This window comes from Vicia villosa, unplaced genomic scaffold (genome assembly GCF_029867415.1).
Source record: "Vicia villosa cultivar HV-30 ecotype Madison, WI unplaced genomic scaffold, Vvil1.0 ctg.003270F_1_1, whole genome shotgun sequence".
Classification (NCBI taxonomy): Eukaryota; Viridiplantae; Streptophyta; class Magnoliopsida; order Fabales; family Fabaceae; genus Vicia; species Vicia villosa.
Window position 1 is genome coordinate 1,306 of NW_026706159.1, and position 72,089 is coordinate 73,394.

At 37.8% G+C, this 72,089-nt stretch overlaps 3 protein-coding genes across 3 annotated transcripts; 2 read left to right on the top strand and 1 right to left on the bottom strand.

Annotated features, from left to right (window-relative positions):
* Positions 1 to 22,917: 22,917 nt before the first annotated feature.
* Positions 22,918 to 23,928, top strand: LOC131640679 (glycine-rich cell wall structural protein 1.8-like). Its single transcript, XM_058911063.1, has one exon. The coding sequence runs from the start codon at positions 23,017 to 23,019 to the stop codon at positions 23,743 to 23,745; it is 729 nt and encodes a 242-aa protein (XP_058767046.1). The 5' UTR covers positions 22,918 to 23,016; the 3' UTR covers positions 23,746 to 23,928.
* A 2,680-nt stretch (positions 23,929 to 26,608) lies between these two features.
* LOC131640682 (glycine-rich cell wall structural protein 1.8-like) lies at positions 26,609 to 27,912 on the top strand. The gene has a single exon (XM_058911065.1). The coding sequence runs from the start codon at positions 26,665 to 26,667 to the stop codon at positions 27,754 to 27,756; it is 1,092 nt and encodes a 363-aa protein (XP_058767048.1). The 5' UTR covers positions 26,609 to 26,664; the 3' UTR covers positions 27,757 to 27,912.
* Positions 27,913 to 33,748: 5,836 nt separating this feature from the next.
* On the bottom strand, positions 33,749 to 37,931 carry LOC131640684 (uncharacterized). The gene is made up of 7 exons (XM_058911067.1): positions 37,209 to 37,931; positions 36,942 to 37,059; positions 36,714 to 36,827; positions 36,447 to 36,592; positions 36,032 to 36,361; positions 35,691 to 35,813; positions 33,749 to 35,380 (listed from the first exon to the last, which is right to left on the bottom strand). The coding sequence occupies exons 1-7, from the start codon at positions 37,929 to 37,931 to the stop codon at positions 33,749 to 33,751; spliced, it is 3,186 nt and encodes a 1,061-aa protein (XP_058767050.1).
* Between the last annotated feature and the right edge of the window lie 34,158 nt (positions 37,932 to 72,089).

Below are 72,089 nucleotides of genomic sequence, written 5' to 3' on the forward strand. Positions count from 1 at the left end.
TATTAAAGGTTGGTATTTTTATCTCCTTTTCTTAAGGATCCTTTAATTTCCAATTGTAGCTTTAAAGTGGGCAACGGTTTTAGTACACCTTTTTGGGAAGTTGGATAGATTAATAGTTCTAGTTTGTCGGATGATTTTCCGGATCTTTTTGATTTATCTTCTTTGAAAAAAGTTTTCGTAGCGGTTATGGGAGGATGGTGGGAAGGGGTGTGGGTTTGGGGGTGATTTAGACATTTCCGTGGCGGAAGTGGCGGAGAAGAACTTGTCTTCGAGGTTGGCGGTTTTGAGGGGTCTTTTGGAGGATTTTGGCGGGGTGATAGATGACAATGATTCCGTGTGTTGGCTTTTGGATTCGGAAAAGTGTTTTTCGGTGTCTTCGTGTTATCGTTGGTATTCTTATTACAAACACTGTTGGGTCCCTTGAATAAGAATGAGGAGGCTTTGGGAATTGATTTGAAAGATGGAGGTCCCTTATAAAATTAAAGCTTTTGCTTGGAGACTTTTTGTGAATAGACTCCCCACTAAAGATCTTTTAGTGTATAGAGGTATCAATTTCTCTACTTCTAATTTAAATTGTTTTTTTTGCGACTCATATTTGGAGGATTTGGAACATATGTTTTTCAAGTGTGAAGTGATTAAGGTTGTTTGGAATGAAATTGGTGTGTGGGTGGATTACCCGAGTTGGAAGGAGTTTGATTGCATCCCTTCTTTATGGAATGGTATGCCATGGGGCTGGTAAAAGGTATCAAAGCCGATAAATTGGGGGTGTTTTGGCTAGCTACTTGTTGGATCATTTGGTTGACAAGGAACGGCTTTTGTTTTAGAAACGAAGTTTGGAACATTAACAATATTGTTTGGAATATCAAAATTTTGATATGGAAGGTGGTCGTGCTTGGGCGATATTGCGTATCCCAATTGTAATTTTTACGACTTTAGTAAAGATCCTATATCTTTTATGTCGTAATTGTAATTGGTTTGTAATATCGCTTTTTTGTCGGGCTTTGTTCCGTTCTTGTGTATCAAGGTTGGAGAACCCTTAGTTCTCTCATTAATTAAATTCTTGCTTACACAAAAAAAATCTTGTCCAATAGTGTAACACCCCATATTTTCTATATTTAATTTAATCGGAAATTAAATTATTATTTAGAATTATTGGTATTTTGTTGAATTATTGGAGAATTATGGATTAAGGGCCATTGGGCCGGATGGTGAGATTAGTGGTATGGGGGTGCTAAGTGAGGTAAGCCCATTACTAATTATTTTATGTTTTCATAAAATAAAGAAAATAAGGAAAAAGAGTCGGAACGTGAAAAATGAGAAGTGGAAGAGAAGAACTGAGGAACGTAAAGAGGAACCAAAGAGGAGGAGGACCAAAGATCAAGAATTTGGCTAAGGTAAGGGGGGAATCTTCCAATTACCATCTCTTATCGTGTTATGAATGATAGGGCATGATTAGGGATATTGTTTGGGTCAATTTGATCATATGTCAGAGTTAGGTTTTGGGATAATTTTAATAGAAGTTGAATAATTGATGAATACCTCTGTGCATTCTATATAGAATTGTATGTTAATTGATGTTTGTGTTGTGGGTATTGTATCAATTGTTTGTGTTGCTGCGTTCTTCCATGAAACACTGAATCTGAGTTATGGGTTTCCAATAATTGGATAGAAAGTTAGGTTTTAATGTGTAAAACTGACATAGGATAATAGATTGATGAAATTGGATGAATACCATATGTTAATGTGTAAAAAGATGGTGTTTTAGACTTAAAATCGTAGCCTGTTATGAGTGAAAACGAGTGGAAAACGTACTGGTGCAAAATTGCATATTTTGGAGAAAACTGGTGAAATGCGTATGAGATTTGGTGATACGCGTATGGGAGCGTATGGGATGAGGCCATACGCGTATGGGTGTGTTCATACTCGTATGGAAATTCTCAGTGTAAAATTAGTTCTGTTGATTCGCGTATGGGATGGCTGATACGCGTATGGGTTTGGGCCATACGCGTATGGGAGCGTATGGGAGGTGCCATACTCGTATGGGTTCTGTGTGTAAAAATTCTGTTTTGTGATTTTCTTCGAAAGTTCAATGATGCGTAACTTTTGATCCGTAACTCCGTTTTTAGTGCCGTTTCGAGTATGATGAACCTTATGAGATAACCTATGAGTTTAAATGATAAAATGAGGTGTAGCTTTCAATTAATTTTGAATTATGAATTTATTGTTTGATGAATGATGTATTGTACATATATATGATGAGATATGACAATACATGCTATGTTTTAAACATGATTCGTATGATGATCTTGTTTGATTTTGTAATGGAACTCATGAGATATTTCATGTGATAATATGAGTATGATTTGAATACTTTGTTCGTTTGATGGATGATATATTGTTGACATATGTGATGAGATGTGACAATATAAGACGTGTTTTGAAAACATGATTATGTGATGATTGTTGAGGATTGTACAATGATGATTGAATTGTTTTGGAAGATGTGAATACATGTATATTCTTACTTTTGATGATGATGATGATTAGTGTAATACATGTATGTTCTGTAATGATGGTGATGATGATTGATTGTATTGAATGATGTAATGTATATATGAACATGCTTAGTATTGATGATGATGATGATGAAATGAGTATAGATGATGCTACTCATAGAATGGTGATGATGAAAGTATGTTATATATATGTTGCATGCATTCGTAAACATGGGTTGAATCCTATATGATGAGGGGATTCAGCGAGGGGCAGAATTCCCATTGTGTGGAATTTGTGCTGGCAGGGCCGTATCTGGATGATGCATAGATCGGTCGGTGGATAATTTCCACTGGTGATGTTTGGTACCACATGCATAGAGTCAGTTGCATTCATATGCATGGATTTGATAACGTGACTGAATATATTTCATTGTTATGATTGGTATTGTGTGTTTTGTGTGATGATGGATTAATCTGAATATAGATGGATTGGGTGAATACTATAACTATTGATGTGTTGTTATTTATAATGCAATAATATTTGTTAATTGCGAATGAGACTCACCCTTACACTATATTTTTCAGATTGAGGATAGCGGGCTCCGACTCGGTGAGGATTAGCTCATGAGTCAATATGTTGTTAGCGTCGGGTCATGCTCTGATAGGTGTAACACTGGGGGAAACGTTGTTTTTGAGTTTATGATAATAACTCGTTTTTGTTTAATTTATTTGAGGATTAATACATCGATGATGTGATGTAATTTGATGATGTTATTCCGCTGTGTCAACATGATATATTATGAATTATGAGTTATAATGAAATGTTTCTTAGTGAATGCATGACATATGACCGATGTTGTTTATTTTATTTATGAATTGTGACGCCCTTGTGCATGTTACTCTGATTTAATTATTAATTTCCGTGGGGGGTTTAGAAGGGTGTTACAATAGTGGTAATCAGAGCAGGTCGGTCCGTCCGGCCAATTGTCGAGTCAGTTGAGTTGCACGACAGTTGTATACTGTTGGTGTTTTATCCCTTGGTACACGACATGTGAGTGAATCACTGTCGATACTTGTTTGTTTTGTTGCAGGTGTTGGATTGAAACAAGTGGGGAAGAAGCTTGGCTTCTCGGTGATGTTTCAGTTGTAAGATGATTGATTCAGTAGGCTGTTGTTGGCAACAGTGCAAGCGTTGTTGGAGTTGTTGTTTCCCGAATCGAAGGTGACTTGGAATTAAGATTTGACCGGTAATTGATTTGGAACATCTTGAAGGAAGATGATTAGAGGTATTTGGTGATTATTTGTAGGAGAGGAAAATTGGAATTTTGCGATGTGTCAGCTCTGCTGGTGTGCTGCGAAGTTGTCAGTTGAGTAGCCTTGGGTCTTGGAAGAGGATCAGTTGCAAGTTTGCAAAGAGGATTGCTGTAGTAACGTTTCAGAAATCGCACTTCGGCGATGGGATGTGTTGCTCAAGTTATAATAATGTTTGGAAGTGAAGAGATATGATAAAGGGCTGTTTGGAATGCGATCGAATTGAAGAGAATGAGTTTTCGAGTGAGATTTTCGTAAGCAAAACGCAAGAAAATTGCTGAATAGCTGCAGAACTTCGAAAATTCATAACTGGAGTTCTGGACATCCGATTTGAGTTCCGTTTGAAGCGTCGGAAAGCTAACGAGGTGAACTTTGTTATAAAAATGGTTTAAGCAGCTGTAACATAATTAATTGTGACAGGATGACGTTGGAAAGAGACGAAGTTGCGGTTACTCTTGTTCTTATAACTAGACTTGTCTATTGGTACTGCACGGGTGTTAGTGTCAGTGTTGAACGGATTGAAGGAATAATTAGAAGGTTTGTTGATGAGTAATTTTAAGAATTGAGTATACCATTTGAAGAGTTTTGGGAATACCGTATTGAGCGTCGCTGCATGATGTCGGTGTTGGATTTTTGGACAACGATTGGAAAATTCGTATCTTGAGCTCCGAGTGTCGGATTAACGTGCCGTTTGAACCTATGAACAGGTGAAATTATGTTCTACATTATGGGAGAGTTATAAATACAATAGAGGTTATCCTATGGGAAGATATTCTGAATTTAGTTAAGGAAGCGTGGAACTTGTTGAATAGGAATGCCTACTACCGTGATTATTCGAAACGAAGTTGAGTAGAATGTGATGTTGATGAATAAGTTGATGAGATACTCAATAATAAAGATGATTTGAGTGCCGATGGATTTTAGTAAATATTGAATTAGTAGAAAAGATGGAATAAACTTTAGAACTCTGGGAATCGTATTTGTGATGGCAAGGTAACGATAAATATAAAAGAAGAATTTTAGAGGATTTCTGACACCTATCGAATGTGAGGAAGACTTTGTTGAGATTCCGAGTGGAATGATATATGGACGTGAAGGATGTCATGGAATTTGGATTAAAACCACGAGTTATGAATGTGGTCTTGGTCTTGCAGGTTAGTTGTATGGTTCAAGATTCGAAGTGTTTTGTGATCATAAGAGTTGAAGTACCTCTTCAATCAGAAATGGCTTAATATGAGGCAGTAGAGATGATTAGAGTAATTTTTTTTAGGATTATGATTTTGGTTTGCTTTACCATCCTGGTAAGGAAAATGTTCTGCTACTGTGTTGCGTAGGAAGTCTTTAAATATGTCGGTGCTAATGATGAATGAGTTGGATTAATTGGACAATTGTGAGACTTTAGTTGGTATGTGAAGGCACTCCTAATAGTGTTAAGATTGGGTATGCTAGAAGATGACTAGTGATATTCTTGACGAGATTAGAGAAGGTCAGAAAGATGATGTTAAGTTGATCGATAGGTTGACCTTGAATTACCAAGGTAGAGGCGGTGAATTCAAAATCAACGAGAATAGTATAATGAGGTTGAGTGATTGGATTTGTGTAACTGACGTTTTGAACTTCAGAAGGATATTCTAGAAGGACACTGTAGTGAATTATTGGACTATGACGATGTTAATGAGTTTAGGTGCAAACTCGGAAAGGGACACTATTATGTAGTAACGACGGTTTATGCTTAAATATGATTTTCAACTAATATTGACAAATTTAGGACTTGATCACCCTAAATCTCTTGTTGGTAGTAGATGGAATCATATAAATGGGATGAACTTGTTTTGTTACCTTAATGGTATAAGTTGTGATGGATATTAAACCGTGAGAATAATCACTCACCATGCTGTGTGGACTTATGAAGAAGTGAATATGAAAGAATGCAATATATTGGATGATGACTTGAGACGAGTAATCAGAGTCGCGCTGCGAAAGTGTGATGTGGAGTAATGTGCAAGTACTACTCGTGGACAGTGAGGAATTAAAACGTCGGGAGCCTACATAGAGGATATATATTGATCTTTATGTTGGATTTAGAATCCAGTGGATGTAAGGATGTCGTGTCGAAGAATTATAACTCTTTTTGAATAATTACCGAGATGATGAATATGTCATTATGGTTGTACGTAGTTAACAAATATGTATTCGGCGAAGTTAAGACGATGAGTTGATACCATATGATGCTATAATAATTTTGTGTTGTTGTAAGATGTTATTGTAGATTCCAGATATAATAAGGGATTATACTCTAAGAAGGATGAGGTTGATTTAATTCTTAGAGAAGAGCGAAACTCAATTTGAGTTATTTTGTAAGAAATGGTGTATTAAGGCTGACGATTGTGATTATAAATACTTGTGTGTACTTGTTCTGATGGTTAGGATGTTTAAATAGAGGAAGTAAATCAGGAATTGGTTTTTGTTGGATGCGAGTAAGGATTGCTGAGTAGTGAATTAGTACCATGGATGGTAAGAATGATTCTTGAGCGAACGAGTCAGGAAGGCCAGAGTTGGGTATAACTCAAAAATTTAATTGTTAATGATGGTTGTAATGAGTAATCAGAATAGTGCAGCAAAAGCATAGTGTAACGTGTTGGATAATTGCTGATGTGACTTGAGAGGAGTCAGATAGTTGAAATTCAATAGTATGAAGAATACGATTATCGAGTTTCTTGAAGGAAGCAGTTGGTGAAAAGTGTAAGTACTATTTCATCGCTCAGATAGAAAGTGTGTCTAAGGTTGGTATGTTTGGTATATGAAATGCTTTACTGCAGTGTTGATCAGGTGTGGTCATACCATGGTTGTGTAATTTTATTACTCGGTTAATGGGTGTATTGTATGGGTTGTACCTCAATGTTCCATTGTTGTCAATCTTTTGGAGATATAACGAGTGGTACACCTTTGAATGGTCAAAATGTGACGTAAGAGTTAAGACTTGAATGTATGAAACATGTTTTCTGTTGGTAACATCAGATGGATTTTGATGATCGACTGATGGGAATGTTGCTTAGGAGCTAGAGAGATAGACTAAGGACTCCTATCTGGAACTTCTTACTGGAAGTATGTTTTCGAGGACGAAAACTCTTTTAGTGGGGGAGAGTTGTAACACCCCATATTTTCTATATTTAATTTAATCGGAAATTAAATTATTATTTAGAATTATTGGTATTTTGTTGAATTATTGGAGAATTATGGATTAAGGGCCATTGGGCCGGATGGTGAGATTAGTGGTATGGGGGTGCTAAGTGAGTAAGCCCATTACTAATTATTTTATGTTTTCATAAAATAAAGAAAATAAGGAAAAAGAGTCGGAACGTGAAAAATGAGAAGTGGAAGGTCAATTCTTGTAATGTTTTTCAATTTCTTCCTTGTAATGTTTTTCAAATTCAATAAAGAATATTTATGGAATTTAAGTCTTATATGTATAATTCCGTAGTTATTTCAATTTCTTCCATTTTCTTGAGCCATAACAAAAAAATTTTTGCTCCTAAACGATAAACGCAAACCCCACACGTTCGAGAAATACAAAGCTACTCAAACACTCAACGCACTAAAATTGATTCAAGTTAATATCCTTATAGTCCCTACAATTTAAAACCCCCGAGTATGCGTAACCGATTTGAATACCCTTTATACCAAAACCACCGACTTTAATTTTTGAAGTAACCTTTAGTAGTTTATTCTAGCAGTCAGCACCGTCTTAGACACCAACTACGCAGAGAGTCGATGAATATAAGTGTATGATCCTCATACTAAAAATTATGTGCTTAACCATAATAAGAAATGTGCCTACTAAAGTAAGGTGGTCCTCACAAGATCATTTAACCTAACGGTCGCAATTCTCAAATACAAAGAATTTAAAAACTCATTGTTGATTGGTTCAGAAGTCATCTGGTACTGAACTTGGTAGGAAGGACTATTGTCCTATTCCCCGCAATCCTCAAAATGAGCGCTAAGGAGTATACCACTTATTGTGCCAGAACTCCATGAGAAGGATCATAGTCACTAACCGACTACTCTGCTATGTGCGTGTCGAGATAATGGGCTTAATGTGATTGCACACGAATGAAAAGGGGTGAAACATGATGACGAGTCAAAAGGTCGAGCTATAATGGCATGATTCGGATTGGTATGCATACTGGGAGCTGTCTAGTGTTGCTACTATAAGCCTATTGCTAGGATCATTATCATTATTTTCAAATAAGAACACTATGTGGCTGAGTATGACCGAGCGACGTGGAGGAAGTGTATTTTATTTATCTTTATCTTATTATTTTGCTTGAGGACAAGCAAAGGTTCAAGTCTGGGGGAATTTGATAACACGATTTTATATCGTATATTTAGCCTAAAATCCATAGATATTTATAGCATTTTCCGTTTATTATGTTAATTTATTGTGATATTACGCGTGTATTTGTTTTGTTTCAGGTTTTACACTTCAATTACGTCTATTTGCGAAAAGGAAAGAAAATCGAGCTTAAATGACCAATATTTATGCTTAAAAGACGTAAATTGGGTGCTGAAGTAAAAAGGGAGTGCAATTAGGACCCAAAAGGCCCAAAAGAGCAATCCAGCCCACGAAGGAAAGCAACCCAGGCCACGCTAGTAAGCAGAGACGCACGTCTCTGCCACCTCAGCAAAGGGGAGACGCACGTCTCCACCTCCCTAAAGAATCTCCACCTGAGACGCACGTCTCAAGTCAGTCAGCTGCCTCCCTGAAGAATCGGAGACGCACGTCTCCAAGTCCCAGTCAGAAAAAGGTCCCTCAATTCACGGATTCCAACTGCAAATCCCCTCCTATAAATAGGACCTGCTATCTCACTTCAATTTGTCCGATTTCCTGCCAACGAAGTGCTGCCGAAATTGTACCGCAAACCGCTTTTCATTATTCTGTTTTCATTCAACCGTTTATTTTCTCACAACGATTTTTCTACACTGGAAATTGTTGTGAACTTTTCGTAGATCTAGCCTTACGTTAGATTTATCGTTTTAATTCCTTGTTTTTATTTTCTGCCATTTAAATTCCGAAGAACGATCCAGCCAAGCTGTGGTGGAAGTTCGAGTACTTCAAGATTCAATTTAATTCAGATTTATTTTAATTCAGGTTTATTATTTACCGCCTTTTTTTATATTATTATTGCATGATATATTATATGACAATCAATACGCCTATTAATATGAACCAAATTTATTTATGCATGTTTAACCATATTAATATGTCTGGCTAAATTACTAAAGGTGTCGGTATGTAAAGTAAGTTAACCGTAGGGATCCGAAATAAATTGGCTTAAATTATGTTTTATTAATTATCACTTATTTTTGGTTTATATGTCTAGTTTAATTAGTAAGTCTTAAAACCAATAGAGCGAAAGTTTGAGGGCTTAAGACGGTCAAAGGTTAAAACCAATAGAGCGAAAGTTTGAGGTCTTTAACTGGATAGTAGACATAGGACATTAGTTTTAAGGATGGCGAAAGCGTATTAAAACTAATTGGGACTTATTTATTTCCAAAAATTGTTTTTACACTCGAGCGGGATGGCGAAAGCGTACGTTAGGGATATTAGCTTGCTCCGAGTCAACAGAGCGAAAGTTTGAGATTAGGAGATTTAAATAGATAACAACCTCATAAAATAGGCATTTTATTAATTACATTGTTTCCAAAAAGCTCTTCTAAAATCTAATGGGATGGCGAAAGCGTACATTAGGATTAGGATAGTAGTCTGACTCAACAGAGCGAAAGTTTGAGACGAGGATTTTTAATCAATTGAATTAGTAAAGATTTTTAATTTGATTATGCAAAAGCCAATGGACCTTCGGATTTCCTGTAGTTAAACGAAATACATACTGATACCTGTCTTTTATTATTATTCTTTATTCTCTCACAATCACTTTCCCTTAGGAACAATCGAAATTTTAGTACTCCTAGATTTACATAGTAACCTTAGATAACGGTAGATCGATTCATAGTCCCTGTGGATTCGATATCTTTTAAAACTACACGACACGACTGTGCACTTGCAGTTATCAGATTTATAGACACGTAAAGTCGCGACCAAGTTTATGTTTTATAACTCTAGTTATGTTTTGATGTTTGAAGGATTAGTTTGAAAGATGTTAAACTTAATCTGTTTGATGTAATTTCGCTGTGTTGACATGAATTATTTTAATTAATGAGAATTGCCTCAGTGAATGCATGACATGACTGAACGATGTTTTAATTTATTTTGAATTGTGGCACCCTTATTTCATGTACTCTGAATAAACTTGTTTAATTTGCAGCGGGGTTTAAAAGGGTGTTACAATAGTGGTATCAGAGCAGGTCGGTCCGTCCGGCCAATTGTCGAGTCAGTTGAGTTGCACGACAGTTGTATACTGTCGGCGTTTTATCTCTTGGTACACGACATGTGAGTGAATCACTGTCGGTACTTGTTTGTTTTGTTGCAGGTGTTGGATTGAGACAAGTGGGGGAGAAGCTTGGCTTCTCAGAGATGTTTCAGTTGTAAGACGATTGATTCATTAGGTTGTTATTGGCAACAGTGCGAGCGTTGTTGGAGTTTGTTGTTTCCCGAATTGAAAGTGACTTGGAATTAAGATTTGACTGGTAATTGAGTTGGAACATCTTGAAGGAAGATGATTAGAGGTAATTGACAATTATTGTAGGAGAATGAAATTAGGAAGTTGCAATGTATCAGCTCTGCTGAGGGGCTGCGAAGTTGTCAGTTAAGTAGCCTTACGTCTCGGAAGAGGTTCAGCTGCAAGTTGCAAAAAGAATTGTCGTCGTAATATTTTAGAAATTGCACTTCGGCGATGGGATGTGTTACTCAAGTTATAAGAATGTTTGGAAGTGAAGAGATATGATAAGGGGCTGTTTGGAATGCGATCGAGTTGAAGAGAATGAGTTTTCGAGTGAGATTTTCGTAAGTAAAACGCAGGAAAATTGCTGAATAGGTGCCGAACTTCGAAAATTCATAACTGGAGTTCTGGACATCCGATTTGAGTTCCATTTGAAGCGACGGAAAGCTAACGAGATGAACTTTGTTATAAAAATAGTTGCAGCAGTTGTAACATAATTAATTGTTACGGGATGACGTTGGAAAGAGGTGAAGTTACGGTTACTCTTGTTCTTATAACTAGATTTGTTTATTGGTACTGCATGGGATGTCAGTGTCAGAGTGGAACGGATTGAAGGAATAATTAAAAGGTCTGTTGAGAATTAATTTTAAGAATTGAATGTACCATTTGAAAAGTTTTGGGAATACCGTATAGAGCGTCGCTGCATGATGTCGATGTTGCATTTTTGGATAACGATTGGAAAATTCATATCTAGAGTTCCGAGTGTCGGATTAATGTGTCGTTTGAACCTACGAAGAGGTGAAATTATGTTCTACCTTATGGGAGAGTTATAAATACAGTAGAGGTGATCCTATGAGGAGATATTCTGAATTCGGTTAAGGAAGCGTAAAACTTGTTGAATAAGAATGCCTACTACCGTGATTGTTTGAAACAAAATTGAGTATAACATGTCGTTGATGAATAAGTTGATGAGATGTTCGGTAATAAAGATGATTTGAGTGCCAATAGATTTTAGTGAGAAGAGACTTAGTATTAAAGATGAAATAAACTTTAGAACTCTTGGAGTCGTATTTGGGAGAGATTAGAGATGAGGTTTGATCAGAGGCGACGGGAACGAAGAGAGTGAGTTGGCAAGACAAGATGACGAAAGCTTGACTCGGGGAAGAAGATAAGGAGTGGCAAGAAAGAGGTTCGAACAAAGAAGAGGAGCGTTTGTCTGGGAGGTGGTGGTGGACGACGAACTCGTCGGAGAAGATCGCCGCCGCGGAGAGAGAGCGAGACGGGGAGGTTGACGCGTTGGGGATTTGAATCGGTGCAGAGCAGGTAACCCTATTCCCCTTTTCCATTTCTCGTTTTAATTTTCTATTTCATTCTTTTTTATCAAATTAAAACATCCAAATAAATCTGAATAACTCTGGGCCTATCACGAATTTGCCTTCATACCCCCCACCTAGCCCATGCACTCTGCTTTTCTTTTTTTGTTTGCTACAAAATTCTGTTGGGCCTGACTCCTATAGGCCCTGCGCCCAGATTACTGTTGCACCACCATTCCCAGCTTACACCCCCTCTGGGCCCATATTTTCTTTATTAGAATTTAGGTTTTTAACATAGTTTTTTTTCTTATTTTTCTTATTGATAAAAACAATATAATCAATAAAACTTGATAGATTTTAGTTTTTTTTAGAGTTTATTTGTAGTCTCTGTTAGTCCTTAATTGATAAGATTTTTTCATTAAAAATACATAAAAATAAGTAGATTTTAGGTTAATTTTGACATTAATCCTTTGAATTCTCTTTCATAAAAAAGGTCATAAAAAATAGTAGTATTTTAGTTAAATTTTGTGCTATATTTTGACTTGTTCTTTTTCATGCTATTTTCAATATTCTACTTAGCGCTTTATTTTCCATGCTTCTTTTATTCCTAACCTTAGGTAGAAACCATGATAACATTAGGTAGAAATTCCCTTCATACTTAGGCTAGTTTCTTTTTCTTTTTCAACATTAAAACATCTAATAAATACTCGAATAAAATCCCTATAAAAAATACAAAGAAAATACTTAAAACACTAATAATCAAAGTGAAAATTCGTAAAAAGGGAATGGAAGCTTGAACATCCCTTGCTTAAGGGAATGTTCGAGTGCTTGGATCTCCCTTGCTTAAGGGTCCCATTCGGGCGTAAGTTCCCAAATTCTAAAAGACACAAACCAAAGAGTAACTCGAGTTTCCCTTGCTTTAGGGATTTCCTCGAAACACTCAAACTCTCTCTCTCTTCTCTCGTTTTCTTAAGGGCATCGTTATTTCCGCTCCATTGCATCGTAGGCTGTCCCCTTATGCAAGAGCGCGAACGTTAACGCCGCCCAACTAAAAAACACAAAAACAAACAGAAACTATTGAGCCGAACTACGGTCGCTCTAATTCCTGAAAAGGATACGTAGGCATCAAGTCGCGGGGCTTGAACGAGCACATTTGTAAATATTTCTTCTTTTCCCCGTATTTCTTTTTGCATTCATTCGCATGTAGACATAGACATAGTACACACCCTTTAGATAGAAACAAACATAGGTGGATACCATCGAGTACGATGGGCGCGAGGGGTGCTAATACCTTCCCCTCGCGTAACCGACTCCCGTACCTTGATTCTCTGGTCGCAAGACCCAGTTCCTTCCTTTGTTAGGTTTCCTGGTATTCCTTTCCCTTATGGGATAAATATATTGGTGGCGACTCTGTTCATTTTTCGCGAGCGTGCGACACTTACTAATTCTACCGAGGAACCTAATCATACAGTTGAAGCGGAGGACACCTATTTTCAATTGTCTCCCCAAGCAGTTAGCGGCCATTTTTCCCCTAAAACTTTGAAATTCAATGCTCTCATTCATGGCTTGACCGTGACCGTACTAATAGACACGGGCAACACCCACAATATTCTTCAACCGTGCATTGCCCACCATTTGAAATTACCAACGAATCCTATTCCTAATTTTTCGGTGATGGTAGGAAATGGATCGAAATTTTCTTGTTCGGGTATATGCCCTCAAGTACCTATTACTCTACAAAACCATTTGTTCACAATTCCCTTCCACCTAATTCCTATTGAAGGTGCGGACGTAGTTTTGGGTATGGAATGGCTCCGCACCCTCGGCCCCCTCCTTGCTGATTTTTCAATTCCAAAGATTGCCTTTAACTACCAGAATACTGAAATCACAATTACCGGTGACCCAAAAACTCTTCCATATCACTCTTCTTACAACCAACTCTGCCATTTAATTCACACCGACTCCATTGCCTCCATCCACCTCCTCCTCTACCAACCCTCTAATGAACAGCCTGCTGAACCTACCCAGACCCACACAAGCCAACTTGACACCTTAACACATTCTCTACCGACCCAAATTTCATCAATCCTTCACTCCCATGCTGCCGTTTTCGATAACCCTTATGGCCTGCCCCCAACTAGACTTCATGACCATAACATTCTCCTACTACCCCACACAGCCCCTGTTAACGTCAAACCATACCGTTACCCCCATTCCCAAAAAGAGGCTATGACCACCATCATTCAAGATATGTTGCTCGGGGGCATTATTAAACCAAGTAATAGTCCTTATTCTTCCCCTGTTTTATTGGTTAGAAAGAAGGATGGATCATGACATTTCTGTGTGGATTATCGTGCGTTAAATGTCGTTACTGTTCGTGACCGTTTCCCTATACCTACAATCGATGAGCTCTTTGATGAACTGGGTTCGGCAACTATATTTTCTAAAATTGATCTACGATCTGGTTATCACCAAATCAGAGTTAAGCCGGAGGATACACATAAAACGGCATTCAGAACGTTTGATGGGCACTATGAGTTCCTAGTGATGCCCTTTGGGTTAACTAATGCTCCTAGTTCCTTTCAATCGGCAATGAATGATCTACTTCGCCCCTACCTACGACGGTTCGTTTTAGTTTTCTTTGATGATATTTTAATTTACAGTTCTTGCATTTCTGATCATGCTACTCATTTAAAATTGATTTTAAACCTATTATTAGCTAATCAGTTTTTTGCCAAGTTGTCCAAATGCACTTTTGCTGTTCCTGCTGTGGATTATTGATCGGTGCATTTTGATGCACGTTCCTTTATGTTTGTACTTCGGCATTTCTTTGGTTTTCTTTGCTTATTTTTATATTTTATAATGTTTTTCTAATTTAGTTTATTTTTGGTTTAATTTCATTTTCGCACTTTATTTTCAGCATTAGCAGTCTGCACTAAAACGGTCATAACTGGAGTTCCGGGAATCCGATTGAGGCGTTCTAATAATCGCCGGAAATCTAAGAGAAAGAGCTACAACTTTCTTGTTGGAGTCAAAGTCAGATTCGGAGCGCATATTTTCCAAAATTTCGTTTGAAGTTGCATCATTAGTTTTATTTAGTTTTGGATCGTTAGTTGTGGGTCTGGGTTATGTTTGTTTGACCCAGTTGGGTTATGACCCGAATTATTGTCTCTCCCATTTTACCTAGGTCTGGCCGTATTGTTTACATTCACATTAGACTATTCACGACTAGATTGTTTTTGAGAGCTTGGTACGTTTGATCATGAAGAACTAATTCTTAGAGGTTAATCTGTTGTAAACGGTTTCCGCCGATACTTTGAGGTTCTTATATTTTCCAATTAATCTATTTCCTTTCAATTCTAATCTTTGATATGTTGTTTGCTTAATTCGATATTATCTAAGGTTAAATTGATTTATTTCGATGGTTGCATGTTCCTATACTTTAATCGCGTTTGCTTAATCCGCGTATGTTTGTCGTGTTTGCTTAATTCACGATTGCTATATATAATCCGTTTGCTTAATTCGGGAATTAGGAACGTACATCATATAATATCAATTGCGCTTGTATAATTGTTGTTATAATCGAAAAGGGAATAGAATCCGCTTGTGAGTTGGAAATTATTTGGATCGATGATAAGTTAGGAAGCCAAAACAATAGATTAATTGTTTCAGCTTATTTTGATAATCACTTATTTTCACTATTTTGTTTAATCGAAATCTAAAACAACCCCCCTTAAATCGATTTACCTTTGGTTAGTAATAACTAATAATCCTTGTGAGACGATATCTGAGTTGTCGTTACCGTTACTATAGTTTTTACAAAACACTCGTTTTTTATTCGTGCGCGACAGCGGATCAAAAGTGGCGCCGTTGCCGGGGATTCTTGTTATTATTAATCGGTTTTAGAGTCATGTTATTTCCCAACAAGGCGTTACGCCAGATCCTTCAAAAATTCAAGCAATGGTTGATTGGCCACGGCCTCGTTCACTCATGGCTCTCAAGGGTTTTTTAGGCCTGACTGGTTTCTACAGACAATTTGTTCGTCACTACGCCTCTCTCGCCGCTCCGCTCACCGATCTGTTAAAATACACTAAGTTGTGTTGGAATACATCAGCCGAGACAGCTTTTACAATACTTAGAAAAAAATGACTGAAACCCCTGTTTTGAGTCTTCCAGATTTCTCCCAACTTTTCATCCTCGAAACAGATGCTTCCTCCATTGTTGTTGGTGCGGTCTTATCCCAACAAGGTCACCCCCTCGCTTTCTTCAGCAAGAAACTTTGCAACCGTCTCCAGGCATCCTCCGTGTATGTACGCGAGATGTATGCCATTACTGAAGCTGTAAAAAAATACCGTCAATATTTGATTGGCAGAAAGTTCCACATATATACAGACCAGAAGAGTTTGAAGAATTTGTTGGCTCAAACTATCCAAACTCTGGAACAGCAGAAGTGGGCTGCTAAATTACAAGGGTTTGACTTTGAAATTTTCTACAAACCTGGCAAATCTAATCAAGTAGCAGACGCCCTGAGTCGCATTCAATCGGATGAGGATGTCGTTCTGCTCACAATCTCCTCCCCCATTCCCCTGTTCATCACCAAACTCCAGCAATATTACACAAAAGAAACAGAAGGTCAGACTCTGATGCATCAAGTTTTAACAGATCTAGTTTCACACCAACATTTTCATATCAAAAATGACATTCTTTATTACAAGGACAAGATTTTTATACCTCCAGTTGAAGATCTTCGCAAACACATCTTGCACGAGTTTCACTCCACTCCATACTCTGGCCACTCAGGGCTCCAACCAACACAAGCACGTTTATCTTCCTCCTTCCTCTGGCCGGGTATCTACAAAGACACCAAACTATTTATCAAACAGTGTATGATGTGTCAACAGAACAAATACCTACCAAAGAAGAAACAAGGTCTGCTCCAACCGTTACCAACCCCTAACCAGGTCTGGGAGGATCTAACGATGGACTTCATAACTCATTTACCTGTTTCTTTTGGCCACACTGTCATTTGGGTTGTGTGTGATCGATTAACCAAATTCTGCCACTTCATTGCGCTTCCAACGAAATTTTCAGCAAAAGACTTGGCTTTACGCTTTGTTGTAGAAATTTGTCGTCTTCATGGTACACCTAAGTCCATCATCTCTGACGCGACCCCCTTTTTCTTAGCACCTTCTGGAAGGAACTATTCCGAGCACAAGGTACCACCCTCAAATACAGCACCGCGTACCACCCTGAAACGGACGGACAGACAGAGGTAGTTAATCGATGCCTAGAAACGTATTTATGATGCTTTGCTAGTGAACAACCAAAGAAATGGATGAAGTACTTACATCTTGCAGAACTTTGGCATAACACAACCTTCCATAGCTCCATAAAAATGTCCCCTTTTGAAGTTTTATACGGCCGTCCTCCTCCGTCTTTCCCTCTTTACAACTCTGGGTCTTCATCCTTACCAGACGTGGACACCTCCTTGCAACAAAGAAATGAGTTAGTCAATACGGTTAAGAGAAATCTGGATCAGAGCCGAAAAATCATGGAACAGCAAAGTAATAAGAAAAGAAGTGACACTACCTTCGCCGACGGTGACCTCGTCTTGCTCAGGCTACAACCATACCGCCAAACCTCCGTACACCGCCGCGTGTCTAACAAACTTGCGAAACGTTACTACGGCCCTTTCAGGATTCTACGGTGCACAGGCAAAGTTTCTTACCACCTTGAATTACCTCCCTCATCCAAGATCCACCCCGTATTCCACGTCTCTCAACTCCGTATGTTTCATGGTTCCACCTCCTTCAACCCCATTCCGGCCGCCTTTGAGCTTTCCGACGATGAATCTGTAGACCCCCCTCCCCTCCTAACACTATTCAAAAGACACAAGATTCTGAAGTGGCCGCATCTTCTGAAAAACTAGAGAAATTGATTTTTGATGAAGAGCCAAAGCAGAGTGAGGGTGAGAAGACAAAGACTCTGAGAGAGAAAATTTTGATGTTAAAAGACTTACACTCCTAAAGTGATGTATCTGGACCTAATGTACTTGGGAACTCACAACCTCGGGACAGAACACAAATCTCCAACGGATCTCCATGCATTCATTATCCACCATTGGTTTCATTGGATACCAATCTCATTCAATCTCCACCGCCCGTGGAGTCTGCCACACTGCCCCATGTGCCAAACAGCTGTAAAGACGCATCCCCACTTGTCCCACATGCGGTACAACCCATTACAGCTGTATCCCAATTGCACAAAACTCCTCTCCACCGACAACTTTCAACCTCCACGTGGTCTTCTTCATTTATCCAACCCAGGTCGTCTCATGGACCCAACCTTGAGGACAAGGTCCTTCTTGGGCCGGTGAGTACTGATGGAAGGCCCGCACGAACTAGAACAAGGCCCAAATGGCTGGATGGATTTGAAACAAACTAAGTCCTATTTTTATTACTATATTTCAATTATGTTTGTAATTAAATTAAGTACTACTTGTTGTTTTGGGCCTGACCCAAGTTGATACCCATTAGGGTTTAATATTTAAAGTCTGCTGCCACCTTGTGGAGAGGCAGAAAATCATTAAGTCAAATTTATCTTCTCTTTTCCCTTTCCTTTACGTTTTATGTTTATGCTTTCGGTTTACGTAGATCAATTGGATATAGTTGCTGAAAACTCTTTATCAATGTAGGTGTAGAGGTGACCGATAATTTTCTTCAGAAATTGGACAAGTTGTAGAAACTTAAAGTGCCAAGTAAGATTTTTAATTTTAGTTGGAGATTATTGCTTGATAGGCTGACAATTAGAGTGGAGCTAGCCAATATGAGTGTGATTAGTGACAATCAAAATTTGTCTTGTCCTCTTTCATTCGAAGAACAGAAATCAGCTCAATACTTATTTGTAAACTGCTCTGTTGTAAATCTTTGTGACAACAGGTTTTTCTCTAGATTGGTATGGCTTCGATAGGACTTGCAGGCTCACTCGCGGAAATCTTCAGGGCATTTAGTAGAAAGTTAAAAGGCCAATTCAAAAATGGCTCTAGTGGCTTAGTGTGGTCGGCCGTTTGTTGGTCATTATGGTTGTGCATGAATGAAGTGTTTTTAATGGAGGCTTAGAGTGTGTTTAGATAAAACATTTTAACGGGGGAAAATAAAATAAGTTGACCAAAATTAATTGTTTAGATTAACAAAATATAGAAAATTGTTGAAATGATGTAAATTAACATAATATTTTATTCAAGTTAAACTTACAGAATTTCAAATGACACCAAAAACTAAAGAATTTGAAATTACTCTTTCACTTTATATAATGCGAATGTTAAATTATTTATTATTAATTTTTCAAAATTTGGAAGATGGTCCTTATATTTTATGAAAAATTCAAACTCACCAACAATTTTTTTAAAAATTAAAAATAAATTTTTAATAATTTATAAATTTTACAAATTAATCCCTTTAAAATTTATAAATTAGTCCCTATTTTTCATATTGTACTCCTTCAACATTATCTTTGTTTATAAAAAAAAAAAAAGAGAAGGTTTAATACTTATATATTATCTCCAATGTTCATTTTGGTCTCTTAACTTAAAAAGAGTTCATATTAACGTTGAAGGCATATGTAAGGTGAACATTCTTCAATAAGCAGATGATACACTTTTGGTCGGGGACGGAGGTTGGAAATATGTTTGATCCCTCAAATCTGTTCTAAGAGGGTTTGAGCTCGTGTCAGGACTCGACATCAATTTCTTTAAGAGCATCCTGATAGGATTCAATCTAAATATGGATTTTATGAGAGCAGCAGCTAACTTTCTATTGTGCAGGATAGAAGATAATCGGTTTAAATTTTTGGGGATTCAAATCGGATCCAATTCAAAGAAAGCTTCTTTTTGGCAACCATTGGTGGGCAAGCTTCGAAACAGACTAAGCCGCTGGAAAGGTAGATTTCTCGGTCTGGGGGGAGAATAACTCTTTTGAAATTGATCCTTAATAGCTTATATATTTTCAATATGTCTTTCTATCTGGAACCGGTTTTCGTTTGTAATTAATTAATGATAATCCATAGCAACTTTCTTTAGGGAGGAGCTGATCTTAGTAAGAAAATCCATTGGATGAAGTGGGAGTCGGTGTTCTTACCAAAGGAGAGGGATGGGTTAGGCCTCAAGCTGGTTGAAGAATTCAATGTGGCGCTACTTCTAAAGTGGAGGTGGAGAATTTTACAAGGGGAGGTTTCGATGTGGACGAAGGTTTTATCCGCTAGATACGCTAATCTGAATTTATTGATCAATTCTGGAAATTCTAGGAGGGTTAACAGGGGCGCGTCTTCGTGGTGGAAAGAGATTGTCAATGTGGAGAAACGGCATACCGTAGGTGATTTTGAGGCAAGATGTCGTTTCATTCTTGGTTCGGGGAAGGATATTCTGTTTTGGAAAAATATTTAGTTTGGTAACGTCAAACTTAAATGCTTGTTTCCAAGTCTGTTTGCAGCCTCTATGTTCAAGTACCAGGCTGTGAAAGAAATGGGGCATTGGAGCAATGTTTTCTAGATTTGGGGAGATCTTAGAGTATCGGCCGTGGAGGGTTCGGAGGACTGGCGTTTGTTGCAGATTCTTCGCTTGCTTTTGTCTCATGTTGCGCCTGATTTAGGGTAGCAGGATGCGGTTTTGTGGCTTCCTAGCGTCGAGGAGGGTTTCTCTGTCAGAAGTTGTAACGGTTATCTTGCTGAAGATGCATCTCAGTCAATTTTTGAGAGGGATTGCAAGAAGGCTATTGGTTTGATGTAGAATTACTCAATTCCATTTAGAATAAAAGCTTTTTTATGGAGATGTCTGATTAACAAGTTACCGACGAAAAAATTGATTTTCATGAGAGGTCTCTTCTATTCTCAATCTGAGCTTTTCTGTGTTTATTGTAATTATGGTTTTGTTATTATGTTTCTTTGCAAAGGAGATCTGGAGGGCAATTTCTGGCTGGTTAGGGGTGGTTTTAGGTGTTGGGGATAATCTTTGGATTAGCTATCTCAATGCTTCGGCTATTTTCAAATCTCTGAAAGTTAAGAAGGGGTCGTTTGGGCTGCGGTTTGCTGGAGCATTTGAATAAACAGAAATGCGGTGATCTTTAGGAATGAGCGGTGGAACATTTCCGGCTCTATTTGGAATATATAGTTGTTAATTTGGAAGTGGCCCTTTTTTGGAGAAATTACTTATGTCAAATGTAATTTTTATGAGTTTTGTAAGGATCTCATACATTTCTTAAGCTAAGTTTCATTTGGTAGATAATTTTCTTTTTCGAGGTTTCCCTCACTTTTGTATTTAGGATTGAATACCCTTAGTACTCCGATATATTGAATACCATTTATGAATAATTACATAAAATATGGGATAAAATAGATATTAAGCCAATTAAGAATCATCAAAAGTATTACTATATTTTAAGTTTGAGAGTGTGATATCAATTGATTGGACTGTTCAGTTTGATATTATGATGATAATTAATTAGAATATATACAAGAAAGTTCATCTTTATGTTGATAATTGTCCAATTAATAATAGGAACGTAATTGGATTTCGAAGCTTAAAGCACTTAGTGACACAAACCAATGAAAAAGCGATTCCATGGAAAGGCTATCAATAGTTAATTGATTTGAATATAGGATAAAGATGGTGCACTTTAAATTTATTATCTATATATATTAATGATCTTTCTTAGGCTCGGCCGGACCGGTTTCGGTGGGAAAAGATGTGGTGGGATGGGAGGTGGAAGAGGATAGGAAGTTCTCCGTGAAAAGTTGTTACTCTCTTTCTAATGAATTTCATGTTCCTTTTGGTCCCGATTTGGAATTTTCCAATTCCTTTGAAAGTATTTGGAAGTTGGAGGTGCCTCAAAATATTAAAGTGTTTGGTTGGAGGTGCTTTCTCAATCGGTTGCCAACAAAGGTTTGTCTTTTCCGTAGAGGTATTTCTTTTGATAACTCTCTTACTTGTGTTTTTTGTGGGTTGGAGAGGGAAACTTTGAATCATCTTTTGCATGTTTGTGGGATTTCCGTCTTGATTTGGAAGGAGATTGCTATTTGGTTGGATTGTGTTGATATCTTTTATGAGGGTAGTATCATGGGAAGCTTTATGAAGTGGTTGGGTTATTGCAAATCTAAGAAGGTGAAACCCAGTAAAGTAGGAACTATTTGGTTGGCTTTTTGTTGGTCTATTTGGAAGCTTAGAAATGAGATTATTTTTCGGAATGTTTCTTGGAGTGTTTCCGATACCGTTTGGAGAATTAAGGCTCTCATTTGGAAGTGGTCTTATATAGGAAAAATTACCCGCACCAATTATAATTTCTATGAATTTAGCAATGATCCTTTGCTTTTCCTTTCTTAGGTTGTATTTGGTGGTTAATTTTTCTTTCGGATGTTATTCTCCGTCTCTTTGTAATCGTTTGTAGAACTTTTGGTTCTTTAATATATCTCTTGATTACAAAAAAAAATTATATATTATTCTCAGTGATCCAATTATAACAAAAATTAGGACCAACACAAGCGAATTATTCTTATATACTAGAGTATTTTATTGCTTAACTATGTTTGGGATCAAGGGTAGAAAACGTGTTTCATGACATAAAGGGAACTTAAAGAAATATGTCTTACACAAAAAGTTCAGTGACATAAAGGTAACTTAAAGAAATATGTCTTACACAAAAAGTTCAGTAACAACAATCGCGATAAAACGATATTAGAAGATATTGCCAATTTTTTCTTTTTTTTTTAGAAAGCAAAAAATTATATTAAATGGAGAATTAAGGGTTCTCCAATCTAGTTAAAAAAAATCAGAATACTCTAACAAAAAAGAATTGATATTGTGGCAATTACAACCACTATTATAACATCTGTATCGATCGAAATCGCGAAATTATATCGGGATTCTTATTTGAAACCTTAGTCTAAGATTAAGATAGGTCTTGTTGAGTACAGTGTGAATAAGATATAGTTAATGCGTGACAGCATAATCACACTAAAATTAGTGTAATAGAGTGAGTGTGTACTTGTTAGTATCCACCTTGTGGGGACAATTATATTTTTCTTCTATGCATGTGCTTGGGCCACTCTCAGCACAAAGAATATCTATCTTAGTGTTGTTGTACAGAAACATGTCATGTTATTCTATATATCTATATCATTATCTCTACTTCATGGGACAATACAAAACGCACTTTTATAGTCTCATTGGTCCAATTCAATTCCTATAAATACCCATCTTATGAAGTGAAACCTCAATTGTGACATTTCAATATGACAACTTTGAAAGTTCATAGTATTTTTTTCTTTGTGTTGTTAGGTTTCGGCATATGCTCTGCATTCCGTCACTTTGACTTGTATCATGGGACTGGTGGAGGATACCATGGTGACATTGGTGTGAGTGGAGGTGGAGGTTATGGAGGTGGTGGAGGTGGAGGTGTAGATGGATATGGAGGAGGAGCTGGTGGAGGTGAAGGTGAAGGTGGTGGTGAATATGGAGGTGATGGTGTGGTTGGTGGTGGTGGAGGAGGAAGTGGAGGTGGCGGGGGTGGTAGTGAGGTTGAAGGTGGTGGATATGGTGGAGGGGCTGGAAAAGGTGGTGGGGAAGGATATGGCGGTGGTGCTTCGCATGGAGGTGGTTATGCTGGAGGTGGTGGAGGTGGTAGCGGTGGTGGGGGAGGTGGTGGTGCTGGAGGTGCTGGTGGTGGTTATGGAGGTGGGGAAGGAGGCGGAGCAGGAGGTGGACATGGTGGAGAACATGGAGGTGGATATGGAGGTGGAGGTGGAGGTGGAAGTGGAGGTGGAGGAGGAGGTGGAGCACATGGTGGTGGATATGGTGGTGGTGAAGGAGCAGGTGGTGGATATGGGGGTGGAGCAGAAGGAGGTGGTGGAGCAGGTGGTGGATCTGGTGGAGGTGGAGGTGGTGGAGGGGCACATGGTGGAGGATACGGCGGTGGTGCTGGAGGTGGCGAAGGCGGTGGCCACGGTGGATATTATCCTTGAAATTAAGTGTTATGAATGAAAAACTAGCTCCTCCTAAGAATAAGATGTGGTTATGAGGATGCTGATAAAATTCTACTATAATTTATCTTTGTATCTTACGTGAAATGTTGAATGAAAGAAAACTAATGCTATTATATATATCATGATATGCCATTGCTTTGCATGGTATAATATTTCAATCAATTATTGTTGGTCTCTGCCCAATATTAAGAACATAAATCTTTGATGCTCACACTCTAATTGAAATTAAATGTTAAATATATAATTTTTATGAAATAAAAATTATATCAATTGAGATGCATAAATAATCAAATGAAGATCAAAGATGAAATTGTGAAGTATAAATTATGAGTAAACAATTAAGTATAAAATTAAAAAATAAAATAAAATTATAAATGAATATAATATGTTTGAATGATCATAATTTTTTTTTTAAATATATTTAAATTTTGAAGTTTTTTAAACATATTAAAATCAAATAGATAATCATAGTAGTAACTTGCCCACTAAAGCAACCCTAATATCAAATGTTTGTAAATGAGTCAAGTCTATAGTACTAAAATAAAATACCTAAAATACTAAGTGTTTAAATAAGATTATTTTAATTGCAACGAAAGAAGATAATATTTTAGAAGAATTTAAAATAATTTAGACAAAAATTATTGTTTGAATAAAAATAACAAAAATTGTTAAAGTGATGCAAGTTTATTAAGTATTTTGTTTAAGTAAAATTTAATGAGATTTAAAAAATATTATGCTCCATAAAATATAAATGTCAAATTGAATATTATTATTATTATATCAAATTTTACAAGTTAGTCTTTATATTTTTGAAGTTTTACCGTTGATTTTAAAATTTTTCTAAAATTCCAAAAAGATTCAATAATTTTTTAAATTTTATAAATTGATCCCTTTAAATTTTAAAAAGTTGCAACTTGGTTAAATACAATTGAAAGTAAGCGTTTCATAAAAAGATAACAATCATGATTTTTCAGCTCATTCAACAAAGTAATTACTCTTAGTCATTTGGCGAAATTCTAATTATGCTCCCTGATTTCGTAGATACACATTCGAAAATATTTTTTTTTTAAATTTAGTTTTTTCTGTAGGTACATATACGGAAGTGTTAAAACATAGTGAACGTTGGAAAATCCTCACCATCATCCTGAGGCCTCAGGGATAAGGCAGTAGATGTGTAAGGCCCCTTAACTATAGCGGATGTAATAGGTAACTCTGCTGCAACGGATGTATCAGGTGCATTTGCTGGAACGAAGACTCCATCAGTCACTTGTGACAAACATCTGCATTCGTGCACGTCGCACAGAGGCATGATGTGTAGTCATCCCACATATAACGCGGTCTTGATGGTCGGCCATAATGTCTGCATTGTATTACAAATAAAATCGAGTTAGATACAATTTGATAATTAAAAAGAAATGAAAAAAACAAATTTACTGCCGTAGATACACATACAGAACTCTTCCGTAGATGTATCTACAAAACAAGCTAACATTTCAAATAACTGGGTTTGTTCTGTAGGTGCATCTACAGAACTACCTAATTTTCATTTGTTCCGTTGATGCATCTACGGAACGTTCTGTAACTCCAAAGACGCGGAAATGGCGTCTGTCACTATTTCAAGGGCTTAAAAATCTCATTTTGACGGCTTGATCGTCCGTTTTACACATCCAAAAATATCTACATTGTCTCTAAACTATATTTCTAAAACTATCCAATCATTTCTACACTTAAAAATTGATTTCTAACTCTATTACGGGAAAACTCGAAAAGTTGAAAACTTACCGATTAAATTGCATTTTGAATTTGTTGGAATATGTTGATCGTTGATGCACACGTTTACCACCGAACTCGAGAGAAAAAAAACAACTTTGGTAAAAGTATGATTTTTGAGGTTGAGGGAGAGTTGGAGTTTGAAAATGAGAAAGGTGAAGAATCAGGGAAAAGAAGAGTCTAGCGCCAGTTTAACATCAAATTCTTCTATAGATACTTATATGGAAGTCTTCCGTAGATCGATGCACCTACATAACAAAATAATTTTAAAACAAAAAAAATATATTTTCGAAAATACATCTATGAAAGCAGGAGAACATTTTTAACCCAAAAGATGGGGTTAGAGATTTTGTATCTATAAACCATCCTAGACTCTTTTAACCACCGGAAACAGTGTTTCTTCATAAATATTTAAATTATAATTGGTGTTGGATTTTAATAATTTTTCAATTCAAAGAGGCTACAACTCTAAGTTCGGTCCTTTACAATAATGTGTCAAAGTTTGTATAACCTTCCACTATCTTTAGTTTACATGTGACATTCATAAATGTGTTAAATATATTGTAAAAAAATAATAATAATAATTCAGTATGCATAGCATCCAAATTATGCCTTGGTAAATTGTTTACTCAGTAAGAGAGGTCCTAAAGAACTTTTTTTATCCCATTGTGATATTTCTCATATGAGTAAGCTATATAATTTTTGGGTCTTGATTATTTTATGCTTTAGCATTTAATTTTTATCATTTACTGTATTTATTTAACTAAATAAGTGCTTAAAGGAAATTAGGTAAGCTATAACAAAACTCTTGCACAGCACATTGAGAATACAATGGAGCTAATGGGAAACAGCAAAATCACACTACAGTTGGTGTAATAGTGTGAGTATGTACTTGATTGTATGCCACTTTGTGGGTACAATTGAATTTATCTTCTCTGCATGTGCTTGCTTGCACCACTCTAAGCACTAAGAAATTCTCAAGATGTCATATAGAAACAATCTTTGTCATCACGTTACATGGGACATCACAAAACGCGCTTTTGTAATCTCGTTGGACCAACTTATTCCTATAAATACCCATCTCAAGTGTAGTGAAACCTCAGTTGTGGGATTTAAACATTCTTAACAATGGCAACTTCGAAAGTTTTAAGTATTGTTTTCTTTGTGTTGTTGTGTTTAGGAATATGTTCTGCTGCTAGAACACTTATTACCATTGGTTTGGGTCATGAAATTAGTGGAGGTTTCCATGGTGACATTGGTGTGAGCGGTGGTGAAGGTGGAGTACATGTTGGAGCAGATGGACATGGAGGAGGAGCCGGTGGAGGTGGAGGTGGAGGTGCAGGTGGTGGTGGTGAATATGGAGGAAATGTTGTTGCTGGTGGTGGAGGAGGTGGAAGTGGAGGTGGTGGTGGTGGTGGTGCAGCTGAAGGTGGATATGGTGGAGGAGCTGGCAAAGGAAGCGGGGAAGGTGTAGCACATGGTGGTGGTTATGCAGGTGGCGGAGGAAGTGGTAGTGGTGGAGGCGGAGGTGGTGGTGCAACTGAAGCTGGTGGATATGGTGGAGGAGCTGGTAAAGGAGGCGGGGAAGGATTTGGTGGAAGTGCAGCACATGGTGGTGGTAATGCTGGTGGTGGAGGAGGAGGTGGTAGTGGTGGAGGCGGAGGTGGCAGAGCAGCCGAAGGTGGTGGATATGGTGGAGGATCTGGCAAAGGAGGTGGGGAAGGATTTGGTGGAGGTGCAGCACATGGTGGTGGTAATGCTGGTGGTGGAGGAGGTGGTAGTGGTGGAGGTGGAGGTGGCGGAGCAGCTGAAGGTGGTGGATATGGTGGAGGAGCTGGCAAAGGATTTGGTGGAGGTGTAGCACATGGAGGTGGTTATGCTGGTGGTGGAGGAGGTGGCAGTGGTGGAGGTGGAGGTGCTGGTGGTGGTTATGGAGGTGGTGAAGGAGGTGGTGCAGGGGGTGGATCTAGTGGAGAACATGGAGGAGGATACGGAGGTGGGAGTGGAGGTGGCGGAGGAGGTGGTGCTGGTGGAGCACATGGAGGCGGATATGGTGGTGGTGAAGGAGCTGGTGGTGGATATGGAGGTGGAGCAGCAGGTGGTGGTGGAGCAGGTGGTGGTTCAGGTGGTGGTGGAGGTGGTGGAGGTGCGCATGGCGGAGGATATGGTGGTGGTGCCGGAGGTGGTGAAGGTGGTGGCCAAGGTGGATATTATCCTTGAGGCTTGCGCTTACATGGAAATTTATTATTTTTAAATGATTATGATGATTATCCTTGAGGCTTGACTTTACTATCTTTAACTATAATGGTGACAAGAAAAAGAAATAATTATGATGATTATAAACTACTACTACTAAAATTTATCGTTATATATATATATATATATATATATATATATATATATATATATATATATATATATATATATATATATATATATATATATATATATATATATATATATATATATATATACTGCTTGAAATGTTAAATGAATGCAAATTAATGCTTCTATCATAATGAATTGAATTAACTAATTGATCTGTTATTGCTAATGATGCCAATAAGAGATATCTACGTGAGTTTAACATGAACAAGAATCTATAAGATAAGCTGAAGCAAAAATCAAAGAGGAAGAAGAAATTAGTCGCTGGGCTGGGAGACAAAACCTCAATGTCTGCTATTATTCTCAAGAGCATTGGTCCTAGGAGCTTCGCAGTGAAGAAAAGGATCAAGCGCAGACAGACAGATTCTGACCCAATTGAAGACGCGGAGATGACTGGTGAGTCCCTCTCTAACTGTAACTCGGTAACTGATTCTGGTATAGTTTGTAGCAACTTGCGGGTCGCGGGTACCTCTGAAGTGGGAAGGAAGGTTTGGAACGCCATTGGAAGGTTGGGGGTAGTGAGTGAGAAGGAAGACAGTGTTTTAGAGAAATCGATTGAGGCCATGGAGAGGAGAGAGTCGGAGGGATTGAAGTGCAAGAAGGTGTCCCTATCTCAGTTATTATGAATTTAATGTCTTATAATATCAGGGGAGGTGGGTTTTCCTTGAAAAGGAAAAGAGTCAGTTTTCTAATTCAAATGCATAAAATTGATGTCTGTTTTCTTCAAGAAACAAAAATTGTTTGCTTTAATGACAGCTTAGCTAGAGAGTTTTGGGGGTCTGAGGAAGTGGAGTGGACTGCTGGGAATTCGCTAGGAGCCTCTGGCGGAATGGTGATATTGTGGCGGAAAGGGGCAGTTTCTGTGAATTTTAGCTTCCGTGGTAAAGGCTTTGTGGGCATAAACATTGTGCTGAAAGGAGTATCGTATAACCTCATTAATGTCTATGCCCCGTGTAACAGGAAGGATCGGGGTCTGGTTTGGCCAGAGTTGCTAGCCCTGAAAAACAGACGAGGGACGGAGGAGTGGTGTATAGTTGGTGATTTCAACGAAGTTCTGAATGAGGATGAGAGGATGGGAGTTGCTAGAAGTCGTGATCGTATAGGGATGGAAGAGTTTATTGGTTTCGTGGAAAGTATGGATCTAGTAGATGTTAATTGCGTGGGGGGAAGATTCACTTGGTTCAAAGATAACGGGAAGGCCATGAGTAGGCTAGACCGTTTCTTATTATCAAGAAATATGATGGAGGATTGGGAAGTGATAGATCAACGAATTGACAAAAGGGATATCTCCGACCACACGCCTATCCGTTTGAACTTGGGAAAAATCGATTGGGGACCTAAACCCTTTCGGTTTAATAATGCTTGGTACAAACACAAGGATTTCAAGGAGTTTATCAAGGTGGAATGGGGTAAGCTCGACTTCAAAGGAAGGGGGGATTTTGTTTTGTATGAAAAACTCAAGTGTTTGCGTGAGAGGTTACGGAGGTGGAACCGGGAGGTGTTTGGTTGGATTGACCTTAAGGTGGAGGAGGAGGTGGATTACATGAATGATTTAGATAGCTTGTTGGTGGACAATTTCGGAGGTGAGATTGGTAGCTTGGTGGCCGAGAGGAGAGGAGCTAGCAAGGAGATGTGGAATGGTATGCAAGTTAAAGAAGCAATGCTTAGGCAAAAGTCCCGCAACCTTTGGTTGAAAGAAGGGGACAAGAATTCTAAATTTTTTCATAACGCCATTAAAGATCGTCAAAGACGTAACGCGATTACATCATTGGATGGTGGAGAGGGAAGGGTGGAAGGTGTAGAAAATATTAAGGAGGAGGTTAGAAAACACTTTCTTGATTTCTACAAGGAGGAAGAGTATGGTAGACCGGTGCCGGAGGGTATAGAGTTGAAGTCGTTAACCGAGATGGATAGGGAGCTTCTTGAGTGCCCTTTTTCGGAAGAAGAGGTGAAGGAGGCCGTTTGGTCGTGTGATGGGAACAAAAGCCCCGGGCCGGATGGTTTTTCGTTGGAGTTCTTTAAATTATCTTGGGAGGTCATTAAATTGGATGTCTTAAACTTTGTGAAAGACTTTTATGAGAAGGCCACCCTCACTAAAGCTTGTACTTCATCTTTCATTACGCTAATTCCAAAGGTTGCTAATCCTCAATCCTTAAGGGATTATCGTCCTATTTGCTTAGTGGGAAGTTTGTACAAAATCCTAGCAAAATTGATGGCGGCTAGAATCCGAAAGGTTATCGGGAGTTTAGTCTCCAAAAACCAATCGGCCTTCATACCGGGAAGGAACATTTTAGACGGAGTGCTTATGGTTAACGAGTTACTAGATTTTTCCATGAGGAACAAGAGAAATTGTGTGGTTCTTAAGGTGGATTTCGAGAAGGCGTGCGATAGAATTAGTTGGAGTTTTGTGAGGTGTATTTTGAGAAAGATGGGATTTGGGGACCGATGGATGCGATGGATGGAAGGATGTGTCTTTTCTAATCATTTATCCGTTCTAGTTAACGGTAGTGCTACGAAAGATTTTAGGGTGGAGAAAGGCCTAAGACAAGGCGACCCTCTATCCCCGTTTTTATTCGTTATAGTTATGGAGGTCCTAACGGCTTTAGTGAAGAAATCCAAAGAAGTGGGAGATTTTTGTGCGTTTAGGATAAATGGTACCACGGAAGTAGATATTCTTCAATTCGCGGATGATACGATTATTTTTACCGAAGGAGATACCGCTAATTTGTGGGGTATGAAGGTTATTTTAAGAGCTTTTGAATTGATGTCCGGTTCCCGTATTAACTTCCACAAGAGTAACATCTATGGCTTAAATGTTGATCAATGTTTTATGGAGGCCGCCTCCAATTTTCTCGCTTGTAAAGTAGGAAAGCCCCCTTTCAAATTCCTTGGGGTGAAGGTGGGGGGTGATCCTAGGAAGATTGCGATGTGGAAAGAGGTGACGGCTATGGTGGAAAAAAGATTGGCGGTTTGGAAAGGTAGAAATCTCAACTTGGCGGGTAGGGTGGTTTTGCTAAACTCCGTTCTTAGTGCGGTGCCGTTATATTACCTCTCTTTTTATAAGGCCCCTAAGAAAGTGTTGAAAGAGATAATAGCTATCCAAAGGAACTTTCTTTGGGGTGGATGTGACTCGAGAAAAACGGTCAATTGGGTTTGTTGGGATACGGTTTGCAAACCACGAGAAGAAGGAGGGCTAGGAGTGAAAAACTTAGAAATCATGAATGTGGCGTTACTAAGTAAGTGGAAGTGGAGGATTCTTACGGAGAAGGAGGCGTTATGGAGGGATATCCTTGTTGCTAGATACGGCAAAGTGAAAATGAAGGTCCTAATCGGTGATGTTTCGGTGGTGGGGAAAAACGATTCAATGTGGTGGAGAGACCTCTTGATCTCGGATAATTACGAGAACCTTGCCTTTAATCACTTTGCCGGAGCTATCAAGTGTAAGGTCCGAAGTGGTACTGACATACCTTTTTGGTATGCTTGCTGGTCGGGCAATCAATCTCTCATGGAGGCATACCCGGACTTATACCGATATGCCAAGAACCATCTTACTGACATTTTTTCTGCAGGTTTGTTGTCCTATGGAGCGGCTGACAGCGCCTCTTCCACAGATGCAGATGGCATTTGGCAATGGCAGCTTCATAACATGGTGGAGATGTGTAGAGGGGAAGATACGGAGCTGACTGACAGCGGCGATACGGAGCTGACTCACAGCGGCGGAGATGCTGTCTCGGTACAGCAGCGACATACCCTCATTGTTGGCTTGCTGTCCGATCTTCAGCAGCAAGGGGTGCGCGTGTATGGTGATGGCGAGGACACTTTCGTTTGGAGTGCGGAGGCGTGTGGTGTTTTCACGGTGAGTTCTTGCTATAACCGTTTTAGGAAGAATCTTTCCGGTCCCCCGATAGATAATATCACAGTTGTAGCCTTATCCCATCTCTGGAAAGTTAATGCTCCCCCCAAAATTCTATTATTCGGTTGGCGTTTCATTATCAACAAAATTGCAACGAAAGACCTTTTGGTTAAAGGGGCATTATTTTGGATGGTGATGATTCTAGATGTGTTTTTTGTGCTAAGGAAAACGAGTCGCTTCGTCACTTATTCGCTCATTGCGAAGTGACAAATAGAGTTTGGAGGAAAGTCTTTGATTGGGTTGGAGTTGACATTTGTTTATCTAGGGAGGAGTTTGTGAATTACTTTCATTATTGCGGGAAAATAACGTGTGTCAAGACTAGAATCATCGGGGCGGTGGTGTGGCTATCAACGGTTTGGAATATTTGGCTATCCCGGAACGCTATCGTTTTCAAAAACGAAACCTTTAGTTTCCTTGGTTGTTGGTCGGAGATCGTTTGTAATGCTTGGAGGTGGTTAAGCTCTTTTTATAATAGAGTCTATTATTGTAATTTGTATACTTGGAATATTCTACCGTTCTCGTGTTTTGAGACGTAGGAGTTTTCCATTTGTATCTTAGGGCGGAGCACCCCTTTTGCTCCGATTAATCCATTGCCTATTAAAAAAAAAATAAAAAAAAAACAATTATAAAATATTTTGATTATCAATTACTCGCACGCATGGAAAGGACTGAGGAATTAATCATGCATGGTGCTAAATTATTAGAGAAATTGAAATGAAAATATAGGCTAAAATAGGTTATCGATATTTTAGTTATACCAAAAATAAAATAGATATATAGTAGAAATTATAGTTTGTTATCGAATTTGTGGTGTAATATTTTTGTTTGCATGCAAAGATGATAACACAATATGTTGAATTGTACTTCCTATAATTTACTTTCCTTGTAAAATATAAACACATTTTAACGAAAAATAAATAATTCAACTGAACTAACCATTCTAAAAGAAAATTAAAAATTTTAGGTGAACCTTTGATACCTCTCCAAAATCCAGTGATATTTTTAAATTTGAGTATTTTGATGGAGGATCATTTTTATAAGCCATACGAAATATATAGTTTAATAAATGAGCTAAAACAAGGAGTAAGAGATATACCCATGAAAAGCAAAAATAACCAAGCTGCTGTCAAGACATTCACAAGTGTGTTCATAAAAGACTTCCAAAACAAAAATTATTGGAGCATATATAAACTTGTGGAACTCACATGAATTCTAACTTAGTTAGAAACACCATAAAAATTTATATTCTAGGTAGAAGTACACTATCCTAGTTAGAATTCATATGAACTCCACAAGTTTTAAAAGGGGCCTATATAATTGGGATTTCAACTGCTGCACTACAATTTTAAGTTATCTGCAGCGGTAGCAAGTAATGGTCTGTTTGGATCCACATTGACACATCAAACTTCATGTCCCAATGTATATTGAAGGTGTCACGAAAATACAATGTTTGAGCTTGTCGGCAGCCAACCTATTTCATGGCAATTTCACAGAAACTCATATTGATAAAAACGTACATTCAACAACATAGTACATATACATGGTGATATGTTATGTGTCAATGCAGATCTATACAAACCATTATCCATATATCTTTCAGTATCAAAGGTTTTAGTTTCAACCTTTGTCCTTAATCTATACCAGAATCATATATTCATCAACCCAAACAAATTTATGTATCAGATAGAAGGAGATATTCGACAATTTTTACATGAAGGGGAATCATATATTCATCAATTCAAACAATTTTTATGTAACAGGTAAAGGGAGATATTCAACAGCTTTTATGTAACAGGTAAAGGGAGATATTCAACAATTTTAACATCAAGGGGGAACCTTAAAACTACTAATCTCTAATCTCATTGCATGAAATTCTGTTCAACATGACACTTGCTGTTGATCAAGGTGAAGCGTCTAGCTTTGCGGAATCACATCGTCTTCACCCATGTCACTCCCAAGCCTCTCATTTGCAATCTTGGAATCATTATCATCATTTGCATCCTGGGAGTCGGAATCATTATCATCACTTTCATCCTGGGAGTCGGAATCATTATCATCATTTGCATCCTGGGAGTCCTTATCATTTGCATCCACCAAATCACATTCTTCTCCATCCTTGCTACTCACAGATGAATCATTAGCATTTGCATCCACCAAATCACATTCTTCTCCATCCTTGCTACTCACAGATGAATCATTAGCATTTGCATCCACCAAATCACATCCTTCTCCATCCTTGCTACTCACAGATGAATCATTAGCATTTGCATCCACCAAATCACATTCTTCTCCATCCTTGCTACTCACAGATGAATCATTAGCATTTGCATCCACCAAATCACATCCTTCTCCATCCTTGCTACTCACAGATGAATCATTAGCATTTGCATCCACCAAATCACATTCTTCTCCATCCTTGCTACTCACAGATGAATCATTAGCATTTGCATCCTTAGAATCATTATCATCAGCTCCATCCATACCACTCACAGATTTCTCATTTGCATCCTTGGAATCCTTATCATTTGCATCCGCCAAATCACATTCTTCTCCATCCTTGCTACTCATAGATGAATCATTAGCATTTGCGTCCTTAGAATCATTATCATCAGCTCCATCCATACCACTCACGGATTTCTCATTTGCATCCTTGGAATCCTTATCATTTGCATCCGCCAAATCACATTCTTCTCTATCCATGCTACTCACAGATGAATCATTAGCATTTGTGTCCTTAGAATCATTATCATCAGCTCCATCCATACCACTCATAGGTTTCTCATTTGCATCCTTGGAATCCTTATCATTTGCATCCCCCAAATCACATTCTTCTCCATCCTGCCTACTCACAGATGAATCATTAGCATTTGCGTCCTTAGAATCATTACCATCAGCTCCATCCATACCACTCACAGATTTCTCATTTGCATCCTTGGAATCCTTATCATTTGCATCCTTGGAATCCTTATCATTTGCATCCGCCAAATCACATTCTTCTCCAGCCATGCCACTCACAGACTTCACATTTACATCCTTGGAATCCTTATCATCATTTGCATCTGCCAAATCACATTCTTCTCCCTCCATATCACTCACAGACATCTCATTTGTAGCTTTGGAATCATTATCATCTGCATCCTTGGAATCCTTATCATTTGCGCCCGCCAAATCACATTCTTCTTCTTCTAACATGTCACTGGAAGTCTTCTCATTTCCGTCGGGCGAATCACTATTAAATCCATACATCGAATTGCTATCATCTGCGCGCATCGAATAGTCATCATTTAGTTTTGGCGAATCGCTATTATTTGCCCGCATCGAATCGTCATCATTTGCTTCTGGCGAATCACTTTCAGTTGCTTCCAAATCAATAAAAACAACATCCTTTTCTTTACGATCTGAATCCCGTGTGTTGTCTATATATGTTGCTTTAAAATCTCTCTCTTTATGTTTCAGAATACTAGAGAACCAGGCTGTACCTTGTTTTGCATAAAACAGCATGTATGCCTCTTGAATCAGGACATGTTGTTTAGAAACACTATAAACCTGAAAAGGAATTAATTATCAGAAAATTAATAATTCACATTTGAACTAATTAATTATAACAAAACTACTATAAACATTCATTAAATAGGCACAATCTATCTGCAAAATAAACATCGGATTTATAGTATTAAATTACATTTGCAAAATTTATGCAACTTACAACTTTTTAAAAATCACTTGCTCTAATTAAACAATGTAAGAGCCAATGAATAAATCATATAATAACACATTTTATTTTCAAACAGAAACCATATAAATATGGAAAACATGAAAGCTATACTATAAGAAGAAATTTCCATTGATACTTTACCGCAGCGTCATCCATCAAATGCCAATGGTCTTCATCAGAACGCACATAGCTAAAGTAATGCCCTGAATTAGCTGTGGATCCACTATGCACAACTACCGCGTATAGATCATACTTCAACATTGGCTGTTACATAAAAATGAGTCAAAAAAATATCAAATTTGCATGGAGAAATTGAAACAGTTATTACAGTCAGAACTGCAATTGCAACCTAATATAAATATTTGGAGGGTAACCGCAGTGGAACCACAATTTAAAACCATATTTGGATGTAACACAATTGAAATACACGCGGAAAACTTGAAAAAAAATGTAGGAAGGACAAAAATGAATTCTAAACTTACATCTTTCTTGCCTTTTGCAGAGGTATAAGGCTCCAAATCCAACTCCATAGTGAAATAAACATGATGATTAATCTTTTCGAAAGAGCTTCCGTCATTTTTAAACCTTTTCAAATGTAGTACTGCAACTTCTGGCGCCTTATCAATCAAAAGCTGTTTCTCCTTGTATACTTGTTGGTCGCAGTTACTACATTTAAGCATCTCACCCATGTTTTCTACCATGATATAAGCATCCAGAGCCCTTTGAATGGTACTCACATTTTCTACCGCTAAACCCAAGTCAAGTATTGGATCAACGGTATTAGAAGAGAAACCACAGCTGCAACATCGAAGCTAAACAATAACAAACATCAAAATAAGAAGATAAAATCATCTATGAATAACTAAAATAAATAAAAAATTAATGTTAGCATCATACTTGGCTAACAATTTCGCCTCCAAATATTTGTTCAATTATATCATATGAACCATCTTTTTGAAAGGCACTTCTAAGGTTATTCAAGGCGCCTATCAGAAACTCGTGTGCATCCTCCTGTCTATGCGCTACAAAATTATCTGAAAATTCTGTTACCATATATGTCATGGATCACAATTCATATTTCATACCACAATCAACTATTAAAGAGATGAATTTTCACAATTAGCAACCAAAAAAAACAATCAAAGTAAAAAGAAAAAAGGATACGCTTCACATTTTGAAGAAACATATCTGGACGAATTGGGTTTCGATCAATATGAAAAGCTCGGGCATTATGTTCACTGAAAGCACATATAACACAGAAACCACCACCCCTGCGACCTGAAAATGAAAATCAATTTCAACTTCCATATTAAAATAAATCAATATCATGAAACCTATTCAATCTCAAAATAAAGAAAAAAGATATTACAAAAAACTAAAAAATTCCCGTACATGATGAAGCATCGTGAGAGTAATAACGAATAAAAAGATACAGTCCCCCAGTATGTGTCAAGCACTGAAGAATCGAAGCCATAAAACAAGTATTAACCAGATTCTCAATTCCAGCTCCCTTCAAAACGAATCACACACAAAAAAAAAAAAAATCGATTCAGTTCTTCTTGCATGCATCAATAAATAATTAGTAATAATAATAGCATCACAAACAAATAATTATAATCAATAATAATGATTAACATGATGATGATGGTGATAACGTACCACGAGTTTTGATCGAGGTGTCGGAATTGGAACGTCAGTATTACCGTCATGATCAACGGGAACGTAATTGATGGAAGAGGAGACGACGGCAGAAACTTTACGGCGACGAAGACTTGTTTCAGGAGCTTCCCAGCTATCAAGGAAATCTAGAGCCATAGGTTCATTGGTAAAGACAGGATCCGCACGATCGGAGATTCTATCATCAATGTTGCGCGCAAATGGAGGAATCCAATCTTTCTCAACAGATTCAAGAACCGAATAATTTTCATGTTGAACAGGAAAGATCGTGTTCAGTGGTTCCGTGATCAGTGGTTCCAGATCATCGAACAAATTCATTGGAAGAAACTTGAACAACTCGTCGCTGATTGGCTGTGGCGGTGGAAGAGTGGAGCGAGACGGACTTTGACGGTTGAGTTCTTCCAACGGCATCGGAATAAACTTGAACATGTCCTCGACTAAATCCTCTGTGGATTCGACGGGGTTCTGCAACGGCGTCCATGATGATGGCGGTGGTGGTGGTCGAGTAAAAGTGGAAGAAGAACCACCGTGATGTTTCGGTTTGGGAGTTGGTTCGGAAGTGTAGGGTTCTGGCATTGATCTTTTGCGAGACTCGGGAGCAGGTTCGGGTGGGGGTTGAGGTTCGGAGTTGAGAGGTTCGGAGTTCATAGGTTCGGAGTTAGTTGGTTCGGGGGAAGAAGGAGGAGATGATTCTTGAATACACATTTTTGGAAACTGTGAAATTGTAACTAACTTCGAATGAGTTTGTTATGGTGAAATGGGATATTTATATGAAATGGGTTATGGCGTTTAGAAATCTTGTTTTCTAGTGTTGTTGTTGTTCGTTGATGAGAATGCGAGAGTGATGAGAGTGTGTGGAGTGTTCTACAGTGTTCAAAAAAACGAGTGAGTAAATGGAGGGAAAAGATGAGCTGTGTAACTGAAACGTTTTTCAGTTAGGTTCTTTCAATAAATAAAAACATTATTATTAAAAAAAATTATATTATTATTAAAAAAAATGTAATTTTATTATTATATACTGAGAGTTCATTAAAAAAAATTATTAAATAAATAAAAACATTTCATTTTGTTTCTAAAATATCACTCTTTTATCTATTTAATTCATATTTTATTAAATGTAATTTTAAATTATGAAATATTATATTAAGGTTTTGTATTTAGTTTTTCAAAAGTATAAAAAATTATTTTTTTTCATTTCAAGTGAAAATGTTGATTGTAGATTGTAGATTGGCAAATACAAGAATCAACTTGCAGAACAAGTTTTATACATGCCTTAGGGTGAACTTTTTTTTTTAGGTCGACGAATAAAAGTTATATAATAAATATGATAATATGGAAAATAGAAAACAATTTGTTATTGTATCTAATCTAAATGACTTGGATTTTTTAAGAGTTCGGAAGAAAACTTTGATGGAAGAGAATTGGATAAAAAATAGATAAATTATTTAAAATGTGCTATATTTTTAAGGAATGACAATGGAATGGTTATTATTAATAAATTTTTTATTTTAAGAGAATTATAATATTATAAAATTGTGTTATTTTATAAATCATTAATGTTTTAATTTTTTAAGTGAGTGTGTTTAATGGCATAATAACTAACTAATTTAGTTAGAAAGTAAGTTGGGTTGGTTACTTGGCCAACAAGTTATATGTATATATGTATACTTAAAATTTGAATTCAATTCTATTAAGACATTTCATTTTTCATTTTAGTGTGCTTTATTCTTTCTTGTATCGCAAGAAATAGAAACTGGAGCTAACAATTGGCATTAAGATCCTACTTTACTACAAGATAGATTTGGTTTCAATATTGGAAGTGAAGTGGTTTCGACACTAGAGTAGTTTATTTTGATAACAATGAAGGCTTTGGGTTTCAATATTAGAGTAAATCACTTTTAGTACCAGAAAGAAGTCTTTTGATACTAGGAAGTTTTTTTGACTTTGGGTTGGTGTGATACAAGGAAACATAAGAGAATTATTAGGAGGCAAATCATTGGAAAATATAGGGTGCCTAGTGATTTCTTGAGGCTATATTTGGGAGTTTGGAGGGAAAGGGAGGGGTGGGCTTTGAAAAATAGGAAGAATTTGGTGAAAAGAATAAAAAGATTTTGGATAGGAGGGCCTTAGAATCAAACTTACCAAGATGATCTTTAGTATTCAGAATGAAACAAATACATCCAAAAGGATGAAAATATGAAATGTTGGACTTTCTGTTCTTCCACAATTCATAAGGAGTCTTATTTAGAATAGGTCTTATAGAGATTCTATTATGAATATAACATGCAGTATTTATTGCTTCTGCCCAGAAGTGCTTAGCCATATTGGTTTCATTGATCATGGTTCTGGTCATTTCTTGTAGAGTCCTGTTCTTTCGCTCTACAACTCCATTTTGCTGTGGAGTTCTAGGGCAAGAGAAATCATGGGCAATACCATTTTCTTTGAAGAACTCCTCAAAGAATCTGTTCTCAAATTCGCCACTATGATTACTTCTTACTTTTATGATTTTGCACTCCTTCTTAGATTGAATCTAAGTGGAGAATTCAAAGAACACTGAATGAGACTCATCCTTGTGTTTTAATAACTTTACTCATGTCCAGCGGCTATAATCATCTACAATGACTAATCCATATTTCTTCTCTCTGACAGATGCTGTTTTGACTGGGCCAAACAGATCAATGTGCAGAAGTTCTAACGGCCTAGAGGAAGAGACAACATTCTTAGATTTGAATGCAGGTTTGGAGAACTTGCCCTTCTGACATGCTTCACAAAGAGCATCTGATTTGTATTTCAGATTTGGGAGTCCTCTGACCAGATTTAGTTTGTTAATCTGAGAAATCTTTCTCAAACTAGCATGTCCTAATCTTCTGTGCCAGACCCATTGCTCTTCAGAAACAGACATAAGGCAAGTCACATTCTGCTTCTCAAGATCAGAAAGATCAATCTTATAAATGTTGTTCTTTCTCTTGCCTGTAAATAGGATTGAGCCATCCTTCTGACTTACAGCCTTGCAAGACTTTTGATTAAAGATTATGTCATAACCATTGTCACTTAATTGACTTATGGACAATAAGTTATGCGTTAATCCTTCTACAAGAAGTACATTAGATATGGAAGGAGAGTTACCAATACTTATGGTTCCAGAACTAATTATCTTGCCCTTCTGATCTCCTCCAAACTTGACTTCTCCACCAGACCTAAGCACCAGGTCTTGGAACATAGACCTTCATCCCGTCATGTGTCGCGAGCACCCAGAGTCCAGGTACCATGACATGTTGTGCTTTGTCTTCTTTGCTGCCAAGAATATCTGCAACAGAAATTATCTTCTCCTTAGGTACCCACAACTTCTTGGGTCCTTTCTTGTTAGTTTTTCTCAAGTTCTGATTGAACTTGGGTTTAGCATAATAAACAACAGGAGGAACAGCATGATATTCTTTTGGTTTAGCAGCATGATATTTTCTAGGTTGTGTCACATGCTTTTTAGTGTGTGTAGCATGAAAGCTTTTGGCATGTGAAGTGAGCCTAATATCATGTGAGTGGTCATATTTGAACTGATTATACAATGGCTTGTATGTGATTTTCATATCATCTACAGGTTCAAATTTGTGTGGGGTATCACCCTCATAGCCAACGCCAATCCTTTTGTTTCCAGAAACACCATATATCATAGAAGCAAGATGACTTCTGCCAATACTTCTAGATAAAAACTTTCTGAAGCTCGAGTCATATTCTTTCAGAATATGATTGAGACTAGGAATGGATTTTTCTGATTCAGAAGGAGATCCAATATCTTTGGATAATTTTAAAACTTTTTCCTTCAGTTCAGAATTTCCCACTTCCAGCTTCTTAGTTTCAGAATCAAATAGCTTTTTCAGCTTTTTGTATTTGATACTAAGATGAGCCTTGAGTTCCAGAAGCTTTGTTAAACTGGAAACTAACTCTTCTCTAGATAGTTCAGAAAATACCTCTTCAGAATCTGATTCTGATGTAGATTCTGATCCATCATCAACTGTGGCCATTAGTGCAATGTTTGCCTGCTCGCCTTCAGAGTCTGATTCTGATTCTGAATCTGAATCATCCCACGTTGCCATAAGACCTTTCTTCTTACGAAACTTCTTCTTGGGATTCTCCTTCTGAAGTTTTGGACACTCATTCTTGTAGTGGTCAGGCTCATTGCATTCATAGCATGTGACCTTCTTCTTGTCAGATCTTCTGCTTCCATAAGATTCTCCTTTTTCAAGCTTCTTAGAACTTCTGAAGTTCTTGAACTTCCTTTGCTTGCTCTTCCAGAGTTGGTTTACCCTTCTGGAGATCATGGACAGTTCATCTTCTTCTTCTGATTCTGATTCATCAGAATCTTCTTGTTCAGCCTGAAAAGCGTTAGTGCATTTTTTATAATTAGATTTTAACGAAATAGACTTACCTTTCTTCTGAGGTTCATTAGCATCCAGCTCAATTTCATGACTCCTCGGGGCACTGATCAATTCTTCAAGAGATACTTCATTCAGATTCTTGGCAATTTTGAAAGCAGTCACCATAGGACCCCATCTTCTTGGCAAGCTTCTGATGATCTTCTTGACATGATCAGCCTTGGTGTATCCCTTGTCAAGAACTCTTAATACAGCAGTTAGCGTTTGAAATCTTGAGAACATTCTCTCAATGTTTTCATCATCCTCCATCTTGAAGGCTTCATATTTCTGGATCAAGGCAAGAGCTTTGGTCTCCTTGACTTGGGCATTTCCTTCATGAGTCATTTTCAATGATTCATATATATCATAGGCAGTTTCCTTGTTAGATATCTTCTCATATTCAGCATGAGAGATAGCATTCAGCAAAACAGTCCTACACTTGTGATGATTTTTGAATTGCTTCTTTTGATCATCACTCATTTCTTGTCTTGGAAGCTTTACACCATTAGCTTTAAATGGATGTTTGTAACCATCCACCAGAAGATCCCATAAGTCACCATCTAGACCAAGAAAGTAACTTTCAAGTTTATCTTTCCAATATTCAAAGTTTTCACCATCGAATAATGGTGGTTTAGTATAACCATTGTCCCCATTTCCATTATGTTGCTCAGCAGAGCCAGATGTAGATGTAGGTGTTGGATCTTCACCAACCATCTTGACTTAAGCGTTTTTCTCTTCCTGAATCTTTTCTAAACACGGTTAAGTGCTTGCACCTTAGAACCGGCGCTCTGATGCCAATTGAAGGATAGAAAAACACTTAGAAAGGGGGGGTTTGAATAAGTGTAGCTTTAAAACTCGTAAGATAAAAACTATTTGCACAATGATTTTTATCCTGGTTCGTTGTTAACTAAACTACTTCAGTCCACCCCCTTGGAGTGATTTACCTCACCTGAGGATTTAATCCACTAATCACACAAGATTACAATGGTTTTCCACTTAGATAACCTCTAAGTCTTCTAGAGTATTTTGATCACAACCTGATCACTCTAGGAACACAATGCTTAGATACCCTCTAAGACTTTCTAGAGAATCCGATCACAACTTGATCTCCTCTAGTTCTTACAAATGATTGTAAACAAATTCTTATAAGAGTTACAATGCTTCTTAATAAGCTATTATCACAACTGTGATTTTTCTCTTAAGTTTAAGCTTAATCTCACTAAGATATTACAACGGTAATGAAGTGAGGTTGAAGATGAAGTTTGAGAGCTTTTGAATTTGACAGCGTTTCTATAAGTTTGCGCAAAGTGTTGTTTGCAGCTTCTCATCAGAACTTCTATTTATAGGAGTTTGAGAAGGTGACCGTTGGGAGCATTTAATGTGTTGCATGATCCATACAGCATTGCATTTAATGTTTCACTCTTTTGTCAACTACCTCGAGCCTTGCTTTTGTTGTGTCTACTAACGTTGCCTTTAATAGCTTCTAACGTTCCTTTTGTCAGTCATCGTAGCCTGTCATCTTGTACTTGCTTCTGATCTGATGTTTGTGTAAACAACGTTTGAATATCATCAGAGTCAAACAGCTTGGTGCAGAGCATCTTCTTGTCTTCTGACCTTGAAGAGCTTCTAGCGTGATACCATGAGAACTTCAGTGCTTCTGCTTCTGATCTCAAGTTCTTCTGATGCTTCAATAGACCATGTTCTGATTTTGCTTGACCATCTTCTGATGTCTTGCGAGAGCATGTTCTGATGTTGCATACTTGAACCTTCTGAGTCAGTGCTTCTTGCGCGGATTTTGTGCATACTCTTTATATATTTCCTGAAATGGAAATTGCATAGAATTAGAGTACCACATTATCTCATACAAAATTCATATACATTGTTATCATCAAAATTAAGAATATTGATCAAAACAAATCTTGTTCTAACAGAAAGATTGCAAGACTTTATTCTACATTCAACAAAATGTGGATGCTCATCATTTTGAAAAGATTTCGAAGATGAAAAAATGAAAGGTTCAGAGGCGTGTAATATTTAAGAGAAACATCATGATGGTGGAGAAAAGGTGAAGCAAATGAAGTTTTAATCTCAAAGGAGGAAGTATGAGTTGAAGCAAATAGTTAGAAGAGGACTAAAATATATGTGACTACTTTAAATTGAGTGCAGTGGTGAATCAAATGAAGACCTATGGTGAGGCAATTACTTATCAACAAGTGGTTGAGAAGGTGATGAGATTCTTGACTTCAATATTTGATTTCATAGTAGTGGCAATTCAAGAATCTAAACATTTGAAGACTATGAAAATTGAGGAATCGTAGAGTTCTTTAGATGCTCGTGAACTCGTGGTGATTGATAGATGAAATGTGAGGTCATGAAAGGAAGTTCAAGAAAACTAAAAAGGAATCTTCAAGAATGCAAATCGGTTCAAGAATGGAAAGTGAAAGGTTTTTGACAGTTGAATCCTCCAAGAGAGGATGAGGCCCGGATACCGACCAATCAAAGAAGAAATAATTTTGATAAAAAAAAAGTGTGATGCTACAAATTTAGACATTTTGCTGATGAATGTTGGCACAATAAAGAATATAAAAAGAATAAAATAAGTGATGAAGAGTCTCATATAGCTCATTATGATGACTATAACTCATAAGTTGTTTTGTTGATGACTACAACATCTAAAGAAAATTTTATGTGTGAGTTATGGTATCCTAACTCATGGTGTTCAAATCACATGACTTGACACATGGAATGGCTCACAAACTTTGATAAAAGCAAGAAATCAAATTTCAGACTTACAAATAGCTGTCACCTTACAGCATGAGGCATTTGTGACATTGTAATCAAAATAAATGGGAAGAATGCACTTATTAAAAAGATACTCTATATACTTTGGATGATGTTAAACCTACTAGGTATATAGAAATTTGTAGAGAAAGGCTTTTTAGTAACCATGAATGGTGATGCAATGCAATTGTTTTATCCACGCAAGAAGTTGATACTAAAGTTAAAATTGTCAAAGAATATGGCATTCAAATGTAGCATTCAGACTACAAAGAAAATGTGCATGTCAATTTGAGGTATGATCATCTAAATTTTAGAATCCTAAAATTTAAGAGTGGTGGTGGTGGATAATACGTCAAAAAATTGCAACTTAACGTCTTTAACTCTCAATTTAAATTTAATTACATGAAGTCATTTTATTTTGTCTATAGTGTGTTTTGTTCTTGATTGCATCACAAGAAATAAAAAGTCACTTACAAAAATGAGTTTGAAGAGCTTTTTTTAAATCGTCCAAATTCATCATTACAATTTTATATTTTTCAAATTAAGAGAGATTTTGTATTCAAATTAAAATTGATAACAAAATATTTATAAAAAAGAAAATTGTAAAAAAAAAAAAGACCAAAAATAAAAATTGATACAATTAAAAGAGTTAAAAATTAAAATCACATTTAACTGGGAAAAAATATCTCTAAATATAAACTTCTTTGTTTGAGTGACTTGTCGGCATGAGGTAGTGTGTGTGTGTGTGTTTTTTTTAGTCAGCTTCTCAAGCTTGTAATCGAAATGTTCTTACATCACCTTCATTCAAGTCAAATCAATTAAGTTCTTCTTTTTCTCGTTGTTTATTGTTTATTTATGAACCACCGTTACAAAAATTCTAAATTATAAAAAAACTCAAATTATTAGAGTCATTTGTCTTTTTTCCTTAACATAACTAATTAATATTAGGGTTAAATATGTTTTAGGTTCATGTAAATAACCCAAAAAATGCTTTTAGTCCCTCTAATATTTTTGTTCAAACAATGGTCCCTCTAATATTTTCCGTCCCTATTATGCATCCCTGCCGTCAATTCCACTTAACAGAAGCTGACGTGGAGCTTGACTTGGCAATTTTTTTTAATAAAAACGTCAGCTGTAATTTCCACGTTTGCAATCAATATAGCAGCATAAATTTACATCCCCTTGCAGTATCACGTTATTGCCCTCTTCTTCTTCCCCAAATTGATGTTCTAGGGTTCCCAACAAAGCTGAAACTCCATCTTCTCTAGAAATCGAGCTCCATCGTCTGCTTAGCTCATGTCGTTTTCCAGAAACTCGGCTTCACATCCTAATAGTGGGTCGTCTTCTGTTCGCTCCAGGCGAGTAAGGAAGTGTGGATGTGAAGCACGAATGGTTTCATACATTTGCAAGAATGGTCGAAACAGAGGTAGGCTCTTCTGGAGGTGTCCCTTTTGGCAGAGTGGAGATACATGTGATTTATTTATATGGGACGAAGATATGGTTGAAGACTACGGTGTTGGTGTCGAATCTGTAGATGTCAACAAGCAAAAGGAATTGGAGACCGTTGAATTGATGAGAGAGAAGTATCAAGCCTCGAAGAAGAAGAACATGAAGCTGCAAGGAAAGTTGAAATCAGAGGCATTGTGTGGAAAAATCAAGATGATGCTTTTGTTGGGTTCTATTATGATTAATGTGTTGGTGTTGTCCAAATGTAATTGTTGAATTATATCAGTAGTGATTTGAATAGATAATTGTGTCTTTGGCAATGTAGTTCCTATGTCATTGTGTAAGATTTAGTTATGTTTATTGAATTGTTGTTTATGAAGGATGAATTCTAAAGTTGATGTAAGGTTCTGTTTAATGAATTATTGTTGATGTAAGGTTCTGTTTAATGAATTATTGTTTGAAATTCAACAAAAGTTATCAAAATGTCATCATATGTTTATCATTAAATCCATAACAAATCCATTAAATGGACTGATATTGTACATTGGTCTAAAGGAAGTTTGCAACAAAAAGAAACTTTGCAACTGAACACCTATAGGAATTACAAGCATATGCCAAAATATTGCAGAAAACATAGATTGTAACTGTTACATAATTGTCAACACCAAACTTCTACAAAAAGAGATCTAAATAGTTTCCTTATTGAGTCAAATTTCTTTGAATGTCTTCCCAGGTTTTCATACCCTTCACGACTGGTGGTTCAGAATCATCATGGATCACAACTGGATCATCAACCTTTTGTCCTGGTCCCTTGATGTTTTTAGTCTTCACACTCTTAAGTCTTTCACTTTTTCTAGACTGCACTTGGCCCTCACTTTTGCTAGACTCCACCTTAGCACCTTGCCCCTCAGTCTTTTTAGACTGCACCTTGCCCTCACTTTTGCTGGACTTCATCTTTCCATCACTTCTGATAGACTGCACCTGTCCATCTCTTTTGCTAGTCTGCACCTTTCCATCAGTATGCTCCACATAATTCCTTCTTGCCTCTTTTAGAGCTTCCACCTAAAATTACATAGACATAAATTTCCAGCATAAGAAGAATGTAACAACATTATTAAATTGCTTGCAGACATAAAAATCTAGGACACTTACAAGATCTTTAAAAGCTGGCTTCACATGATGTTTTTTTACTTTTGGTACAGACCCAAAAAAAGTTTTTGGGCCAGCTTTTTGTGTAGCCTGCTCTTTTATGGGACTTAGATCAACATTCAGTGGTGGAATGTCAAGGACATTTCCTTCCTCATTGTTGATATCATTGAGAATTGCATCCAACACATCTGGATCTATTTCATCTAGATATTGTCTTCTACTTGGTGCAGAATCAGTAGGAACTTCTGCAGTTGGAAAAGCAGTTGGTGGAACCTCAGCAGTGGGAACCTCAGTTGGTGGAACCTCAGCAGTTGGAGCCTCAGCAGTGGGAACCTCAGCATGAACGTCATTATTAGCCTCAGCAATTGGAGGTTCAGCAGATGGAACCTGTACAGATGCTTGACTTGGGGCATTCACCTTAGATCCCTTACCCTTCTTATTTAGAGATCCTTTTGGTCTGCCCTGAAAACAAATACAAGAGAACAAATCAAGACAAATCATATAAAATAGATCAATCATATTTTCAAAAAATAACACTAACCTTTTTTGGTTTTGGTTTAGGTTGCTCAGTTCCAGTTTGACTTGCTTGTGTGGGGAACACATTTTCATTGACATTTGGGTTGCTATGTAGAACAATCTATTTGTTCTTCTTACATGTCTTTTTATTGTGACCATACTCCATGCATATCTTGCACCTATGAGTGGTATTAGATCTTCTCCACTTGGTTGCATTTGTTTCATCAGGATCCCTTCTTCTTAGTTTTTTGGGTCTGCCTGGGCCTCTTTTGAACATTGGAGGGAAAATAACAGGATCATTTGTTTTAGGCCACTTGTTTTTGTTAGAACAAGATTTGTTCTTATCAATTATCTTAGTTTTGATGATAACAATAATATGAATTTTGCTTAAGATAATATGGTACTCTAATCCAATGCAATTTCCCTTTCAGGAAATATATATAAAGAGTACGCATAATTCAGCGCTCAGAAGTTGTATCTCAAATGGTTCAGCATGCAACATCAGAACATGGTCTGGCAAGACATCAGAAGATGGTCGAAGCAGAATCAGAACATGGGTCTATGGAAGCATCAGAAGAACATGAGATCAGAAGCACTGAAGATCAGAAGATGGTATCACGCTCAGAAGCACTTCAAGGTCAGAAGATCAGAAGATGCTATGCACCAAGCTGTTTTGACTCTGATGATATTCAAACGTCGTATTCACAAACATCATATCAGAAGGAAGTACAGGTGGCAGACTACGCTGACTGACAAAAGGAACGTTAAAAGCTACTAAAGGCTACGTCAGTAGACACAGCGTGAACAAGACTCGAGGTAGTTGACAAAAGCGTATAACATTAAATGCGATGCTGTACGGAACACGCAAAGCATTAAATGCATTCAACGGTCATCTTCTCAACGCCTATAAATATGAAGTTCTGATGAGAAGCAAGGTTAACGATTCTGCACCAAAACAACTTATATCAAACTTGCTGAAACGCTGTTCAAATTCAAAGCTCAGAATCTTCATCAACTCACTACATTGCTGTTGTAATATTTTAGTGAGATTAAGCTTAAACGTTAAGAGAAATATCACAGTTGTGATTATCGCTTTTAAGAAGCATTTGTAAACTCTTGAATAGATTACATTAAGTTGTAAGGAACTAGAGTGATCGTGTGATCAGTATACTCTAGGAAGTCTTAGCAGTTGGCTGAGCAGTTTGTAACTAGAGTGATCGTGTTGATCAGAATACTCTAGGGAAGTCTTAGGAGTGAACTAAGCCTAGAGTGATCGTGTTGATCAGTAGACTCTAGAAAAGTCTTAGAGGGTATCTAAGCAGTTGTTCCTGGAGTGATCAGTGTGTGATCAGAAGACTCTGGAAGACTTAGTTGCGGACTAAGTGGAAAACCATTGTAATCCGTGCGATTAGTGGATTAAATCCTCAGGTTGAGGTAAATCATCTCTGCGGGGGTGGACTGGAGTAGCTTCGTTAACAGCGAACCAGGATAAAAATAATTGTGCAATTTATTTTTATCGTCCAAGATTTAAAGTCACACTTATTCAATCCCCCCCTTTCTAAGTGTTTTTCTATCCTTCAATTGGCATCAGAGCGCCGGTTCTAAGGTGCAAGCACTTAACCGTGTTTAGAAAAGATTCAGGAAGAGAAAAACGCTTCATTTAAAAGATGGTTGATGAAAGTGAAAAGTCTACATCTACACCTGCATCTACATCTGGCTCTGCTGAGCAATACAACGGTAACAATGGTTATACTAGACCGCCGGTATTTGATGGTGAAAACTTTGAATACTGGAAAGATAAACTGGAAAGTTACTTTCTGGGTCTAGATGGTGATCTATGGGATCTTCTAATGGATGGTTACAAACATCCAGTAAATGCCAGTGGCGTGAAGCTGTCAAGGCAAGAAATGAATGATGATCAAAAGAAGCTTTTCAGGAATCATCATAAATGTAGAACTGTTTTGCTGAATGCTATCTCTCATGCTGAGTATGAGAAGATATCTAACAGGGAAACGGCCTATGACATATATGAGTCCTTGAAAATGACTCATGAAGGAAATGCTCAAGTCAAGGAGACTAAAGCTCTAGCCTTAATCCAGAAGTATGAAGCCTTCAAGATGGAGGATGATGAAGACATTGAAAAGATGTTTTCAAGATTTCAAACTCTTACTGCTGGATTGAGAGTTCTTGACAAGGGATACACCAAGGCTGATCACGTAAATAAGATCATCAGAAGCTTACCCAGAAGATGGGGTCCTATGGTGACTGCATTCAAGATTGCAAAGAATCTGAATGAAGTTTCTCTGGAAGAGCTTATCAGCGCCTTGAGAAGTCATGAAATAGAGCTGGACGCAAATGAGCCTCAAAAGAAAGGTAAGTCTATTGCATTAAAATCAAATATCAAGAAATGCACTAACGCTTTTCAGGCCAGAGAAGAAGATCCTGAAGAATCAGAATCTGAAGAAGAAGATGAACTGTCCCTGATCTCCAGAAGGCTAAATCAACTCTGGAAGACCAAGCAAAGGAAGTTCAGAGGCTTCAGAAGTTCAAGGAAATTTGAACGTGGAGAATCTTCTGATGAAAGAAGATTTGACAAGAAGAAGGTCATGTGCTATGAATGCAATGAGCCTGGACACTACAAGAATGAATGTCCAAATCTTCAGAAGGAAAGTCCCAAGAAAAAGTTTCATAAGAAGAAAGGTCTTATGGCAACCTGGGATGAGTCAGAAGATGATTCAGAAGATGAGCAGGCTAACTGTGCGCTGATGGCGACAGAAGATGACGGATCAGAATCTACATCAGAATCAGATTCTGAAGAGGTATTTTCTGAACTTACTAGAGATGAGTTAGTTTCCGGTCTAACTGAACTTCTGGAACTCAAGTCTCAGATTAGTCTCAAATACAAAAAGCTGAAAAAGCAATTTGAATTTGAAACAAAGAAGCTTGAGTTGGAGAATTCTGAATTAAAAGAAAAACTTTTAAAATTATCCAATAATGTTGGATCTCCTTCTGATTCAGAGAAATCCACTCCTAGTCTAAACCATATTCTGAAAGAATATGATTTAAGTTTCAGGAAGTTCTTATCTAGAAGTATTGGCAGAAGTCAGCTAGCTTCTATGATATATGTCGTATCTGGAAACAAAAGAGTTGGCATTGGTTTTGAGGGTGAAACCCCATACAAACTTGAACCTGTTGATGAAATGAAAATTACATACAAGCCATTGTATGATCAGTTCAAGTATGGCCACTCTCATGATATTAGGCACACTTCACATGCTCAAAATTTTCACATAACACACACCAAGAAGCATGTGACACAACCTAGGAAATATCATGAAACTCACATTAAAAATTATCATGCTGTTCCTTCTATTGCTTATAATGTTAAACCCAAGTTCAATCAGAACTTGAGAAAATCTAACAAGAAAGGACCCAAGAAAATGTGGGTACCTAAGGATAAGATTATTCCTATTGCAGATATCCTTGGCTGCAAGAAGGACAAAGCACAACATGTCATGGTACCTGGACTCTGGATGCTCACGACACATGACAGGAAGAAGGTCTATGTTCCAAGACCTGGTGCTTAAGTCTGGAGGAGAAGTCAAGTTTGGATGAGATCAGAAGGGCAAGATAATTGGCTCTGGAACTATAAAGTCTGGTAACTCTCCTTCCATTTCTAATGTACTTCTTGTAGAAGGATTAACTCATAACCTCTTATCTATCAGTCAATTGAGTGACAATGGTTATGATATAATCTTTAATCAAAAGTCTTGCAAGGCTGTAAATCAGAAGGATGGCTCAATCCTATTTACAGGCAAGAGGAAGAACAACATTTATAAGACAGATCTGCAAGATCTTATGAGTCAGAAGGTGACCTGTCTTATGTCTGTTTCTGAAGAGCAGTGGGTCTGGCACAGAAGATTAGGTCATGCTAGTTTGAGAAAGATTTCTCAGATTAACAAACTGAATCTGGTCAGAGGACTCCCTAATCTGAAATTCAAATCAGATGCTCTTTGTGAAGCATGTCAGAAGGGCAAGTTCTCCAAACCTGCATTCAAGTCTAAGAATGTTGTTTCTACCTCAAGGCCATTAGAACTCTTGCACATTGATCTGTTTGGACCAGTCAAAACAGCATCTGTCAGAGGAAAGAAATATGGATTAGTCATCGTAGATGATTATAGCCGCTGGACTTGGGTAAAATTCTTAAAACACAAGGATGAGACTCATTCAGTGTTCTTTGATTTCTGCATTCAGATTCAATCTGAAAAAGAGTGTAAAATCATAAAGGTCAGAAGTGATCATGGTGGTGAATTTGAGAACAGATCCTTTGAAGAATTCTTCAAAGAAAATGGTATTGCCCATGATTTCTCTTGTCATAGAACTCCACAACAAAATGGAGTTGTAGAGCGAAAGAATAGGACTCTGCAAGAAATGGCCAGAACCATGATCAATGAAACCAATATGGCTAAGCATTTCTGGGCAGAAGCAATAAACACTGCATGCTATATTCAGAATAGAATCTCTATCAGACCTATTCTAAATAAGACTCCTTATGAATTGTGGAAGAATAGAAAGCCCAACATTTCATATTTCCATCCTTTTGGATGTGTATGCTTTATTCTGAACACTAAAGATCATCTTGGTAAGTTTGATTCCAAAGCTCAAAAGTGTTTCCTTCTTGGATATTCTGAACGCTCAAAAGGCTACAGAGTATACAATACTGAAACATTGGTTGTAGAAGAATCAATCAATATCAGGTTTGATGATAAGCTTGGTTCTGAAAAACCAAAGCAGTTTGATAATTTTGCAGATTGTGATATTGATATATCAGAAGTTGTTGAGCCAAGAAGCAACGCATCAGAAGCAGAGCTCCTCAGAAGCAAAGAACCAGAAGATCAAGTATCAGCTTCTCTGGAGGATCTAAGTATTTCTGAAGAACCATCTGTCAGAAGATCATCCAGACTCATCTCTGGTCATTCAGAAGATGTCATTCTTGGAAAGAAGGATGATCCAATCAGAACAAGAGCATTCCTTAAGAACAATGCAGACTGTCAATTAGGTCTTGTATCTTTGATCGAGCCAACTTCTGTTGATCATGCTCTAGAAGATCCAGACTGGATAATTGCTATGCAAGATGAACTGAATCAGTTTACAAGGAATGATGTTTGGGATCTTGTTCCTAGACCAGATGGATTCAATATAATTGGTACAAAATGGGTCTTCAGAAACAAGCTCAGTGAGAAAGGTGAAGTGGTAAGAAACAAAGCAAGACTGGTGGCTCAAGGTTATAGTCAGCAAGAAGGGATTGATTATACAGAAACCTTTGCACCAGTGGCCAGGTTAGAATCTATTCGTCTATTAATTTCTTTTGCCACTCAACATAACATCACTCTCTATCAAATGGATGTTAAGAGTGCCTTCTTAAATGGTTATATAGATGAAGAAGTTTACGTCCATCAACCTCCTGGTTTTGAAGACTCTATGTCTCCGAATCATGTGTTTAAACTAAAGAAATCATTATATGGATTGAAGCAAGCTCCCAGAGCTTGGTATGAACGCTTAAGTTCTTTCCTTCTAGATAATGGTTTCACTAGAGGAAAAGTGGACACTACTCTCTTTTGTAAAACCTTTGAAAAGGATATTTTAATTTGTCAAATATATGTAGATGATATTATTTTTGGAACATCTAATGCTACACTTGGAAAGGAGTTTGCTGAGTCTATGCAGGCTGAGTTTGAAATGAGCATGATGGGAGAACTCAAGTATTTCCTTGGAATACAAATAAATCAAACATCAGAAGGAACATATGTTCACCAAACCAAGTATGTGAAGGAACTTCTGAAGAAGTTTAATCTTCTGGACTGCAAAGAAGCCAAAACTCCTATGCATCCAACATGCATCCTAGGTAAGGATGAGGTAAGTAAGAAGGTAGATCATAAGTTATACAGAGGTATGATTGGATCTCTTCTATATCTGACTGCTTCTAGACCTGACATTCTGTTCAGTGTTTGTTTGTGTGCTAGATTCCAATCAGATCCTAGAGAATCTCATTTAACTGCTGTTAAGAGAATTCTAAGGTATCTGAAAGGTACTACTAATGTTGGCTTAGTTTACAGAAAATCTAAAGAATACAACTTAGTAGGATTCTGCGATGCTGATTATGCTAGAGACAGAATTGAAAGAAAAAGTACTTCAGGAAGTTGCCAATTTCTTGGAAGTCATTTGATCTCCTGGTACAGCAAGAAGCAAGCAACTATTGCTCTATCAACCACAGAAGCAGAATATGTAGCTGCTGCTGGTTGTAGTACACAGATGCTCTGGATGAAGAGTCAGTTAGAAGATTATCAGATATTTGAGAGTAACATTCCTATATTCTGTGATAATACTTCTGCTATATGTTTATCTAAGAATCCTATTCTTCATTCAAAAGCTAAACATATTGAGATTAAACATCATTTCATAAGGGACTATGTTCAGAAGGGTGTCATATCTATAAAATTTGTTGATACAGACCATCAATGGGCTAATATCTTTTGATTATCAATGAAAAGTTTCTTTGTGTTTTACATTCCAGTAAATGTTTTCTTTTATCGTTTTATGCATCTGAATTTTTTTAAATATTCTTTTTGATGTTATGACAAAAAGGGGGAGAAGATAAATGATAAATGATTTGATTAATCTACCAGTTGCTGGGTAAAGGCTCCCACACATTCACTAACAAGAACTGCAAGTTCTATATGGTTTGAGTGTTTTTGCAGGTACAGAGAAGTGAAGTGAATCTTCAGAAGCAAACACTAGAAGCAAAACCATAAGAAGCGTTATTCTGTAAAAGGAATAAGCTCTTGGAAACTGAAGCAAGCTGAGTGCTGTCAAGCTTCAGGAATCAGAAGCACGATCAGAAGCACTGATAATAGAATTTGAATATCATTGTCTATCCTGTTCTGACAAAATTCTATTTGCTCTGATACATATAATGTTATGGCTCTGATACATTATTTGCTCTGATACATTATTTCAGCCTATATGGCTCTGATACATATAATGTGTTCAAACATACATTTTATGTTCTAACTCGTTCATGCTGACTTTTGTCGTTTAGTTTTTGTTCTGTAACATTTCAGGATGTAGAGATGCTCTGATGATGCTCTGGTACATTCAACAATGTTCTGATACAAATCTAGCATGAAGTGATGTTGGTAGACATTCAAAGTTCTGAAGCTATCCGAGGGAAGCAGAAATCAGAAGATGTGAATGTTCTAAAAGATCCAGAAAATTCAAGTTCTGAAGCTGTCCTGAATGGAAGCAGAAGTCAGAAGCTGTGAATGTTCTGAAGATCAAAGAAATTCAAGTTCTGAAGCTGTCCACGATGGAAGCAGGAATCAGAAGCTGTGAGTGTTCTAAGGATCTAAAAGAAATTCAAGTTCTGAAGCTGTTTAATGGAAGCAGAAGTCAGAAGCTATGAATTCTCTGAAGGCAGAAGCTTATATGATCGTCTCTACCGAAATAATCAGGGAAGTCTTTTATCAAAGTTCTTCGAGTATTTATTTCAGGGGGAGATTATTTATCTCAGGGGGAGATTGTTAATCTCAGGGGGAGACATATTCATATGCTTATGCTATAGCTGTGTAATTTGTCTTTTGCCGTCTACTCTTTCTGATCGCAAATTCATATCATTTATATATGTTTTTGTCATCATCAAAAAGGGGGAGATTGTTAGAACAAGATTTGTTCTTATCAATTATCTTAGTTTTGATGATAACAATAATATGAATTTTGCTTAAGATAATATGGTACTCTAATCCAATGCAATTTCCCTTTCAGGAAATATATATAAAGAGTACGCATAATTCAGCGCTCAGAAGTTGTATCTCAAATGGTTCAGCATGCAACATCAGAACATGGTCTGGCAAGACATCAGAAGATGGTCGAAGCAGAATCAGAACATGGGTCTATGGAAGCATCAGAAGAACATGAGATCAGAAGCACTGAAGATCAGAAGATGGTATCACGCTCAGAAGCACTTCAAGGTCAGAAGATCAGAAGATGCTATGCACCAAGCTGTTTTGACTCTGATGATATTCAAACGTCGTATTCACAAACATCAGATCAGAAGGAAGTACAGGTGGCAGACTACGCTGACTGACAAAAGGAACGTTAAAAGCTACTAAAGGCTACGTCAGTAGACACAGCGTGAACAAGGCTCGAGGTAGTTGACAAAAGCGTATAACATTAAATGCGATGCTGTACGGAACACGCAAAGCATTAAATGCATTCAACGGTCATCTTCTCAACGCCTATAAATATGAAGTTCTGATGAGAAGCAAGGTTAACGATTCTGCACCAAAACAACTTATATCAAACTTGCTGAAACGCTGTTCAAATTCAAAGCTCAGAATCTTCATCAACTCACTACATTGTTGTTGTAATATTTTAGTGAGATTAAGCTTAAACGTTAAGAGAAATATCACAGTTGTGATTATCGCTTTTAAGAAGCATTTGTAAACTCTTGAATAGATTACATTAAGTTGTAAGGAACTAGAGTGATCGTGTGATCAGTATACTCTAGGAAGTCTTAGCAGTTGGCTGAGCAGTTTGTAACTAGAGTGATCGTGTTGATCAGAATACTCTAGGGAAGTCTTAGGAGTGAACTAAGCCTAGAGTGATCGTGTTGATCAGTAGACTCTAGAAAAGTCTTAGAGGGTATCTAAGCAGTTGTTCCTGGAGTGATCAGTGTGTGATCAGAAGACTCTGGAAGACTTAGTTGCGGACTAAGTGGAAAACCATTGTAATCCGTGCGATTAGTGGATTAAATCCTCAGGTTGAGGTAAATCATCTCTGCGGGGGTGGACTGGAGTAGCTTCGTTAACAGTGAACCAGGATAAAAATAATTGTGCAATTTATTTTTATCGTCCAAGATTTAAAGCCACACTTATTCAATCCCCCCCTTTCTAAGTGTTTTTCTATCCTTCAGTTTTGACCATTCAAAGGGGTGACTCATCACTGGAACTCTCATCACCCTCATCACCCTTTGGTTCATCATCACCTTCATCCATTATGCCCTTCTTCCTCTTCCTTACATTCTCCATAACTGTTGCATCCCCTGTGCTTGGTATCTGCTCAACATATATTTCAATGTCACCTACTCCATTATAGACTGAAGAAGCCATCTCAAAAGCATCACTATCATCCCTAAATGGACTGAGGTCATTTTCTAGACTACCATCAGCATGCTTCCACCACATCCTAACTTTTTTGTAGTCAAAACCAGGATCCATGGACATAACCAAGTCACATGAGTCAAAAAACGACCACGACCCTGTGTCTTGACCAGTAAAGGCATAAACTTCCCCACCCTTGTATGTCAGATTTGGTTCTTTTGCAAAAGCACCCTTAGTGTAAAATATTACCTTAAATGTACCCATCCCTAAAAAAACAGTGAAAACGACAATAAACTAAGGACCCACGAAAAACATTTTTTATCCCAAACAGAGCTTTGTAAAAGGGGAATAAAGTAATATACAACTGGTCCTACCTGAGATTCAATGTTGAGGGACCACAGCACTTTCATCTTTCAACCCGTGTTTGGGACCACAGAGATGTCGTGCGCAGAAAAAACGACCGTTACTGCAACCATTAGATACGAATCAAGTTAGTGGTGGAGAGAAATCGTTAGCATATATAGTAATTGAAGATTGTTGACATAAATGAATGGAAGTGGTGGAGAACAAACCTTCTCTTCGTGAAAAAAACCCTAGCAGAAAGTGTTTGAGAAGAAAGAGGAATGAAGATGAAACGTTTGAAAATTCTGGGTTTATTGCTTAGTTACTAATTTAATCTAACACATCAGCATATATTATTTAAAAAAAAATGAAAAAAATGTCAGGTCAAGCTCCACGTCAGCTTCTGTTAAGTGGAATTGACGGCAGGGATGCATAATAGGGACGGAAAATATTAGAGGGACCATTGTTTGAACAAAAATATTAGAGGGACTAAAAGCATTTTTTGGGTTATTTACAGGGACCTAAAACATATTTAACCCTTAATATTAAATTCTATTAATTATTTTTACATTTTTTATGTATATTAATTTAATTTAATTATTAATTTAAATATAAATATTAGAAATTAATGTTTAATATATTTGTACGGATAGAAATATAATAATATTCATATATAAAATATATGTATTAACTATTTTACAAACTTATTAATATATGTAAAAAGTATAATTAGTATTTACAAATGCGGCACGGAGAGTAGTGTCTATAGACCGCATAAATTTGTGAAACTAAACACTTTTAATCACACTCTAATATTATATCATTTTTATATTTATTGTTGTATAGTGAAACTATAATTGATCAAAAAACATAGATTTAGAGTTTGTTGTGTTGGTTCAAAGCTTTCAATATATTAAAGAATGCGTTGATCTGCAAGATTAGAGAATTTCTTTGGCCACCTCCCAACCTTCTAGCTCACCTCTGGTGAAAGACTCAGAATACCCCTGACTTCGGAAATGAACTTCCGAAATGCAAGAAAAAGGTGTTTTTGGAGATGCATCTCCGAAAGCGCCTTTTTTTTAAAAAAAATTTGACTTATTTCGGAAATGTACTTCCGAAAACACCATTTCGGAAGTTCATTTCCGAAATACTGCGCGTTTTGCAGATTAAGCAAAACAACCCCCTCCCCCTAATCATTTACCCTAATCTTCTTCCAAACTCACACCCCAAGAGATTTTTGTGCAAACCAGTTCCAAGCTACCTCAAAGGCTCCATCTACTTGCTCTGTTACATTCAAAAGTCCTCCAATCCATTCAATCGGTAAGCATTTTGATTTTAAGATCTATGATTAAAATGTATATTAGGGTGTTTACAAATAGCAAAAAATGTATTAGGTTAGGTTTATACTGATATTTAGGATGTTTAGAATGTGTAGACATAGGTTTGATGTTTGGTTTAGGGGTCTGCCATGGAAGTTGCAGAAAACTTCCTCGCAGGGGTGTTTCGGAAGTTCATTTCCGAAAACACCTCCATCCCAGTTTTCGGAAATGAACTTCCGAACTGTATCAGAAGTTCAATTTTTTTGTTTCTTCTTTTGTCTCGCATATTAATCAATTTCAATTGTTTACAGGAACATGTCAGGCAACCAACCAGCACGCATCAGACAGGGGAGAGAGTCTCAGACTGCGTCGGCTAGACGCGAGCGGGCGGCGGCGCAGCTGGCGTCGACCGAGGGACGGGGGTAGGGTCGGGGACGCCGTGTGCGAGTTCCCGTGGACGTGGGAGAGGGTACATCTGCTTCAGGATCTAGGAGTCGGCTGGCTCGGGTATCTTCTTCCCGCCAGCGAGAGGAGGAGGAGGAGGAGGTGCCAGTGCCATACCACGAGCAGGAGGGTGTACCGGATGTTGTCCCTCCAGCCGGGGAGGAGGACGAGCAGGAGGATTGCTATCCGGGAGGGCCCTTTGACACTTCCGTGCTGATTCACTATCACGATCACGTCGCTCGGCGGATCTGGGAGGGAGAGGTATTTTGTTTACACTACTTACGGTACGTTTTATTTTAACACATTATCGTATTTATTTATTTATTTATGGTTCGTATTTATTTTTAATACATTATCGTGTTTGTGTTACAGAGCTGGATCATCTCCTACTTCTCCCGCATCCACGGCTTCCACATCGATCCTGCGTACGTTGACGCCATGCCCAGGGCCGCCAGATACGCTCTCTAGAGGGGGAACGATGTGGTGGGACCATACCGTTTGTACTTGGACCGCACGATGCACGACGACGTCACCTGGAGGCCGTTCGCCGATTACGCTCAGATTGTCCCCTTTGACGGCATTGCTCTATATTCAGGCTGGTTGGCATGTGGGACCGGCATCATGGTCCAGTATCTCCCAGAGCGGTGCATGCGTCAGTTCGGATTCGTGCAGCGGATACCCAGGTCACCCTTTGAGGCTGCTCCCGACACAGTGACCCGAGTGCATCTCACTGCCATATGGGCGGAGTGGCAGCAGCATGTGGTACCGCAGGAGTACCGTCTCACTCGGGTCACACAGGACTGGCACAGTGAGGAGGGATACGTCACATGGTTCTACCGGGTGTCCCATCCTCTACTGAGACCCGACGTTCCCGGCGCTCCTAGGCCAACACATGAGGAGATCCTGGAGAACCAACAGGGCGAGGATGACCACGCCATTGATCTCCTGCCGATCTGCCAGCGGATAGAGATGCTTGGGCGGGACGCCTTGGATTGGGGTATCGTTCTTCAGGGCGGTCCAGATGCAGCCGCCATGATGGAGGCGATCGTCACTGATGCGGGCCGTGCGGCGGGGTACAGGCGGCAAAGGAGGGCTCAGGGTGAGAGGGTTAGGCACACCCAGTAGTGGTCGGGTTTATTTATTTATTTTTTTCGGATTGTATATTGCGCACACTATTACTATTTGGTTCGGCTTGTATATATTATTTGGATTTTATTTATCGTATTAGTATTTTCTGTTTATATGTCGCTTATTTTATTTGGCGTTTGCGTTTAATTAAAATACGAGACTGTTTAAGAAAAAACATAAAAAAAAAACACAGTTTCTGCATAATTCGGAAGTTCATCTCCGAATTCTCCCATGAGGTGGTATCGGAAGTTCATCTCTGAATTCACCCCCCATGAGGTGTTTTCGGAGATGAACTTCCGAATTGTGGAAATTTTAAAAAAAAAAAGCGCTTCGGAAGTTCATTTCCGAAGCAGGGGTATTTTGGTATTTTGGTAGCTAAACACTTGTGGAATAGTGTGAGATGCGTTCAACTGTTAGATTGATTTGGGCGGTTAGCATGGCATTCATGTGAAGGATTGTATGCTTAATGGACAAAAAAGATATACTTATTTTGCGTCTGGTGCTTCTCCATTAGCCCTTTGTCTTCTGGTCCTTGCGGATAGCGAAAAAAAGTTGCCCCTAAATCCTTGTTTCTACTTTGCAGGGCAACAGGTTGTGACGTGTATTCTTACTTGGCCACGAAGTCCATAGATGTTGAAGTTCTATATGGAATGTTTTCATTCTTAAGAATAGGCACGTTAATAGTCAGTAATGATGTTTCTCCTAATCTAGAGTACATGAGTTCTTTTTTAACTGTTTCAAGGAGATCTCGGATATTGGTGGTGTGAGGTGATCGTACGGTCCTCAACGCTTGAGTGGGGTATAAAAGGTTTTTGAAGTGTCACTTTACCTCTTCTGTTTTTAACGACGTGCGAAAAGAGTATTTATGTTTCCTTTATCGTTCTTTTTTAAAAGTGTTCTTGTTATAGAGTTGGATCAAGCTCAAGCGACTTTGTTCTTTGCACCGTTCTTGCATGTTTAATTGTTCCTTCCTCTGAGTCTCGAAGTTTAACGTTCTCTTTTTTCATGTGTTCCTCTTTCTAGGGATTCAAAGATATTGATTGTTCAATCTTGTTGGCTTACTACATTGCACGGGAATTTATTTTACTTCATATCATATTTTAACCATGGTGATCTTGTCAACCTCGACCAGAAATGTCGGTAAGGATATTTTAGGTGATTGGATGGATTCAAACATACTAGGGACCGTTTTCGCTTTTGTTTGTGTAGATGTTTTTTATCAAGCTTTAATTAACCTGGGTCCCGCAATTGATTAGGGGGTGTTTCCCCCAAATGAAGATAAGAGAGTCTGTAGCTGATATAATTGGTGTGTTATCCCTTTTCATGAATGCATATTCTCCCTCATATGTTATTGCCTTTCAATGAGTTTGAAGTTAGCTTATTGAACCATTTTATTATTTCCCCTTCATAATTACATTCAATGAGCTAGGAAATTGTTAAAGTTTTCTAGTACTTGTGCAAGTTTCAGGGGGTAAATCGGTTGTGACGTTGATCTTTCATATTTTCAAAACGCTAAAAATCTCCAATTATTTGAATGGTTCTGATTTTCTCTCGTAGAGGCAACACATCAGGTACTTTAAGGTTTGTTCCAATGGTGTCAAGAATTTCAAGGATCTCTTTTTCCTAATTACTTATATTAATGAAGGAGTGCATGTCAAGATATGCAACTTAGAACATGGTCCCCCCATCTGCACGGACGTATTCCATAATTACTAGACTCAAAGTCACTACTTGATAGGTAAGGTTCATATGCTTACAAGGAGATAGACGTTTCTCAGGAGGAGTTATACTTGAAGAACCCATTGGTGCTCTTCTTTAAGGAGCTTGGCTACGTTGATGTATTTGTCCCATATGACTGGGCGTCAAGGGTCAGGGTGAAAAGGTGCATTCACACCCATTGGCTAGTGGACGCCAAATAAAAGGGGAAGGGAATAGACTCTTCAGTAAGGGGCACAAGAACTTCATTTTCCTAATTTATTTTCTTAAATCTTCTCTAACATCTCATTTTGATTGGGTAGGTGAGATGAAAAGCAAAGATACTATGTGGCGATTAAGGAAGGGGCCTTGGGTTGCTTCTATTTTGGTAGGAATTCTGAGTACGAAGTACGCCTGTTGGGACACCATTTGTTTCGATGGTCGGACGGGTTGTTCACACTACTCCTCCTCTACTATAATAGAAGTCCAGGTTTCCCGTGATCAGTCATGGCAGATGAAGTTGTACCATCCCCATGGAAGGAAGGTTTGGGTTCCATCCCAGAGTTAGGAGAAATTCAAGTTGAGAGACCTCCTCATAAGCGTCCTCAGCATAGATTTGCTTGAGAGCAGGCTTCCATTCAAGTGGAGTCAAACCCGTGTTGCTAGCTCTGTTAGAACAAGATTTGTTCTTATCAATTATCTTAGTTTTGATGATAACAATAATATGAATTTTGCTTAAGATAATATGGTACTCTAATCCAATGCAATTTCCCTTTCAGGAAATATATATAAAGAGTACGCGTAATTCAGCGCTCAGAAGTTGTATCTCAAATGGTTCAGCATGCAACATCAGAACATGGTCTGGCAAGACATCAGAAGATGGTCGAAGCAGAATCAGAACATGGGTCTATGGAAGCATCAGAAGAACGTGAGATCAGAAGCACTGAAGATCAGAAGATGGTATCACGCTCAGAAGCACTTCAAGGTCAGAAGATCAGAAGATGCTATGCACCAAGCCGTTTTGACTCTGATGATATTCAAACGTCGTATTCACAAACATCAGATCAGAAGGAAGTACAGGTGGCAGACTACGCTGACTGACAAAAGGAACGTTAAAAGCTACTAAAGGCTACGTCAGTAGACACAGCGTGAACAAGGCTCGAGGTAGTTGACAAAAGCGTATAACATTAAATGCAATGCTGTACGGAACACAAAAGCATTAAATGAATTCAACGGTCATCTTCTCAACGCCTATAAATATGAAGTTCTGATGAGAAGCAAGGTTAACGATTCTGCACCAAAACAACTTATATCAAACTTGCTGAAACGCTGTTCAAATCAAAGCTCAGAATCTTCATCAACTCACTACTTTGCTGTTGTAATATTTTAGTGAGATTAAGCTTAAACGTTAAGAGAAATATCACAGTTGTGATTATCGCTTTTAAGAAGCATTTGTAAACTCTTGAATAGATTACATTAAGTTGTAAGGAACTAGAGTGATCGTGTGATCAGTATACTCTAGGAAGTCTTAGCAGTTGGCTGAGCAGTTTGTAACTAGAGTGATCGTGTTGATCAGAATACTCTAGGGAAGTCTTAGGAGTGAACTAAGCCTAGAGTGATCGTGTTGATCAGTAGACTCTAGAAAAGTCTTAGAGGGTATCTAAGCAGTTGTTCCTGGAGTGATCAGTGTGTGATCAGAAGACTCTGGAAGACTTAGTTGCGGACTAAGTGGAAAACCATTGTAATCCGTGCGATTAGTGGATTAAATCCTCAGGTTGAGGTAAATCATCTCTGCGGGGGTGGACTGGAGTAGCTTCGTTAACAGCGAACCAGGATAAAAATAATTGTGCAATTTATTTTTATCGTCCAAAATTTATAGTCACACTTATTCAATCCCCCCCTTTCTAAGTGTTTTTCTATCCTTCAATTGGCATCAGAGCGCCGGTTCTAAGGTGCAAGCACTTAACCGTGTTTAGAAAAGATTCAGGAAGAGAAAAACGCTTCATTTAAAAGATGGTTGATGAAAGTGAAAAGTCTACATCTACACCTGCATCTACATCTGGCTCTGCTGAGCAATACAACGGTAACAATGGTTATACTAGACCGCCGGTATTTGATGGTGAAAACTTTGAATACTGGAAAGATAAACTGGAAAGTTACTTTCTGGGCCTAGATGGTGATCTATGGGATCTTCTAATGGATGGTTACAAACATCCAGTAAATGCCAGTGGCGTGAAGCTGTCAAGGCAAGAAATGAATGATGATCAAAAGAAGCTTTTCAGGAATCATCATAAATGTAGAACTGTTTTGCTGAATGCTATCTCTCATGCTGAGTATGAGAAGATATCTAACAGGGAAACGGCCTATGACATATATGAGTCCTTGAAAATGACTCATGAAGGAAATGCTCAAGTCAAGGAGACTAAAGCTCTAGCCTTAATCCAGAAGTATGAAGCCTTCAAGATGGAGGATGATGAAGACATTGAAAAGATGTTTTCAAGATTTCAAACTCTTACTGCTGGATTGAGAGTTCTTGACAAGGGATACACCAAGGCTGATCACGTAAAGAAGATCATCAGAAGCTTACCCAGAAGATGGGGTCCTATGGTGACTGCATTCAAGATTGCAAAGAATCTGAATGAAGTTTCTCTGGAAGAGCTTATCAGCGCCTTGAGAAGTCATGAAATAGAGCTGGACGCAAATGAGCCTCAAAAGAAAGGTAAGTCTATTGCATTAAAATCAAATATCAAGAAATGCACTAACGCTTTTCAGGCCAGAGAAGAAGATCCTGAAGAATCAGAATCTGAAGAAGAAGATGAACTGTCCCTGATCTCCAGAAGGCTAAATCAACTCTGGAAGACCAAGCAAAGGAAGTTCAGAGGCTTCAGAAGTTCAAGGAAATTTGAACGTGGAGAATCTTCTGATGAAAGAAGATTTGACAAGAAGAAGGTCATGTGCTATGAATGCAATGAGCCTTGACACTACAAGAATGAATGTCCAAATCTTCAGAAGGAAAGTCCCAAGAAAAAGTTTCATAAGAAGAAAGGTCTTATGGCAACCTGGGATGAGTCAGAAGATGATTCAGAAGATGAGCAGGCCAACTGTGCGCTGATGGCGACAGAAGATGACGGATCAGAATCTACATCAGAATCAGATTCTGAAGAGGTATTTTCTGAACTTACTAGAGATGAGTTAGTTTCCGGTCTAACTGAACTTCTGGAGCTCAAGTCTCAGATTAGTCTCAAATACAAAAAGCTGAAAAAGCAATTTGAATTTGAAACAAAGAAGCTTGAGTTGGAGAATTCTGAATTAAAAGAAAAACTTTTAAAATTATCCAATAATGTTGGATCTCCTTCTGATTCAGAAAAATCCACTCCTAGTCTAAACCATATTCTGAAAGAATATGATTTAAGTTTCAGGAAGTTCTTATCTAGAAGTATTGGCAGAAGTCAGCTAGCTTCTATGATATATGCCGTATCTGGAAACAAAAGAGTTGGCATTGGCTTTGAGGGTGAAACCCCATACAAACTTGAACCTGTTGATGAAATGAAAATTACATACAAGCCATTGTATGATCAGTTCAAGTATGGCCACTCTCATGATATTAGGCACACTTCACATGCTCAAAGTTTTCACATAACACACACCAAGAAGCATGTGACACAACCTAGGAAATATCATGAAACTCACATTAAAAATTATCATGCTGTTCCTCCTATTGCTTATAATGCTAAACCCAAGTTCAATCAGAACTTGAGAAAATCTAACAAGAAAGGACCCAAGAAAATGTGGGTACCTAAGGATAAGATTATTCCTATTGCAGATATCCTTGGCTGCAAGAAGGACAAAGCACAACATGTCATGGTACCTGGACTCTGGATGCTCGCGACACATGACAGGAAGAAGGTCTATGTTCCAAGACCTGGTGCTTAAGTCTGGAGGAGAAGTCAAGTTTGGAGGAGATCAGAAGGGCAAGATAATTGGCTCTGGAACTATAAAGTCTGGTAACTCTCCTTCCATTTCTAATGTACTTCTTGTAGAAGGATTAACTCATAACCTCTTATCTATCAGTCAATTGAGTGACAATGGTTATGATATAATCTTTAATCAAAAGTCTTGCAAGGCTGTAAATCAGAAGGATGGCTCAATCCTATTTACAGGCAAGAGGAAGAACAACATTTATAAGACAGATCTGCAAGATCTTATGAGTCAGAAGGTGACCTGTCTTATGTCTGTTTCTGAAGAGCAGTGGGTCTGGCACAGAAGATTAGGTCATGCTAGTTTGAGAAAGATTTCTCAGATTAACAAACTGAATCTGGTCAGAGGACTCCCTAATCTGAAATTCAAATCAGATGCTCTTTGTGAAGCATGTCAGAAGGGCAAGTTCTCCAAACCTGCATTCAAGTCTAAGAATGTTGTTTCTACCTCAAGGCCATTAGAACTCTTGCACATTGATCTGTTTGGACCAGTCAAAACAGCATCTGTCAGAGGAAAGAAATATGGATTAGTCATCGTAGATGATTATAGCCGCTGGACTTGGGTAAAATTCTTAAAACACAAGGATGAGACTCATTCAGTGTTCTTTGATTTCTGCATTCAGATTCAATCTGAAAAAGAGTGTAAAATCATAAAGGTCAGAAGTGATCATGGTGGTGAATTTGAGAACGGATCCTTTGAAGAATTCTTCAAAGAGAATGGTATTGCCCATGATTTCTCTTGTCCTAGAACTCCACAGCAAAATGGGGTTGTAGAACGAAAGAATAGGACTCTGCAAGAAATGGCCAGAACCATGATCAATGAAACCAATATGGCTAAGCATTTCTGGGCAGAAGCAATAAACACTGCATGCTATATTCAGAATAGAATCTCTATCAGACCTATTCTAAATAAGACTCCTTATGAATTGTGGAAGAATAGAAAGCCCAACATTTCATATTTCCATCCTTTTGGATGTGTATGCTTTATTCTGAACACTAAAGATCATCTTGGTAAGTTTGATTCCAAAGCTCAAAAGTGTTTCCTTCTTGGATATTCTGAACGCTCAAAAGGCTACAGAGTATACAATACTGAAACATTGGTTGTAGAAGAATCAACCAATATCAGGTTTGATGATAAGCTTGGTTCTGAAAAACCAAAGCAGTTTGATAATTTTGCAGATTGTGATATTGATATATCAGAAGTTGTTGAGCCAAGAAGCAACGCATCAGAAGCAGAGCTCCTCAGAAGCAAAGAACCAGAAGATAAAGTATCAGCTTCTCTGGAGGATCTAAGTATTTCTGAAGAACCATCTGTCAGAAGATCATCCAGACTCATCTCTGGTCATTCAGAAGATGTCATTCTTGGAAAGAAGGATGATCCAATCAGAACAAGAGCATTCCTTAAGAACAATGCAGACTGTCAATTAGGTCTTGTATCTTTGATCGAGCCAACTTCTGTTGATCATGCTCTAGAAGATCCAGACTGGATAATTGCTATGCAAGAAGAACTGAATCAGTTTACAAGGAATGATGTTTGGGATCTTGTTCCTAGACCAGATGGGTTCAATATAATTGGTACAAAATGGGTCTTCAGAAACAAGCTCAGTGAGAAAGGTGAAGTGGTAAGAAACAAAGCCAGACTGGTGGCTCAGGGTTATAGTCAGCAAGAAGGGATTGATTATACAGAAACCTTTGCACCAGTGGCCAGGTTAGAATCTATTCGTCTATTAATTTCTTTTGCCACTCAACATAACATCACTCTCTATCAAATGGATGTTAAGAGTGCCTTCTTAAATGGTTATATAGATGAAGAAGTTTATGTCCATCAACCTCCTGGTTTTGAAGACTCTATGTCTCCGAATCATGTGTTTAAACTAAAGAAATCATTATATGGATTGAAGCAAGCTCCCAGAGCTTGGTATGAACGCTTAAGTTCTTTCCTTCTAGATAATGGTTTCACTAGAGGAAAAGTGGACACTACTCTCTTTTGTAAAACCTTTGAAAAGGATATTTTAATTTGTCAAATATATGTAGATGATATTATTTTTGGAACATCTAATGCTACACTTGGAAAGGAGTTTGCTGAGTCTATGCAGGCTGAGTTTGAAATGAGCATGATGGGAGAACTCAAGTATTTCCTTGGAATACAAATAAATCAAACATCAGAAGGAACATATGTTCACCAAACCAAGTATGTGAAGGAACTTCTGAAGAAGTTTAATCTTCTGGACTGCAAAGAAGCCAAAACTCCTATGCATCCAACATGCATCCTAGGTAAGGATGAGGTAAGTAAGAAGGTAGATCAGAAGTTATACAGAGGTATGATTGGATCTCTTCTATATCTGACTGCTTCTAGACCTGACATTCTGTTCAGTGTTTGTTTGTGTGCTAGATTCCAATCAGATCCTAGAGAATCTCATTTAACTGCTGTTAAGAGAATTCTAAGGTATCTGAAAGGTACTACTAATGTTGGCTTAGTTTACAGAAAATCTAAAGAATACAACTTAGTAGGATTCTGCGATGCTGATTATGCTGGAGACAGAATTGAAAGAAAAAGTACTTCAGGAAGTTGCCAATTTCTTGGAAGTCATTTGATCTCCTGGTACAGCAAGAAGCAAGCAACTATTGCTCTATCAACAACAGAAGCAGAATATGTAGCTGCTGCTGGTTGTAGTACACAGATGCTCTGGATGAAGAGTCAGTTAGAAGATTATCAGATATTTGAGAGTAACATTCCTATATTCTGTGATAATACTTCTGCTATATGTTTATCTAAGAATCCTATTCTTCATTCAAAAGCTAAACATATTGAGATTAAACATCATTTCATAAGGGACTATGTTCAGAAGGGTGTCATATCTTTAAACTTTGTTGATACAGACCATCAATGGGCTGATATTTTTACAAAACCCCTGGCTGAAGATAGGTTTAAGTTCATTCTGAAGAACATCAGTATGGATTTATGCCCAGAATGAGAAGATGAGAAGTTCTCATGTATGAGTATCTTCTGAAATGAATGTGGAACATTTTTTTTGTCAGAAGTTCTGATTGAAATCTTTTAGAAATTATGATTCGGTTATTACTAACGTTTCATTGTCTAAGTTGATTCAGAACCTCTTTTAAAGCAAAACAGCTGTTACGTTTTATCTCGGGATGGTAAACCTGTCGTTACTATTCCTGGATAAACGTGGGTGCAGTTGAAGGGACGCCGTCCATAGGTAACTGTGCTAGTCACCTCATTTGTCTTTATTATCTCTCCTCTTTTCACGTAACATTAAATGCTAGTCATCATTTGTTTCATTTTATTTCTTTTTAAATACTCTTCAAAATGGTTTTTGGTTTCCTATCTCTCTGTTTTTCTCTTAAAGTTTTTTTTTCTTCTCTCTCTCTCTCTCTCGTTTTTCATTTCTTCTCTCAAAACCTAGCGTTCACTCTAAGTCTGTTGAAGCTCCATGACTCAAAGGCGACAGATCTCTGTGCATCTCGGGATGGCTCTTCTAATACCGCTCAAGTCAGACTCTTCTTTGATGTTGTTATCAACTTTCATCCAAAGACAGAAGACTTTCTTGAGTTATGGGAGGAGGTTAAGAATGATATTCTTGACTTCTATGTTGAGGGAAAGCCCCGTTTGCAACATTAGCTCTCTGTCTGTGAACTGTCCCTCACTTCCTCCTTGGTTCTGGGATCTCTCCTACAGTGGAGGTTTCAGTCTGGAAGACAAGAAGTCCTCCGGGATTCTTGATGGGTTGACACAGAGCGTGTCTAGCTAGGGTTCTGTTTTTAATTTTTGTAGTGATTTCCTCTTTGGAAATTCTACTTTGTATTTGCTAGGAATGTTTTTCATCTTGTTAAACATAGGAACCTTTTGTAATATCTTTTGATTATCAATGAAAAGTTTCTTTGTGTTTTACATTCCAGTAAATGTTTTCTTTTGTCGTTTTATGCATCTGAATTTTTTTTTTAAATATTCTTTTTGATGTTATGACAAAAAGGGGGAGAAGATAAATGATAAATGATTTGATTAATCTATCAGTTGCTGGGTAAAAGCTCCCACACATTCACTAACAAGAACTGCAAGTTCTATATGGTTTAAGTGTTTTGCAGGTACAGAGAAGTGAAGTGAATCTTCAGAAGCAAACACAAGAAGCAAAACCATGGAAACTGAAGCAAGCTGAGTAGCTTCAGAGATCAGAAGCAAGAAAGAAGAATGAATCAGAAGCACTGATAATAGAATTTGAATATCATTGTCTATCCTGTTCTGACAAAATTCTATTTGCTCTGATACATATAATGTTATGGCTCTGATACATTATTTGCTCTGATACATTATTTCAGCCTATATGGCTCTGATACATATAATGTGTTCAAACATACATTTTATGTTCTAACTCGTTCATGCTGACTTTTGTCGTTTAGTTTTTGTTCTGTAACATTTCAGGATGTAGAGATGCTCTGATGATGCTCTGGTACATTCAATAATGTTCTGATACAAATCTAGCATGAAGTGATGTTGGTAGACATTCAAAGTTCTGAAGCTATCCGAGGGAAGCAGAAATCAGAAGCTGTGAGTGTTCTAAGGATCTAAAGAAATTCAAGTTCTGAAGCTGTCCAATGGAAGCAGAAGTCAGAAGCTATGAATTCTCTGAAGGCAGAAGCTTATATGATCGTCTCTACCGAAATAATCAGGGAAGTCTTTTATCAAAGTTCTTCGAGTATTTATTTCAGGGGGAGATTATTTATCTCAGGGGGGGATTGTTAATCTCAGGGGGAGACATATTCATATGCTTATGCTATAGCTGTGTAATTTGTCTTTTGCCGTCTACTCTTTCTGATCGCAAATTCATATCATTTATATATGTTTTTGTCATCATCAAAAAGGGGGAGATTGTTAGAACAAGATTTGTTCTTATCAATTATCTTAGTTTTGATGATAACAATAATATGAATTTTGCTTAAGATAATATGGTACTCTAATCCAATGCAATTTCCCTTTCAGGAAATATATATAAAGAGTACGCGTAATTCAGCGCTCAGAAGTTGTATCTCAAATGGTTCAGCATGCAACATCAGAACATGGTCTGGCAAGACATCAGAAGATGGTCGAAGCAGAATCAGAACATGGGTCTATGGAAGCATCAGAAGAACGTGAGATCAGAAGCACTGAAGATCAGAAGATGGTATCACGCTCAGAAGCACTTCAAGGTCAGAAGATCAGAAGATGCTATGCACCAAGCCGTTTTGACTCTGATGATATTCAAACGTCGTATTCACAAACATCAGATCAGAAGGAAGTACAGGTGGCAGACTACGCTGACTGACAAAAGGAACGTTAAAAGCTACTAAAGGCTACGTCAGTAGACACAGCGTGAACAAGGCTCGAGGTAGTTGACAAAAGCGTATAACATTAAATGCAATGCTGTACGGAACACGCAAAGCATTAAATGAATTCAACGGTCATCTTCTCAACGCCTATAAATATGAAGTTCTGATGAGAAGCAAGGTTAACGATTCTGCACCAAAACAACTTATATCAAACTTGCTGAAACGCTGTTCAAATCAAAGCTCAGAATCTTCATCAACTCACTACTTTGCTGTTGTAATATTTTAGTGAGATTAAGCTTAAACGTTAAGAGAAATATCACAGTTGTGATTATCGCTTTTAAGAAGCATTTGTAAACTCTTGAATAGATTACATTAAGTTGTAAGGAACTAGAGTGATCGTGTGATCAGTATACTCTAGGAAGTCTTAGCAGTTGGCTGAGCAGTTTGTAACTAGAGTGATCGTGTTGATCAGAATACTCTAGGGAAGTCTTAGGAGTGAACTAAGCCTAGAGTGATCGTGTTGATCAGTAGACTCTAGAAAAGTCTTAGAGGGTATCTAAGCAGTTGTTCCTGGAGTGATCAGTGTGTGATCAGAAGACTCTGGAAGACTTAGTTGCGGACTAAGTGGAAAACCATTGTAATCCGTGCGATTAGTGGATTAAATCCTCAGGTTGAGGTAAATCATCTCTGCGGGGGTGGACTGGAGTAGCTTCGTTAACAGCGAACCAGGATAAAAATAATTGTGCAATTTATTTTTATCGTCCAAAATTTATAGTCACACTTATTCAATCCCCCCCTTTCTAAGTGTTTTTCTATCCTTCAAGCTCTTCCTCACCAAAGGACGGATAAGGAGTTTTGGTCTTCAGTATTTGATGAAGATTATATTTACTTCTCGGGTCTCTCGGGGGAATATGAGCAAAGGTAATTGGCCAATATTGATTAACATACTAACTAGACATCAGCCATTATAGCCAATGGGGTTGCTGGTCAGGGAGAGGCTTTATTGTCTGACTATCTCCAGGAAGAGATGGATAAGGTTAAGGAACAGGTTGATGAGATTATAATTGAGCGGAGCCAGTTCAAGGAGGATATATGAGGTGCTTGTAATTCATTCCAGGCTATGGAGGCCATCGTGAAGTCTTACAAGTACCTCAACATTATGGTTTAAAAGGTAAAG

Bases quoted from the DNA above. Each gene is read 5' to 3' on its own strand.
- LOC131640679 (XM_058911063.1), top strand. From the start codon at position 23,017: ATGACAACTTTGAAAGTTCATAGTATTTTTTTCTTTGTGTTGTTAGGT.
- LOC131640682 (XM_058911065.1), top strand. From the start codon at position 26,665: ATGGCAACTTCGAAAGTTTTAAGTATTGTTTTCTTTGTGTTGTTGTGT.
- LOC131640684 (XM_058911067.1), bottom strand. From the start codon at position 37,931: ATGTGTATTCAAGAATCATCTCCTCCTTCTTCCCCCGAACCAACTAAC. The intron at 36,828-36,941 runs GTACGGGAATTT...TTTCATTTTCAG, and splicing joins CTCTCACGATGCTTCATCAT to GTCGCAGGGGTGGTGGTTTC. The intron at 36,593-36,713 runs GTATCCTTTTTT...ATATGGTAACAG, and splicing joins GTTTCTTCAAAATGTGAAGC to AATTTTCAGATAATTTTGTA.